This window comes from Protopterus annectens, chromosome 17.part0 (genome assembly GCF_019279795.1).
Source record: "Protopterus annectens isolate FY-2018-M chromosome 17.part0, PAN1.0, whole genome shotgun sequence".
Classification (NCBI taxonomy): Eukaryota; Metazoa; Chordata; order Ceratodontiformes; family Protopteridae; genus Protopterus; species Protopterus annectens.
The window spans coordinates 372,070,297-372,142,385 of record NC_056751.1 but is presented as its reverse complement, the minus strand read 5'-3'; positions in this window follow the sequence as shown (position 1 = coordinate 372,142,385).

The window sequence follows — 72,089 nt, the reverse complement described above, 5'->3', positions numbered from 1 at the left end:
TAGTAACTTTTTAAAGTGAATTAGAATAACAGGTATACATTGTCCCTGATTGTTTTCTTCCATTATTTTTTACTATGTCCAGAATTTGTGATGAGGGAAGCTGAGAGGTTTGCAGGGTCCCCATCATTTTGATTGTACCTCTATGCACTACAAGCTGTCCCCTCCCTGAAGAATACTGACATCTGTGCCATTGCTGAGACACAGTTTTAATCCACAGAAAGTACTTCAGCAGTGCAAGCCTTCAGTGCCTTCCACATATTAAAACCATCAGCTACACAGACAGGGACAAAAGGTGGATGGGTCTTGATCTACATTTGCAACAGGTGTACCTCTAGGCTGGTTAAACAGGACGATGCCCTGGATTTTATCCATGTGTAAATCACCATAGACAAAGACCCACACCATATCCTAGCAAGCTCTAGGTCACACTCTGTGTCCCAAGAATCCCATAGAACATACCTAGACCTACTGAAGGCACTTATCATTAAACCAAATACTCTATTCATGGGAGACTTTAACTTCTCCTCTGTAAATTGGGATACAAACACTGCCTCAGACTTGTAGGCACAACGATTCCTGGTCTTCATTAGCAGTAATACCCTTGACCAGATAGTGTGCACACCCACTAGAGGTTCAAACATACTGGACCGGGTATTCACCAATGGGTCTTGTCATTTGATTGAATGTCCTTTTTTCTGAAACCCAAATAGTTAAACCCATTTGATTGAAATTGAAAACTCATATGATTTAAACCTCATTTCACTGAAAACTCATTTGATAGAAAACCTTCACAACAAATATTCCATAAAAAATATTTTTGCAAGGGGGTGAGCCTCCTGCACCCTCCCCCCCCATTGTGGGGGCTTTGACTCCCACAATCCTCATACTTATATTTATTTTTATTTTATTTATTTATTTTACATTTGTTTACCGGGATAGTCCAACTGGATATATGTCCATTTTCAGTGGAGGCCTGGGGAGAAAAGCTCCAATTAGGCAAATTACAAAGATAACATTTAAAAAATATAAAATATAAAAAGTATAAAAACAACATTTACAACAAAGAATAAAAAACAAAGTGAGTATGTACAATGGTTCATAGTGTTCCCTAATAGGGATACACAATTCACATGGTCAGACACAATTAAAGGCAAGAGACATTAGATGGCATACAAAGCTTGGTGAAATAGTTACCTGTTTGATATTTAGAGATTCTCTTTTCAGTATTTAACTTTATCAGGATTGGTACACAGGTAGAGACAGTTCATTTTGAGATACTGTTTGAGGTTATTTTTGAATAGACCTATGGAGGATTGTAGGGTTATATGGTTTGGCAACGAATTCCAGGTTTTGCAAACAAAGTTGGCAAATAGGGATTCACCAGCAGCATTGTTAGTTTTGTGGGTTTGGACGAGTAGTTTGTTGGCTGATCGCAGGGTTCTCAAGTTGCTATAGGGCTTAATGATATTTATGAGTGAGGGGGTATCCTCAGGGTGGTACAAAATTTTGAGTGCTATTTGGAGTTGATTGAATTGAATTAGACTGGGCAGTTCTAGCCACTCTAGTTGTTTCAGGTTCTGGCAGTGGTGGGTTCTGTAAGTGGAGCCAGTGGTGAATCTGGCAATATGGTTGTAGCTATGGGAGAACTTACCTAATTCTGATTTGATGAGGTTTGAGAGTACCAGCGAGGCATATAGTAGAATAGAGAGTAGGTGTGACTGGGCGATTGCAGTCCTAGCCAGTGAGGTTAAAAATGTTTTGTTTCTATACAGTGACCCAAACTTCTTATTGATGGTCTGTATGGTTTTGTTGACCTGTAGGTCAAATTTAAGATTATTGTCTATGATAACCCCTAGAAGTTTAGTGTGTTGATCTGGGGAGATAGTGGGACCATTATTTGACATGACAGAGATTGAAAGTGTGTCAGATTTGCAGGTGGGGTTGAAGAGTAGAAGTATAGTTTTATTGGGGTTCAGCAGTAGGTGTTGATTGGTGAGCCAGTTCTCAATAGTGTTGAATGTATTTTGGGTTAGGGCTTGCAGTTCGAATGGGGAGGTAGCTGAGCAGATCAGAGTGGAATCATCTGCATATTGAATGCAGGTAGCTTTAGGGATAGCAGTATGGAGGTTGTTGATAAAAATAGGGAAGAGTAGTGGACCCAGTATGGAGCCTTGAGGGACACCAAGTGTGAGAGGTAGCTGGCTGGAGAGTTTGCCCTGCCATAATGCTGCCTGTTGTCTACCAGTCAGGTAGGACTGGAACCACTGGATTGTGTGCTTATTGAGGAAAATAGAAATGAGGGAGATAATGGGACGCTCATGGTTGACCATGTCGAAGGCTTTTGATAGGTCAAGAAAGAGGGCGTAGGATAGCCTATTGTTATTCCTATTTTGGTTTATGGTGTTAGTAAAGGAAAAGAGGGCTGAGGTTGTGCAATGGTTTGGCCTGAAGCCATGCTGGGAGTTAGATAGTAGGTTATTCTGTGTAAGGTATTGCATTAGTTGCCTGTGTACACATTTCTCCATTATTTTGGCTAGGGGGGAAAGAATGGCAATGGGTCTATAGTTGGATACGTCTGTAGAGCTTCCACCTTTGTGGAGTGGGAGGGGATAGCACTTTAGGATAAGGTTTTGTTGACTAGGTTAGATATGGGATATGCAGTGGCATCTGCTGCTATTTGTAGGTATTCTGCAGGGAGGAGGTCAGCAGCAAGGGTGGTAGGTTTTAGTTTTTTTATAAGTGTTTTGATAAAACTAGTGGATACCGGTTGGAAGCTAAATTGGGGGTGATTGATGGGTTGGTAAGGGGAGTGGTTTAGTTTTGTGAGGGTTAGTTGATTTGCTAGGGATTGTATTATTTCAGTGAAAAAGTTATTATAAGCGGTGACTATGGTCTCAGGGGAGCTATGGGTGTGGTTAGCTGGGGTTGGGGTGGCAGAATGATCTGGATGTAGAAGTTGATTTAGGCCTGCCCAGAACTTTTGAGGGTGGTTTTGGTGTTTTTGTAAGAGATTTTGGTAAAAGCTTTTTTTGTCTAGTAAAACAGATTTTTTAGTATCGTTCCTGAGTTGACAATATTTTAAATGGTCAAGTGGGTCTTTAGTTGATCTCCAGCTGGCCCAGGCTTTGTTCCTAGTTTTGATTTTAGATTTTGTATCCTTTGTGAGCCATGGGGCTGTATTTGATCTAGATTTTATTGTACGTGCTGGAGCATGGGAATCAAGTATGCTTAGGAATTTAGTGTTGAAGTAAGCTATAGCCTCTTCTAGTGGTAGATTTTTTAGTTTTGACCAGTCAAATGGTTTTAGTTCATTTAGGAAAATAGGAGCATCAAAGTTTTTCCTATTTCTAAGTGTTTTATATTTGGTCTGGTGGGGGGTTCCTGCCTTATGTTTTATGATATAGGTTAGTAAATGGTCACTAAGGTTGCCAGGGAGAGTATCAACTGTGTATTGCTGGGGTTGGTTATTAACTAGGATCCAGTCTATGATGCTTTCCCTGTTGGTTGGTTTGTTTATCCTGGTGGGAGAGGTTACGGTCTGTTTAAACCCAGATAAGTTTATTGGGGTGTGGGGGGTTCGGAGGAGCAGGGGTACCAGTCGGTGTTGAATTCACTAAGAACTATTGTTTCTTGGGGATAAGTAGTAGATAACCAGTGAAGGATATCCTCCAGAGTATTTAAGTTGTTGCCTGGTGGAATACATGCACAGACGATGTTCAAGCATTTGTTATGATTGATCTGTAGTTTGGTTATGAGGAGTTCTGTATTTTTGAATTGGGGTGGTTGAATAGTTTCTCTATTAACAGTTAGAGTATTTTTGTATAGGACTGCTATCCCACCTCCTTCATTTGTAGTGTGGTCTAACCGGTGAATATTGCATCCAGGAGGTAATATCTCATTGTTGGTAGTTTTAGGTTTTAGCCAGGCTTCCGTAAGGCACATAATGTCTGGGGAGTGGGTTGCTAGGAGGGCGTGTAGGTTGTGAATCTTATTGTTAATACTTCTAATATTCAGGTGAAATGCTAGGAGGGAACTAGTGGAAGTAGAAAGTGGTAGCATTACTGTGGGGGTTGTGGTAGGGGAGTGAGGGTTATTGGGTGTGTGTGGGCCAGAATGGGCCAGGGTGGATGGGCTGGGGTTGGGATGAATGTCTCCATGTATTATAAGATTACAGTGACAGGATACTTTTAGCTTTAGGAGTTTATTAATAAGTTTTATATAGTCTTTGTCTTTAGGTTTAAGTTTTGTGGCTCTACAGGGGTGATATTTTGTTGATGGTGGTAGATTTGGTGTGTTGGGGATGGTAAATTGATTGTTTTTTATGTGTGAAGTTGTGGGTGGCTGTTTGACCATTTGAATACTATGGTCAAGTTCTTGTTCGTAAGCAGTAAGATGGTAAAATAGAAATAATATAGGCAGTAGGGTAATTAGTATTTTTTTACTTGTCTGCATTATGCTAGGGGAATGGGCCAGTTGTGATAGTTGATTGCCCTTACAGGGTGTGGAAGTATGGGATAGAGGGGGAACGGCTGTTCAGAGATGTAAGAGGCTCTGATTGGTTCTTAGCTAGAGGGGAGTGGTCAGTTTAATTTAAATTTAGCAGTAGTGGGAGAGGTGGGAATTGGGGCAGGGAGTGGAGCGGAGTGAGCCCGAGCATAGCGAGGGCGAGTGGAACAGGGCTAACACTGACTCCAGCTATTTCCCAGGCATTGGTATGTATGGATACAGGGAAATATCTTCACACAGGCTAGAGTCCAGCATGTAGTAGACATAAGTTTGTTGAAACTAACAGGCAGTCTATTCTAACTCTATCATTGCACAGCAGTGGAGAAAAGAAAAAAAAAAGTACTGCATACTGTGAATCAGTGCTGGAGCAAAAACACAATCATCTACAGACATGGTGGTACAATATGATGCTGAACATAGCAGTCAACACATGCTCTACTAAACTCACTTCCCTAAAATCTCCCATGATACGACACAAACCATCTGATACTTTGTTTAGACTTCTACATTTTTCTGTTGAATGAGTTTTAGTCAAATGAAATTTCAGTCAGATGAGTTTTCAATCAAATGTGTTTAACCATTTGAGTTTTGATCTAATGACATAGATCCCCTCAACAATATGGGAAACCACTGCACACCCACTAGTGTCATGTCCTAATTGATGAGGTCAGACCACAAAGCTGTCTCCTTCAAAATAAAAATGAACTCAGTAACCCCAGCAAACCCTGTAATAGTTAGTAACTATTCCAAAGTAAACTCCATCCTATTAAGTGATAATTTATCAAAATTCATTGCCTCTCCTAACCCCAAGTTCACTGTAACCTATGCAAAATAGTTCATAGAGACCCTGTACAACAATGTAAATGGCTGTAATGAGGGTAGTAGAACTAAGCCCAAAACAAACTTAAAAACAAACTGCACTTGTGGAATCCTAAACTTAACATGGTATGCAACAAAAGGAAAAAAAAGTCATGGCTAAAATCAGGAAGATCAGCTCACATAATGATAAGAGTTTCCTAATTAAACTAAACAGGAATCTAAGAGAGGGCTAATAGATCCAACAAGGCCAGTTATAAAGTCAAGATCACCTCACGGCCAGATGCAATCACAAGGCCTTCTAAAGCTGCAGCCATAACCTCAGAGGCCGCACACAGCAGGGTGTCGAATTGCTGGTCAGTGGTGCCACCTGCACTGAGCAAGGCAACATAATGAATCTACTGGCTGATGAATTCAGATCAAAACTTGAACAGGTTCCATATCAGGTAAATACATGGTATAATCGCGTTGTCTTATATGGATCGCCTTAAAGGTCCATCTCTGTACTCAGTCTCCTACACTTTACTGCAATATGATCTATGCCTGGCATACAAGGCATCTTTGGATCCAGCTCTGATGGACCTTTTGCACATTCACAAAGCAAACAGCATCAGAACCACTAGATCCAAGGATTTAAATTTTGCTTGTAACATAAACAGGACATACCTGTGAGACAGATCTGTGTCTCAGGGAATAAGCTCCCTACTCATGTGAAGCAAAGTCCATCCCTAACCTTGAACAGTGGATGGGAAATTAGAAATTCACCCTGGATCTGGCCCCTATCTCTGTGATAGACAGAGGTAGACAGTACCTATGCCCAAACTAACATAACCCCCCCATATCCTTTACAAAATTCATAGCTAACATATCCCCTCCTAATGAACTGCCATTATACATAAGGACAGAATTGGGATGGGGTGCGCAGCTAGGCTTATAAAACTTCTTGTGGTCATTAGCCTAGTATATACCAATGAAGATGTAAATCTTTGTGATAGGAGGATAAAGGGAAGTTTGAATGATATGGGAAGAGATGGGGATACAGATGGTATAGTGTAGTGACTAGAGGGAGGAGGAGGAGTAAGATGGAGAGGTGGAGAAGCATTGTGGAAGGTATTGGTAGGAAGGGTGTTCTGAAGTCAGTGGCAGGAGTCTATGATGTTGGGAAAGTACTAGAGAGTTTATATGGGATGGGGGGAGGATTTGTGAGTGATGTGTTTGTTAGTGGTTTATTTAAAGGTGGGTGATGGTTAAATTGGATGTAAGTTTAGGGTGGGAGTATCTCATATATTAAGATGGGTGAGGAAGTGGGTTACAAGTATTTATATCAGTGAAGTTCAGAGTACCTTTAATGTGTGGTCAAAAGTGGGTGACAGGAAGGTGAAGATGGGGGTGTATAAACCAGAGAGCTGGGGGGGGGGCAAAATGGGCCACACCTCCTCTCGGCTGGAATCATTATGTGAAGGTGTGCAGGGTGGCTACAGGTGATGTAGAGGTCAAAGTGCCTAAGCACAGTAGTGGTCAGACAAAAAAAAAAAAAACTAAAACTAAGTCTCCCTTAATTGTTAAAGCTATGGGTGCTCGTCTTCAAGATCAGAAATCAGTTGTGATTAAACCTGCTAACAAGCTTGATTCCCATTGCAGGCTTGAGTAAATGTACTCTGATTCCCTTGCGTAAGGAAGATGAACCATTAAAGAGTTATCTGCTGGGATGAGGAGTAAGGAAGCTTTGAGTCTTTGCTGACTTATTTTAAAACATGCATGACATACTCATTAGTGTATTAATAATGCTTATATGTACATTAGAAACATATTTACAGTATTACTATTACCTGTGATGAATATATATTTGATAGGTGGAAGCATTTTTTTTTTCATTGCAGATGTATTTATGCACTACTTGCTGGATAAGCTGTAAAAGAAATAGCCTTGGCATTGTTTTGTGTTGCAGATTGGTAAATATACTCATTCTGACATGAATGACTATTTTTCAGGCCTTTGGGACAGTTTGGGCACACGTATTTCACCAGAGGATCACGCAGAAGAAATGTCACTTGATGGCAAGATGTCAAAATGTGTGTCAAAAACATATGCCATTTCTCTGCTCTCCCCAGTGGGTACCCTCTCTAATTTGATACTCAATAATTTGAGTCATGAAGGTAATTATAAATAACAGGAAGTAACACTGCTCTTCAAAAGCCATTGTGCCATCTTAAACGCATTGTATTGCAGAGGCAAGCCAGTCTGCATCCCCTAACATGAAGGCTGAAGTCCAGCACCCTGCTACTTGTAAATACTAATTTAAGGTACCATTTGTTCTGTGAAAGAATAGGAGACCAAAGAGGATTGGATCTTTCATGGCTCAAAAGGCTAGACAGTGATCTCCATGGAATAATCTGTAAGTAACTCAGTACAGAGACAGGGCAGCTAGTCTGTCCTAATAACTAAGATTTTTGAGGTCGCTGATCTCTTTAGTTATGTATCTCCTGGGCCACTAAAGATGAGTGATATATTTAGACAACCACATGCCAAAAGGTGTATTATATTCAAGTGATGAGATATACATAAAGAGGAGTTAATCCTTCTTTGGAGCAAGTGGAGATGGCTCTGGAAATTAGATGAGCCAGACAGAAAGCTTTTCAAACTATTGCATAGGCATGATAGTCAAACAATAAGAAAGTATCAACAAGAATGTCTATATTCCTTACAATTGTGCCTGATTATAGGGGTGTGGCACCTTTGGTGTATGCAAAAATGCTTTGTTTACCAGTATGAACTATGCTACATTTTTTCACATTTAATCTGAGACCATTGTACTTGTACCAGTGGTTTTCATAGTCTAACCCAAGTTGAATTCATTTGAGTCAATGAAAGATCAAATTACAACATCCTATTTACATTCATCTACAAACTTAAATAACCATAGACAAGGAGTGTTGGCCTGAAGGTCTAAGAAATAGATGTTAAGTTGTGCTATCAATATCCATTAATGTTAATATTCTAGGTATTGCATATTCAGCAGTCATATTCACATAACCACCAGCCATTTTTTCTCTTTCTTTCTCCATCCATTCCCTTTCTGTTGCATTCATATAACGCTTTGAGGAAATAATAAGCAATATTGTATTCTCATTTCCTATATGACACTCAGAGCTAGTATGAATAAAGCATCAACAACCATCACTCAGTTCTAACGATCAACTTTATGGTCTGGATGGAAAAGAAATGAACAAGAGAAGAAGAGAAGGATTGCTGGAACTGACTTCATCATCAAGCCTTGATGAGCACCTCCATATGAGGCACCATGTTGCTTTCAGAATAGCATTAAGATAACACAGATGCATACATTAAGTGTATTACATATCAGAAAAAGATATTTTGGAAAATAAAAAGGGAGATCAGAAGCAAAGATTCAATGATAAAAAGTGCCAGTTCCTGGCAGATGAATATGGTGCCAGGGCTTGAAATAAAAGTGCAAAATTCCCTAAAGATGTGTAAACTCATACCACAGGGGATGAACATGTTATTATTGGCTCTTTTGTGGTAGCAGAATCCATCAGTCCATGGAAAAAAGAAGAGTTGTTAAGCAAGAGGCATAGATTCAGTAAAGTGGACTACTGAGCATAAAATGAGATTGTGTACAGCTCCTTTTATGCAACAAACTCAAACTTTCTATACAGATAATAAGACAGGATAAGAAGGAAATTGCTCGAGAGAAAAAATGATGTTAGGTTGTCCCATCTCGCCTTCATTCTTGATGGTTGTGTTTGGAACTGAGCATCAGTTCTGACCTGGCCGTATACTAAAGCTTGACAGCTTTCACTGGCTCGAGGCTAAATACTATCCCAAGATGTCTAGCGACTGTTACCTAGATCTTGTTTGCTGCTTGAAGCTCCAGGAGTGTTATTTTGCTGGCTCTGGCTAAGTGGATTTTTTCTTAATCTAATTGGTATAATTGTTAGCTTATATTTGGTTGCCGGAATAATCTCCTTGTTTACTATATCTTAAGGGTTTTTGTATTCTTCTTTGAGGCCTTTCCGATCTGTTTTTTGGTTTTGTGTGGGCCTTCGTTTTTTTCTCTTAGGCCTCTACCTAGCTCAGCCCCCCTTTGAAGAATCCATTTAACTCAGAGGATTCCCTTTTTCTTTCTCTTTAGCCCGTTTTTAGTTAGAGGGCTCCCTCTGCTATTCTTTTCACTGTTTAAATTAGAGGCACCTCCTCAGGTTAGAGGAGTGTGTCGTCTAAGTTAGAGACTCTCCTCTAACTTCTTCTTCTTTACTTTCCTTAAAAAAAAACAAAAACTTGTTTCTCCTTTTAGAGTTGGGTTTGTAGTTTACACTTGTGTGAAATCCTTTTTCCTAATTTGGTGTCTTGCACTACTGTTTCTGAATTTTGACTAATAGTGACAGGATGTCTAAAGAAACTAAACAGTCTGACTTTAAAAAGTGTGATTCTTGCACACAAAAAATGTCAGTTACTGATCCCCACCTTAGTTCTGTGTATTGCTTAGGTGCCATCCACTTGCAGGATTTCTGTTCCATTTGCCATGCATTCAGTATAAAAGGTCCTGCAGAAATGGAAAAATAAGTTAATTCTTCGGGGTTTTTTTAAAGAGGTCTTTTGACTCAGCAATTGAAGGGACTCAGACCTCCAAACCTTCAGACAAATCATCAAAAACTTCGTCTCCAGCTTCTGAGCCATCAAAGAGACCTGAAAAATTGAGTTTTTCAGATCCAAAACCTGTTGGTTCTGAGAAGGAAAAGTCTACTTCAGTTCCACCTGCAGTTTCCGACTCGTCCAGTAGTTGAAAAAGGAGCTGGTCACAATCCTTCGACCTGATTTGTTTGGTGCCGCAGTCTCCTCTATTGCAATCAGTGGTGGGTAGCCACAAGTCCTCCCATTCCTCTCAGTCATCCAGGAGCCTTTCATATGATGATGTGGAGCGGGTGGTTAGAAGGTTGCTTCATACACCGGCCCTGGCAAAAATTCTTACCAGCCCAGCCCAGAAGCTCCTGGAGCCACCCCCAGTACTTTCTTTACCTTTGGTTCCTCCTCTGACTCAATTGAGTTTGGAGCCAGAGTGCTTGGAAGTCCTAGTGGTAGAACCGTCGAACCTGAAAACCATTCCTGGAGAATCAGTGCCTGTCTCTGATCTGACCACTTTGATGTTGTTTTCCATCAAGGGGTCTGGGGGCTGAGACACCTTTATTGGTTCCAGGAAAGAGAGTCGAACTGGACCCTTGTCGGATCCAACTCTCCCACTTGGAGCTTTGGTGCAGGTGAGTTCAGTGCCCACATCAGCCTTGGGGCCATCCTCCTTGGTGCGGGGGAGATCTCCCAGTTCTGTGGAGCGGAGGCTGTCCCGGCCCAGGATCGTGGTGCCTTCAAGGTGATGAGAAGTGTGCTTTCCTCCAAAACTGCTCCACCCTTGGCTCTAGCTGCTCTTCCCCCCAAAGGGCCAGTGTCAATCTCTACTCCATCCCTCCAGCCCCAGCGTAGAGAACCAATGCCCAGGGATGCCCCAATGGGTGAAACCCTCTCTTCTGAGACCTCCCTGGAACATGCCCATGAGGAGGTCCCTAGGAAGAGGATGTGTAAGAGAAAACACATAGACTCCCCTGAGTCTGTCACATCCAATACTGACTTAGAGAATTCAGAAGGGTCCCCACAGTCACCCTCTGAGGATGTCTCCTTTTCAGACATCTTAGAGATCCTGAAACAGAGAGGTGGCTGGAAAACTCTCTCCCCTTCTGAAGATGAATTGGTGTACCTGGAGGCATTTGGTACTTGACTTTCCACCTCTTGGGTTTCTCCATCTTTCAACCAGCTCCTGGGTGTAGTCAGTCGAAAGGCATGGAGCTCTATAGAGTTGGTGGAGCCAGTTCCAAGGAGGTCCAACAAATTCATTACAGCCCCAGAAGACAGACAGTTTTTGGCCAAAGGTGTCCCAATAGATGCTATGGTGGTGGCGGTGGCCACCAAGAAGGAATTAGCTGAAATGTCTGCATCTGTCCATCCACTGAATAAGGAGTCTCAAACGATGGACAGATACGGGAAGCGTATGTTCTCTTCAGTAGCCTTTACCCTTAGGTCACTGAATTATTTATCCCATTTCACTCATCTTCAGAGGGATCTCCTCAAGGAACTAGGAGATTCCCTCCAAGGCACTACAGTTGCGGGGGTATCTGACAAGATAAGCTCTCAGGTTGCGACCTTAACCTCTATAACTAACTCCTCCATGCGCCTCATTTCTTGTGTGGCTAATGGAGCGAGCAGGGCAGCAGGCACAGGAATAGTTCTGAGGAGACATTCCTGGATGTGTCTGTGTGACTTTGCTGAACCCTTCAAGTCTTCCTTTATTGACAGCCCGTTTGATGGCTTTTCCTTGTTCATGCCAAAAGTGAAGGTGACTCTTACCAGGAGCAATCAAGATGGCAAGACTCTGTCTGTCATGAGAATATGTTTTTCCATCCCTACCAGACCTTATCCCAAAGGTCAGAAAAGCAGAAAAATGTGGTTCTAGAAAGTCAAAGGACCCTCGCCAGATGCTTGTGGTGAATTTTACCTCAGGGGCAGAGGGGGAAATAACAACAGAAGATGCCACCCTCATGGCAGAGGGGGTGTGCAGAATCAGGGTGACAAATATACATTCTCAGGTAGACTCTTCCAGGGCTCCTGAAAGGAGGCTCACCTGTCCACCCCTGGAGGCAGTTGGGGGAAGATTATTACTATACACAAAAGGCTGGCTAAACATGACTAAAGATAAATGGGTGCAGTCCGTCATATCCAGGGGATACAGCATTCCTTTCTCACTTCCACCCCTTCCATCAAAGACCATCCCAGACATACCACCTGGTCAAAGGGATCAAGCAACCTTAGAAATTCAAAAGTTGCTAGAAAAAAGAGTCATCCAAGTAGTCCCTGCAAACCAAATCGGATCTGGAATTTACTGAAGGTTCCTTTACTTCCAAAAAAGACAGGAGACTGTTGACCAAGTTTGGATCTCAGCAGACTGAACAAGTCAGTAAAGAAAGCGAAGTTCCGGATAGTAACACTGCAGTCTGTACTCCCTTTTCTGGGAAAATACAACTGGATGTGCTCCATAGATCTTCAGAATGCGTACTACCATATAAAGATGGACAGGCGATCCAGAAGATATCTACGCTTCCGGCTGAGCTCTGCCCTTTGGCCTCACTACAGCCCCAGAGTGTTTACAAAATGCATGGCAGTAGTCACAGCTCACCTGAGGCATCAAGGATTCTGGGTGTTTCCATACTTAGATGACTGGCTCCTAACCGCCACCACCAGGCATCTACTAACCAGGACAAGAGACACCACTATTCATCTCTGCTTAGAACTGGGCATTACTATAAATTTAGAAAAATTTGCATTGTTGCCATCACAGCATATTACCTTTATAGGGGCAGACTTAAACACAAAATACATGGTGGCAAAATTGCCTCACGAAAGAGTTCAAACGTTGTGCCATCAGGTGTCAGTATTGCTCAGGAGGAAAAAAGTGCAAGCAAAATTTGTCCTCAAGGTTCTGGGTTCGATGGCAGTTGCAATAACACTAGTCCCACTGGCGCGTCTACACATGAGAATATTACAGTGGCTACGTTTTGCTCAGTGGTCTATGCAGGAGTTTCCCATGTCACACAAAATCCTCATTATGAACACCTACAAGAGGGACCTACAATGGTGGCTTCATTCCACACAGGTCACGATAGGCAGACCATTTGTTCTTCCCCAACCAATAGCTACAGTATCCACGGACGCTTTACAGATAGGGTAGGGGGGCATTATCTGGGAAAGACTGTCCAAGGGACTTGGCAAGAACATGAATACCACTTGCACATCAATGTCCTAGAGATGAGGGTGGTGCTCCTAGCATTGCAAGCATTCCAGAGCTCTCTTCCAACAGGTACGATTGCAATACAAACAGACAATATGTCCGTGGTGTGGTACATCAACAAACAAGGCGGAACCAGATCCTATCCCCTCTGTTGAGAGGCTCAGAGAGTTTGGCAATGGACAATCTCTTCTCAGCATTTTCTAATGGCAATGCACATCCTGGGGAAATCCAACTTAATAGTGGATAAGCTATGCTGGGCAATTCTTATGCCTCATGAGTGGTCCCTCAAACAGGAAATTGCGAACCGAATGTTTTGCAAATAGGGCCAGCCTCGCTGTGACCTCTTTGCCACATAAGCAGCTACTTTGCCCTAATCCCCCCTCTGGGGGAGTCACCTAGGGATGCACTTGTTCACAATTGGCCCCCAGGACTTCTTTACACATTTCCCCAGTTCCCATTAACATCCAAAGTTCTCCAGAAAGCCAGATCATTGAGTTGCAAGATGATTCTCATCGCTCCTTACTGGCCTCATCAGATATGGTTTCCCTTTCTATGGCCCCATCTTCTGGAGGAGCCTTGCATCTTGGACACAGTGCCAGATCTTCTGAATCATCACTCAGGATCGCACCACCCATCTCTTCAAAGCATCCAGCTGATGGTTTGGTTACTCCACTTCCCATTTTAGCCGGGCTTCCAGATCTATCCCCAGCAGTGCGACACAATCTGGTTTCATCACACAAGAATACAACTAGGAAAATTTATGCAAGCAAATGGAAGAGATTTTCTTGCTGGGCTGACAAGAACCATACAGACCCTTTTACAGCCCCTATATCAGCAATTTTGGAATTTTTGACAGAAACCTTTAATCAGTGTGTAGTGGCAGCCACGGTACGAGTAGAATTAGCCGCTATATCAAACTACCACATAGGAGACATGGGATCTAACATAATGTCCCACAGATTATGCAAAGCCCTTCTGAGGGGTACATTCCTTTTAAGACCTCCCATAAGAGAACCACCACCTCCCTGGGATTTAAATTTGGTGCTGTCCTCCTTAATTCTTCCTCCATTCGAAACAGCCTCCTCTTGCCCACTAAAGTTTTTATCTTGGAAGACAATCTTTTTGATAGCCATTGCTTCTGCTAGGAGGGTTTCAGAACTGCAAGCTCTGTCTGTTCATCCCCCCTATCTAATTTTCCACAACATCAGAGTGTCTCTTAGGACAAATCCTTCCTTTCTGCCAAAAGTTTGTTCTGAGGCTAATTTAAATCACTTTATTGAGCTACCCATGTTTTTCCCCAATTATGGCAACAAGGCAGAATATGAGCTTCACCAATTGGATGTACATAGGCAGCTACGTTTCTACTTGCATAGGACAAAGGACTTCAGAAAATCTGACCAATTGTTTGTTTCATTCTCAGAAAACAGAAAAGGAACTTCAATTTCAAAAGTGACTCTATCAAAATGGCTTACAGACACCATTACTTATGTCTATAGCTCTCAGAATAAAGAGCTGCCAGGAAAAATTAGAGGGCATTCAGCTAGAGCAATGTTGACTTCCACTGACTTTCAAGCCAGGTTCCCTTTGGATTCAATTTGTGCTGCAGCCACATGGGTTAACCCTCATACCTTTATCACTCATTACAAATTAGATGTGGCCACCCAGAACACGGCATCCTTTGATTCCACTGTTCTGCAGAGTTATTCCCTTGAGCCATCCGAGTAAGAAGGTGCTAGGGATGCTGTCCCAACCATCAAGAATGAAGGCAAGATAGGACAACATAACATAAATAAGTTATGTACTCACCATAACATTCCATAATCTCACCTTTATTCTTGCATCCCACCCACCTTCCTCCTTCCTGGAGGATCAAGAGGACCTTTTCTAAAATCGGCTAAAAAATCCTGATTCCCTTCATGTCTTAGGAATTACGGGCAGAGGATCTGTTGTAGTACTTGTATTGGGTTGCATAGTCTAGTGATTAGTTATCTCAAACGAGATCTGGGTAACAGTCACTAGGCATCTTGCAATAGTATTTAGCCTCGAGCCAGTGAAAGCTCTCGAGTTTTAGTATATGGCCGAGTCAGAACCAATGCTCAGTTCCAAATCCAGTCGTCAGGAATGAAGGCGAGATTATGGGAAACAAACACATCGAATGTTATGGTGAGTACATAAATTCCTTTTTTCACTAAAAAAATATCAAAACTTGCAGATACAATTTTAAGATCAGTGATACAGAAGATCAGAGCAAAACAACAGCTAGGTAAGGAAACAATGGACCATCTGGGGAAAAAAAAGATTCAAAACTCTCTGACCTTAATTTTTCCACTTCAACTATTTCCTGGTTCTCCATTTGCCTCAATGAATGACATCAGTCAGTAAAATGGCTCTCTACACTCTCCCCTGGACTTGCAATTAAGATGGGAGATCCCCAAGGATCTCTTATTGGCCCATTACTCTTTAACATCTTTACTATCTACTCTATACTTCATGTCCACAATCATCACTTGTACAATATGCAGATGACTCTACAGTCATCACCATTGCGGATATCATCTCTGAACTAAATTCCATTACCCAAAAATCCTTCATATCCATCAAAAACTGTCTTACAAAGAATCAGTTAATCCTAAATCCAAAAAGACTAAACTCTTGCTTTTTCTACCAAAAACCCATAGCCACCTCAAATCTACTTTCTCTATATCTTCTGTCAACAACACTCCATTCATAGTTGAATCAAACACTTAGCTTCTTGGGGTCATAATAGATGATCAACTGAAATTTAACCTTCATGTACATAACTGCATCACAACAGCACATCAAAAACTTGGTCTTCTCTATAGAAATAAAAAAATTCCTGTTAAATGAAGCCAAAATCACCCTATCCCATGACTACCTTCTCCCAAACGTATTTTATGGCTCACAAATTTTCACCAACCTTCAGAACTCCGTCTTAACAACATTAGAAACTACTTTTAATAAGGTTGCCAGATTCATGGCTAATCAATCCTATAAATCTCACCACTGTCTTTGTCTTTAAAGCTTGTTCTGGTTAGAATTCCCTCATCAACCACTTCTCTCTCACCTTCAAATCATTCATTCCATCCTGCATCTGCCCTTTTTCTATCCCAACAACTCCTCACTTGTCTCCTTCTACACCCCTCCCAGGACTCTTTGAAGCACTGACCAAAATTTACTTCAAATTTACAAACCAAAAAACAAAATAGGACAAAACTTCTTTAGTTTATCCCCTGCCCTTTCTTGGAACAAACTCCCCCTGGATATTTGAAGTATTATGCAACCCAAACAATTCAAAGCTGCAACTAAAAACTTTCTAAGAAGTACCTGGACCTGTCACTTCACTCACCCTCCTTAGCTGTCTATCATTACCTCCTCAGCTATCTCCTTCCCTCCTCTCCCCTTTTTCTCTCATCCCCATTCAACAACCTTAACTGTTGAAACGGACTTGTAAATAGGTTTGATTACATGCTAAAACTTTCTATTGAAATATGATTATGTCTAAACTATTTGTCTGACAAAATATCTAGAGGTTAATATTGCTTTCTGACACTTCTTTTTTTGATGTTGCTATGTAGCTATAACCTTTGTAACTGTGTTCTTGATAAGGACTGTATATTTTTGTAAAATCCCTGATGCGTCAACATTAGAAATTGTTAACTATAAACTAACTTTTAAATATTGTACTATACTTTGCATATGTGTTAAATGTGGAGCTTTTCTCCCCAGACCTCTGCTGAAAAAGGGCGACAGCTTAGTCAGACTAACACAGTCAACAAATGTCAAATAAATAAATAATAAATAGTACTAAATTAATGAAGAAGTGCTACCCAAGAGAGCAAGAGAACATAAGCTATTAAAACCCATAAAAGGCAACTAAGTTTGAAAGAAAAATAGTTGATATAGAGCAGCGTTTATGCTGAAAAGTTGGGTGCATTAATAAATAAAACTATTGGAGCTTCAAATAAATTTGAAGTTTTGTATAGACGAAGAGATTCAGAATAAAAACACATAAATGGAATGTGTTGCAAGCAGCTCAATAACGCAAAACAAAGCAATGGACCGAAACTGAGGAGGTAGACTAACTGAGAGGTAAGGGATTCTGTGTGGGGACTCTTGATACAAACAACTTTCCATCACAGTTTGTCAGAAATTACTCATGAAATGATACAAGAGACAGAGTGGTACAATGTTACTAAAGCTATACCACAAAGTAAATGTTCAGTCTTCATCAGGAGGACTGTTTGAAAGTCCAGTTAGGATTAGGCATCAGGGCAAAAAACAGGAAATGGAGAGCAAAGATGTTCTTAGTCAAGAAGAGAAGAATCTAAGGGAAGACTTGTTTAATCTAATGGAAAAATGTAGCTGTATTAAGACAGTCAGATGACACTACAAAAAGTGTATAAGACACAGAATTAAAACTGATAAAACAAATGAACATAGTAATTAGAAACTTTAAGAAAGTTTTTTATAATATAACAAAAATAAACCAAATATAATATTGCTCAACCAAACTAATAAATAAAATATTACAAAGAAAAGGCAGAATGATAAATAAAAAAATGAGAATAAATAGAATGTTACCATGGAAACACTGATCAAGGAGAACTCATACTCAACTCATACTCAACTAAGACAAAACATATTATTACTAGAAGAATATAGAAAAGGGAATGATAATTAAGTATTTTTAAAGATAGATTAATTGGTCACCCCTGCTTCAAAACAATCATAGTTTATGGTATGGCCAGAATATTTTGACTGCTTTATATATTTTTACTGAAGACATTCTGGAAACATGGACAAGAGCCTTTTTTAACAGATTCAGTTTTTATCAACCCGACAAAAGCCTTTTACCTTGTGGATCCTGATCTACTCCTAGAAGACATCCTTTAAGATGGGATCAGCCATGACACCCTTTCTTGGTTCCAGAACTTCCTCAGAAACAGTCGGTTTAAAGTGAGAATCAAGTCCACCACCATCTGCTTTGAAACACTAACCAAAGGCATTCCTTAAGGTTCTGTTCAATCTCCCCTATTATGATCTTTGTTTATCAATGAACTCTCTAAAGGCTCTGACTCAGATCCAAAATCATTCTGTACACCAATAATATAGTTTTCTCTAGAGCCCATGCTTCTCCAAACAGCATCAAAAATAAACTGAAGGAAGACTTATCTAACATAGCCACCTGGCTCAGTAATAATAAAGAAATATTCTTAACTGTAAACAAGAACAAATCAAAGATGTTTGGCACAAAGCAGAAACTCACTACTAGTATAAACATTGGTCTATATAGTACAAAAAATCTGTAATTGTCACATGCTTCAAATAGATAGAAATCTGTGTTGAGAAAAATAATGTTCAACGCCACTTAAAAACAACTAAGTCAAAGATCAACTCTACTTTTCTGTTCCCAAAATAATTTGCACTTCATCTATCCCAACCAGTATGATTCCATCATAGTCTATGTGGGTGTAAATGACCTGAGATGTACTTCTCTGGAAAATGTGAAGGGAGACATAATGGAGCTCTCAGACCACATGTCTCAAGTTGGAATGAGCCTGATACTGACCAGCATATGACCATCACTGAGAACGATGCCACAATACAAACAAAAAAATGATTGATTTCAACAACTGGCTATCTTTTCAGTGCTGTTCTAAGGGAATCCAATACTTGTCTTGGGAATACATGGTCAACAGACCCTATTTCTTTGCCAAGGATGGCCTGCACCTTTCTCTGTCTAGGATTTTGAATACAGGAAAAGGATTTGTATGACCCCCATAGTGCTTTTTCAGGCAATGCCAAATTGACAAACCTACCGACATAGCAAAATCAGTTCAAAGAAACCTCAAGGTGTCACTGCAGCCTGCAGCCAAAATAAAAAAATACTCCCCCTGCAATCATTCTCATATTGAAGACTCTAGATAGCTGTGCAGTTACCAAGACATCTTTTAAAGAGACAGAGAGTACCCTAACAGTACAAGGTTTCAGTGCCTTCCACACTTTTAGACCAGTAGCTGCCCAGACAAGTGCTAAAGGTGGAGGTGTCTCAATATACATCAGTAACAAGCATACCTCTAGGGGGATCAAACAAGATGACATGCTGGAGTTCTGTCATGTGCAGATAACCATAAACAAAATACTGTACCATATACTCTTGAAAGGTGGTTACACCGAGGCGCTGGAGAATAAAGAATTTGCTTTTGGATTTGACTTTGGTTCCTGTTTTTCGATTCCTGACTTCTGAAGATTTTGCTGTTTTGGTATTCTTTTGGATCAGAGTTGTTTCCATCTGAAGGTGTGTGGAGTGGAGTTTGTGCAATTACCAAATCCCGTGGACTTAGTTGGAAAGGTCTGTAGGGCAGTGGATGAGATTAAAATTGTTCATACTTCTTACCTGGATTTGGTTAAACATTTTATACAATACTGCACTCAGGCATTGCCAACAAACTTATATAACTAGGTATAAACCTGTTTATAACATGCTGGATATCTGACTGGCTCAATGATAGGACCCAGGAGGTTAGACTCAGTGAGGCCACCTCTGCAAAGAGGCCGGTCACCAGTGGAGTCCCCACAGCTCTGTGTTACGCCCACTCCTCTTTGGAACTTACTTCTCTGATGTCAAAGACAATGTCAAAGGCCTCTGGCTAGCCAACTTTGCAGATGATTGCAAACTGGGAGCAGTCTTTGAATTCCCCAAAGATGAGAACATCCTTCAGGAAGGTTTAATACAGACAAATCCTCGGTACCAAAGCCATGTCTTAAAACACAATACCAAGAAATGCATTATACTTCCTTTTGGGAAGTCTGTCACCCCAGGTAACTACATCATCAATAAAACACCCTTAACAGTTGATTCACTAATTAGGGGGTCTGGGAACTCAAGTAGATAGTAAACCTAGCATTCAACCAACATGTGTCCAAGGTAATAAGAAAATCTTTCTGTGTTGCTCAACTTATAAGCCAGGGCATGGCATCTAGGTCCAGACAGGTAATCATACTACTTACGGCTCTCATCAGGCCCATCAAAGAGTATAATGCCCTCTTTGGCATGTACCAGACCACACACATGCAGCAACTGAAACATCCACCAAGGCTCCTCACAAAAAGAATACAGAGAATAAACATAATGCCCTATGTTGCTTGCCTCAAAGCCCTGTCTCTTTACTCAACATCATACAGACTTTTGAGAGATGATCTTTGTCTGGCATATGAGACACCCCTGGACCCTGTTTTGATAAACCTTTTGCACATCCACAAAACAAACAGCATCAAAATTACTAGATTAAAAGATCTAAATTTAGCTTGCAACATAAATAGGAGATGTTGGCGACAGATATGTTTCTCAGAGAATTCCCGTTCTCTAGAATAGGCTCCCCATCCATGTGAAGTATTGTTCCTCCCTATCCTTATTTAAGCACAACTTGGAACAATGGATAGGCAATCAGAAATTCACCCTGGTCTATCTCCTATGTCTCTGATGGACAGAGGCGGTCAGTAAATCATCCCCTATAGATCAAATATAAATCAGATTTGTAGGTCACATTTGGGTTAGACAGCTAGGCTTTAAAGGGCTGTAGTGGTCATTCACCTAATACATACCTATGAACTGGATTCCAAGATGGTCGCTGTTAACTAGACATGCACTAACTGTTGCTCTAATAATTTACAAAAAAAATTGGCACCCCAGCCACATCATCAAACGCTCTAAACACTAAATCTGGACATCTCTGAATCTGCCTCATTGAATAAATACAAACTAAGTCTATAATTTCATTCCAAAGTTGAATAAAAAAGTATTTTCAATTTACGTTCTGCATCAGCACCAAGACCGAAGACAGCAACCACGTGGCTGGGCCCCTCTTGAATTAACCGCCGCCTTAAAAGAAATAACCAAAGAACTACAATAAAGAACTACAGTAAACTAAAATTTCCAATACACAAGATCTTAGTAAAGAACTAATGGAGGCACAAACTATTAAAACAAAACTATTACAATTGCATCTCCAGAAAAGGACATTGTAAGCAAGAGACAAAAAACTGCCGAGGTCCAGCAATAACCTATTAAATGATCTTTAAGATCCAAAAATGAAACTACATACTCAGTAGATGAGATTAAAACTGCCCTGCAATCACTACAAAATGACATCTGAGCGTTTTCAGAAAAACTAAACACTGTCGGATCTAACATTGAACAAATTGCAGCAAGACTAAGCATTAATGAAGCCAAAATGGAAAAAAACTCAACAGACTTTAAAGCTTTAAAATCCAAAACAAAAGAGAAGGAATGGACATTAAACGATCTACAGCAAAAATTAATTGATCTCAAAGCATGAAGCCGCAGAAACAACATAATCATTAGAGGGGTACCTGAAACCTTTGACCAAACTCAACTTAATGTAATAATAAAATATATCATGGAAACAACAGTAGACAACAAAAGCATAGCCAAATAAATGATTATTGAACATGCACACAGATCACTCAAAAGAACCCAAGATGAAACTGTACCCAGACAAATATACGTTAAAATACTGAATGCTGCACACACCTCCGCGATCCTAATGGCTGCTAAACAGAAAAGAAACATAACTTGGAGGGGATATAAACTACATATCTCACAAGTTCTTCCTCTTCCCATAAAGCAAGAACGTCAAGCTCTATCACCTTTTTGCTCATACCTGATAAAGAAGAAAATACGCTTCCAAATGAGATACCCTGCAAAACTTCTCTTCAGCTACAAAGAGCAGAAATACCAGATACAGAACATTGCTGAAGCAAACACTGTCTTTAAAAAAGTGTTCAACGAACTGCCTGAAGCAAGATAATCAAGACAGAATGAGAACTCCAATGCTGTAAAAACATTCTCCAACTTAAAAACAATCTTTAATAAATAAAGGTCCTGTCAATGAACAATTACCCTCACAAAAAGCTCCAATGATTCATGCACAGTACCTCTAATAAGTCTAAGGAAGTGACTATGGATGACAAACTTTTCAGTACGAAATCATAAAATCATCAAAATGACCCTTCTAAGAACTGTATATCCTCTAATGGCTAAAACAACCAAGCCCTTTATAAAGAAACCTCTTTTCTAAAACAAGATCTCCTAAAATGACTCTGCTGCAGGGTACCCATTTATAATCAAGTTCCAAAGCAATAGAAATTACATTTGCAGATTATAAGGATCAGAAAAAGAAAATAAAGCTAAATATTAAAATAAAATGTCTCTGCAACAATCTTCCATCAGTTCTTACCTTAAAGAGAGGTTGGTTCGATAGATATATCTATAACTCGTATTCGCATGGGCCAACTGCCATCTCGACGTTCGGAATCCAGGAAGCATCATCTCATTTAGCCTCATTGAATGGTGAAGGTTAAAGGTAACTCTTCCACAGCTTTCGACCCACAAAGCACTACTGGGATGTCGCAAAAGCGATTCCATCAATAAAGTCAGCTTTACGAGTTCAAATCAAGGAAACCTGCATTAGTAACATAATCAGGAAAAGAAGGAAATCAATTGAATAATCACACACAAACAAGTAGGATACAACAATAAAAGGTGAAATGGCAAAAAAAGGTACTGCTGAATTCTGAAATCAACCTAACTATGTAAAATTATGGCAGAAATAACTTAATCAGACTGTACTTATGGCTTGTTCTTATTCAATTAAAAGAAACCTCTACCTATTCGTCATCTATGTTACCTGCCTAGGGAAAATAACTATCCTAAGAAACAAATACTGACTGTTGCTCTATATGGGCTCTATTTTCCACTTGCCACAGAAAAGAAGAATGATCATCAGGATGATCATAAGTTAAAACATAAGTTACAGATCTGGGTTATATACCACAAGTACAAAGCTATCAAGAAATTCATTTAACTTGTCTTGCTTGAAAAAGATAATGTTAAACCACTTTAAGACAAGCAGACACCTTTTAATGGGTATGATCTGCTGTTATTCCTGACTAAAGGCCGGAAATTATCAAGCAGCTACAGCAATGTACACTAAACCCCCTTAATGGCATATAAACATACTACATTAAAGGGACAAAAATTTGAGAAACCCTATTTTAGTTCATCACATAATATAACTCTAAAGAATGCTCACACCTATTGTTAAACAGCCACACATACCTAACTACACACTCCTAAGGGAAAAACTTAACATAGGAGCGTTGTTTGTATGTCAAGAATTTCTAGCGTTACTTGGAATAGTAGGACTGATTTATTAACTATCTCCCTACACCTGAATTATCTCTTCTCATATAGATATTATACACACAATAAACTTAATACTCAAGTTACGAACACACCAAAAAGGGAGATAAGTGGATAGGCACTGTGGTAAGTGATGAAGAGTTGGCTGCCACCTTAAACAAATTGACCTTACCAACAAACTGTCACTTTAACTTTTACCACTCCATAAATACACATAACTTTAATGGTACTTTAAGAATGGATATACTCAGACTATACCCAACACAAGGAAAATATGTTTAGAATAGATTTGTGGAATGTGAATGGTCTGCAGTAAAAATGAAAGCTTAAATGGCAAAAAAATAACATTCTCTTTTTGAATGTCTACGGTCCCTACTCTAACCAGCAACTTTTTATATATGAAATTTATAATTTACTTATAAATTATCCCAGTCACTCTATTATTATTGGGGGTGATTGGAATTGTCTAACTGACCCACTAAGAGATAGTTCAAACAAAAACAAAAGACAACTGGGTCAAATCACCTTGGCCTTAAATGACCTTTCACAAACCTTTAATCTTATTGACCCTTACTTAACTGTTGACCATGACAGATCACTTAACAAATACACTTTTTTCTCAACATCACACAAAGTCTTGTCTAGAATAGACTATTTCCTAGTCTCCTCCACTTTTTTCAAACAAATCCAAAACTATGAACTTAACACAAGAGTAATTTCATATTCTAGAATCCCACTAACAATTAACCCAAATTACCAAACCTCTCCGTATTGTGGTTCTAATAATTGGTACCTGAATAATAATCTTCTAAACCAAAAGGAAGTGGTAGAAGAGATTGGGAACGTACTTACTCAACTGGAGCAAGACATATCTCAGACTCAAATCCCATTAGATATACAATGGGCTGCCACTAATACTGTAATAAGATGTATCCTTATCCAGAAAGCATCCCTATACAAAAACAAGCTCGCTCACTTGAAATGCAATACAACATCAAACAACAACTCCAGTCCCAATACTCACAAGAACTAGAGGTGAAACTATATGAAATTAAAAAAAAACTTTATTCATTACAACTACAAAAACAATCACTAAGTTAATTAAAACTCCTTTATAAGTGTGACGCCCGTGCCCTGGCCCAGCAATCAAGGAGCCTCAATCCTCACCACTAACACCAGTGAAGGGCGTTTCATATAAGAGGAAGGGATAACAAATATACACAGTAAAGTGTAATTTCCCTTAAGAGCACACAGAGATCACAGTCAGTCTGGGGCTGGTCGCTCCCTTGCTCTCCAGGTCCCCAATAAGACCCCCCACTGGCACAGCTATAGGGTCAAGATCTCAGCCTAGTGGGCAATCTAAAATGTCCAGCACCCTCTCTGTCCAACCAGTGCTTCATGTCCCTGCCCAAGTAGCTGAAACACACACACACACACACACACACACACACACACACACACACACACACACACACACACACACACACACACACACTTTGAGAAGAGTTTATACAACCACACAGACACTCCTGGGGAAGGCTGGCACAGGTTCTCCAGCTGTGCCCCCTTTTCCCAGACTATATAGTAGTACCAGCTGCCACCACCCACTAATATTTATCAGCTACTCAAAGGCCCTTAAAAGGGTGTCCAATTATTACTGTGCAATATTATTATCCAATTGGTAGTACAACTAAACAATCAAGGCTTATTAGAGTGACTTGGTACAGGATCACTATATACATGCAATGTACTCTTAGAGCTTAACTTATCTCTACACAAAACAGCCACAGTTGAAAGTTTTTAAAATGTTTAATAACAAATAATAAAAAACACAAGACAATACTTCTTACTACACAGTGCTAGTCAAGAGTTCAGAGATCAACAGAGAAATACTTAAAATAATTCAGTAGTACAGTTCTGACATCACAGAAAAACACTTAGCCTAATCTTTCTAGTTTCTAGCTATTTCTAAGAGAAAACATAAGTCTAAGATAAACTTACATATAGAACACAGGCAGTGCTGAGTTGGATGGTATAGACAAAAATGATTAATGCTCTCTGATTCTCTCTGTTTTTAAAAGCACATTCCTAGTTCACATTACATCATTCTTCACACTTTCCTTGGGTTTCCAGGCTAACAGGCTACATTCTTTAGTAAGCTCACACCAGGTCAGGAAGCAAAGCCATTAAAAAAATGTATGCATGCAAGTTCTGGCCATTACTCTGGCCTTAAAACAATAGCAAGGATTCCTTCATCTAGACAGGCTGGAGTTGTGTTTACATCAAAAGGGTCATAACAGGCTTTCCTTGGCAGTAGAGTGCACTGTTGTTACATTTTTTCCAGTTCCACATGTAACACTATTTTTACCATTTAAGACACAAGCCTGTGGTTTACATTAATATTTACAGATGATAGAATTATCTATAAAATTATATCTAGCTAGGCTGGCAGCCTTCACAATAAGTACTCAGAATGGGCCCAAACCCATCCAAAGCTCTAGCCAACATGATAAATATAAAGTGAAACCTTCAAAATATACCAGAAATATTCTATAAGGAAAAAAGTATGTACAGCAACTCAGACATAATCAACTCCTTCTGGGATATCTACAATAACATATACAACCCTGCAAAACAACACCATATATCTAACATACAAAATCATTTCCTAAATAACTTACAATTTCCCCATCTAGATGACGAGCATTATAACTTATTGGCAAGTCCCCTATTAGCTAACGAAATTAAAATAGCAATCAAAAAATTAAAGATAAACAAATCTCCAGACCCAGACGGATTCACTGCAATGTCCTACAAAAAGTTCAGTCACACACTAACACCAATCTTATTACAAATGTATAACTACATCATAAAACACGGCATCTCTGACAAATACCTAAACAACTCTAAGACAGTCTTGATTCTAAAACCAAATTCTGACAAACTCAACCCCCTCAACTACAGACCTATAGCCTTCATTAACCTTGACATAAAAATCTTGACTTTCATTTTAGCAAATAGATTACAAAGTACCCTTGACAAAATCATCTCCCCAGAACAAGCTGGATTTATGAAATGGAGGCAACTATGTGATAATATTCTTACTTTAGATACCATAATAACTCTCTTAATAAAAGACAAGCACCCAAGATACGCCTTTACAATTGATGCCTCTAAGGCTTTCGAGAATGTAGACCAAGACTTTCTATTCCTAACTATGTCACGTTTTAATTTTCCTCAATCTTTCATAATGACCATTAAAATTTTCTATAGCAATGCCACTACCACAATATTCATAAATAGAATTTACTCCCAGCCCATAAAGATAACAAATGGAACCCGACAAGGGGTCCCCTGTTACCATTCTTGTTTAACCTATATCTAGAGCCACTATTGCTCCACATTACCCAAAAAACTTATCACCACACCCCCATTATCTATAACACAAATGTGAAATATTCGGCTTTTGTCGATGATTTAAATATCTATTTTGAGCTCCCCAACACGGATCTACACAAAATACTTACCTCAATTGAACACTTCTCCAAAACAGTAAACTTCAAAATGAACCCCCAAAAATCTTCTATCTTTCCTCTAAATCCATATAACTATAAAGCAACCTATTTCCCCTCAGCTGGCATACCTTTCAACTATAATTTAAAATACCTTGGCATTAATTTTTCTCATACCTACAAAGAACTGCTTAAAACTAATCTTCATAAAACATTGGGAAAAAAATCAAACAAGATCTTTCAAGATGGGAAAACATAAATCTATCACTCCTGCCCAAAGCAGCCATCATCAAAATGAACATCCTTCCAAAAATTATATTCCAGTTAAACTCTTATCAGTTTAAAAATCCCCCAAAAATTCTTAACATCAATGGAAAAGGCACTCTCTAAATTCCTATGGTACCCAAAAACAACAAGAATCTGTTACCAAAAACTCACACTTCCAAAATACAAAGGAGGTTTGGGTCTTCCAAATTTTAATATGTATTATTAATAAAAGCAAACCAATTAATTCAGATATCAGAATATGATATTACCAAAAACACATGGTCCCCCACCTGGGTTAAAATATGGCACAACCAAATATACTCTTTGAACATAAACCCCAAAGTTATTCCCTTCCTCAATTGCAACCACAAACTGTTCAACAAAATACACCCAGTAATTAAAAACAGAATAATAGCCTTCCAATCTTTATTTGCATCAGTCGATCTACAAAATACACTAGCTATGCTTCAACCCATCCATATGAACCCGAACATAAAACTGAATAATAAAATGATTGACCTTAAATCATTCCCACTAATCAAAGATATATCTGTATGGCATATCCTACAATACAATGAATTTCCGTTTGAAAACTTAAGATCCCAACTAAAAGTGCCATGTAGTTACGACCATATACTTAGACAGATTATATCATTAATTATAATGCAATATCCAAATTATAAAACTGATATACAAAAAATAGAAACAACCCAAAGTCTAATCAAGTCATTATCTGCAATCTGCAGGAAATAAAATGATATCACAATCTTACAAATTAATAAGTGGAATCAAACACCAATCTTCGCTACTACACTCAAAATTTTGGGTTGATAAAAACAAAAATATCATATCAGAACAAAAACAGGAAGCCATAATTAATACTCTAAAACTAACCCCCTTTAAAAACTTAATATACACACACAGATGATGATTAACAACAACGCTTATTACACTCCAGCTGTCCTTAAAAAAATTGGCTACAAAAAAGATTCACTCTGTCCTTTCTGCTCCCAAGCAAATGTTGACATTCTCCATCAATTTTTGGAGTTGCAAAAATATTTTGCACTATTGCGCTCTTTAAGAGCGCAGCTTGAAAAAAGGATATGAAAAAAACACCTTTTCCTGGGAAACTACTATTTTACACATAATCTCATGTTCAGTTAAAGGAATCCGTAAACATATTTTAATTACACTGTGTGATCTACTCAAATTCTAAAAACTGGGTAAACAACACCACAATTTCATGGGAAAACTTTAAAAGTATGGCAATCAAATATATTACCCCACACAAACTTGCTACTAAAAGCACAAAGAAAAGAGCTTACTTTCAACTATATTGGAACTCTCTACTAGACACAATTCTAACAAATAAATTCTCTAGATTAATTCAAATATCAGTAGACCATACTTACCTTCACAATCCAATCACATATACATGTCAGTTGTTAAGTCACTATGTGTAGTTGCAGATTGCACCCACTTCTTGGCATCCAATACTGTATATAGTGTAAATTGTACATAGTTCACAAGCCTCACCAACCCTCATCAACACTCAACAATTTTGTTTTACATACCAAGTCATATACACAATGATGCTATACCATAATCTATTTGTGGAATTACATATCGTTTTCAATTAGGGGTAGTACCACAAACCAACATAATAAGAGTGTGAATTTCTATTTACAAGTTTTATTCATGGCGAGCTTCTGTTTTTTGTTTGTAGTAATCTTCTTTTGTATTGTTGTATTGTAAACACAGAATATTAAGAACAATAAAAATCAATTTTGAAAAGAAAAGAACCTATGAACCAACAGTCAAGAAGCTATAGGCAGAAGTTTTCGTGGCTCAAATGAAATACAGCCTAGCCAGCCTAGCCAGTGATTCTAAGAAAAATCAGTAATCACTCCAAATAACAGCTAGAAGCATCTGCTGGCTCATCATTCTAGCTTCCAAAAGAGACTATCACTGTAGTGTCCTAAATAAAACATAGTGGCTCCCAATCCCATAAAGAAGTACTCTCCTAACAGCCTCACTTTCATACAAAACTACCAAATCTGGAATCTTTCACTTTTTTCTTCTAGATTAACAAAAATAATTTCAAGATACAATAAAATCTATCTAAAATGACAGCACTTCAGCAATAAATCCCACAAACAGACTATGTAGAACCAGTCACAGCTTTTTGCCCCCAGCTGTACAGAGTTCCATCCCTCCAAATTTCTGGTCTCTTACCACCAACCACAAATTTTGGAAACAATTTAAAGCTTTTCTCTGTAAGGAAACTACCCATGTATTCTTTAAGAAAGGAGCAATAACTGAAATTACCGCCCCATAAGCTTGACGAGCCTGGTCTGCAAAGCTATGGAGAGGATCATTATGGAACTCATAAACAAAGACATTGGGGACCTACAGACACTGGATCCTACCCAATTCGGCTTTGTTAAGGGCAGATCCTGCCTTTTGAACCTGGTTGACTTTTTTGAAACAGTCACTAAGGCCATTGATGATGGTAAGGCAGTTCACACAGCCTACCTTGATCTTGCAAAAGCCTTCGACACAATACCCCACTCGGGCATCATAGACAAGCTCACCAGCTTAAACGTAAACCCATATGTCATAAGATGGGTTGCAAACTGGCTCAAGGGCAGAACCCACAAGGTCAGAATTGCTGGAGCCATGTCAGACTCTAAGCCAGTCACAAGCGGTGTCCCACAGGGCTTGGTCCTGGGATCCCTCTTGTTCAGCATTTATTTTTCCGAGGTGCAAGCAAACATAGGAGGATTGTGGCTAACAAAGTTCACAGATGACTGCAAACTGGGCACCATAATTGATACTCCAGCGGACACAAGCATCCTTCAGAAAGGCCTCATAGAAATGGATAACTGGTGCCAGAGCCATGGCCTTAAACTGAACGCCAAAAAATGTATAGTCATACCCTTTGGGAAAAACAAAGTACCCACAAATTACCACATAGGTGGTAATCCATTAAGTATGGAAGACGTAATCAGGGACCTAGGGACCCAAGTTGACAGTAACCTCTCATTTGACACTCACGTTGCCAAGGTGGTTAGGAAGACCTTCTATATTACCCACCTTATCATGAAAGGATTCACATCTAGATCAAGAGAGGTCATTGTGCCCCTGTACTCTTCCCTTATCAGGCCCATAATTGAGTAAAATGCCCCATTTGGGATGTACCTTACCCGACACCTGCAGCAGTTAGAAAGACCCCAAAAGTACCTCACCAAGAGGACCAAGGGTCTCAAACATATGTCATATGCTGCCCGGCTGAAGAAACGCCAGCTCTATTCAGTCGCATACCGCCTACTTAGAGGCAATCTATGTCTGACGTACAAGGCCATGTCCAATCCGGGATTGATGGACATGCTCCACCTCAGAAAATCCAAATCCACCAGAGCCACGAGAGCGAGAGATTTGAACCTCAACACAGAAATAAATAGGATGTGCTGGAGGGACAGATTCATAACCCAGAGGCTCCCTACACTCTGGAACAGAATCCCAGTCCATGTTAGGCAGAGCCCCTCACTGACTCTCTTCAAGAGAAATCTTGACGAGTGGATGGGAGATCGTAGGTTTACCCCGGGGGTCACTTCTGTGTCACTACTAGACAGAGGCACAGTAAACTAAACCCTAAATGGGCATAGTATTCTCATTCCAAGGGGTGGCAAAAGCCACACACACTCGGGCTAGTCTTATAAATGCCCTAGGGCAGATAGCCTAGTATGAACCTATGAACCTATGAACTGTTCCCTCTCTCTCTCTCTCTCTCTTTTTTTATAAACACAGTGTTTTATTATCATATCAGCATCCCACAATATGTATCTCCTGGTGGTTGACATGATATTGTTCAATCTTACTTTATTTCTATTTTTCTTTAATTTCCTCATTATTTATAAGCCTGGTTCACTCAGTCCCAGTATCCATTTCCTTATTGAATTCAGTACATTTCCTTTCTTACCATATCGTATTACATTATTATCCCTTTTGTATTCCACTGCCTCACATTGTTCTCTTTTTGATCTCCATTATAACCACTTATTGCCCTGATAATTTCCTGTATCCTGTCCAAATAACATTTATTCTTTTTAAACATATATTTTTGTACTGCATCCCATAGTTCCCATTTTGTCTTATGTCTTTTATTTGCCCTGTTTTGTTGACTCCCTTTGCACTACTTACATCAAACTCATTATAATCATCTCTCCTACACTAGGCTCCTTGTTCCTTTTCCATAGTCTTGTTATACCTTTTTTTGCAACTGTTAATGAAAGTGTTATTAAGCCTTTACACAAGAACTTACTTGGATTTCATCTATCCAATTTAAGTTGAAATGTATTTCCTTCAATTCCCATCATATCACAAAATCTTCCCTATCAATTAGTTTAAAACCTTTCCAAAGTTTCTAACCTTACCATGACAAAAAAAAAAAACATGCCTCCAGTCTCCACCTGATTTTGGTTGCACCTTTAACAGTTCCTATCTATTTCTGCAAACATATTATGCAACCCACCTGATGTAGAAAAAATGTTGTGTACACATTTCCAAGCAAATATTTAGTTTCATTGATTTCATCAATAGTATAGGGGCTCTACAAACGTCCATCCAGTTTCCTCTCATTATCTCTTTTTCTGTTATTTGCCATTTTTGTATCTGTTTGTCTTTAACTTTTCTGGTATCCTTGCTAGTTTCTTGTACATTATATTGACTGGGCATCAATCTATATTTTAACTACCTCAGGCAGTTCCAACTTCCTCCTTTTTATTTCAGCTTTGCCGGTATTCCCAACAATACTCTGTTCCATTTTCTTTCTTGCCACTAGATTGTGTTATTCTGTCACCTCTGCCCATTCCAATCTGTTCAGTCCACTCCTTAGTTGCTCCCAGTAATGAACCTTTCTTTCTCTCTTCTACCACCCTTTTATCAGTGAAGTGTGTATACCAAATTTCTGTCTTGCTAACCCAGTTAGCCATAACTTGAATTTCTGGTCCCATTCTTTTTCCTTTAGGCTGTTTAGTAAATCCCTGTATATTTCTTTCAAGTGTCCTCTTTAACTTTCTGTTTCAAGAGCCTGTGACCAATTGTGTAACTTTTGTACTCTTACAACATAGCCCCCTCCCTCATCATTCACTTCTGCTTAGACTCATAGTCACCAGCATAAGTCGTACTGCACTATAATACTGTAGTAGATGGGGGACTGATAATCCCCCCTCTTCCTCGGGTAAAAAAATCTTCTGCAAGTCTACTCTAGGTCTTTTATCCTCTTATGCATACATCATTATCTATTTCTGTATTTGTTCCCAAAACACCTAGAAAAGTAAAATATGAAAGTCTGTGCAATGTATGATAAGAGGAATACAGTGAACACCTTTATTGCTTGTATTGTCTTGCCAGTGCCCATTTTGATAACCTTCCATCTTCACAACATTCCTGGAGTCCTGTTTTTTTGTTTTACCTCTTCTGATGTCTCTTTTGGTGTACTAAAGTTTTTTTGTTAGCCATTCTCATAAATATGTTAACTTGTTATGGCAAAGTAAGTATGGATAATCTGGAACCAAGTAGGATGTAGGTATGTAGTTATCACGTATTACATTTGTTTTCCCCAGTTACCTTGTAGCCTGAACTTTGAGGGAACTGTGTACAAATTCTAAGCAGTATCAGGATATCCTCTTCTGGGTTTGTTAAGTACACAATGATATCATTTGCAAACATTTCCAATTTTCAGGATATCTTCATCTGGGTTTGTTAAATACACAACAACATTATTGGCAAACATTTCCAATTTTCAGGATATCTTCGTCTGGGTTTGTTAAATACACAACATTATTGGCAAACATTTCCAATTTTCAGGATATCTTCATCTGGGTTTGTTAAATACACAACATTATTGGCAAACATTTCCAATTTTCCTCTTCTCCCATTCCAGTCCTATCCCTTAATTTCTGATTGCCTCAATTTCTGTGTCAGCACTTCTAGATAAATTGCAAATACTAGGCAAGATAATGTGCATTCCTGTCTCATGCCTCTACCGATATTGAATACTTTTATCACCACCTTTGAGCCACTGCATGCTCCCAGGAACATTCTTATAAGTTCCATGGTAAACCTCATTTTATATATTATTTCCTACAAATAGCTCCAGTGCACTTTATCAAATGCTTTCTCAGCATTACAATTTTATTCCCTGCTTCAGCCCTTTATGGTTTATGCGGGTCTTTAGGATATTATCAGCTGTTTGCCTCTCTCTCATACAAACCCACATTAATCCATTTGAGTTACCTTTTGTAAGATCCTTGCCAGTATATTAGCCAGTATTGCCACAAATACTCATGATTAAGCATTGAGACTGGGCAGTAAAAATGTGGGCTGGATGGATCCTTTCTCTCTTTAATATTACAGTTATTACCATATCCTTCCATGATTCTGGTATGTCATTTTGTTGAAGTATACTGTTAAACATCTTTTGCACAGGGGTACCATGCTTTGCTTAAACTATTTCCAAATTTTTAGAGAAAACCCATCCTAGCCTGGTAATTAACTGCTGTTCATTCTCCTACTCTGCTATGGGCTTCAGCAACTTGTCTCCCTTCTGTGTTGTCACTCTAGGAATATATAATCTAATCATCTTATTCTCTCTGTGGGATATATATATATATATATATATATATATATATATATATATATATATATATATATATCGTGTTCTAGAATATTGACTAGTTTTGTTTTCAAGTCTCTTCTTGCTCCTTACATGTTTTAGCTGATTTAGGGTCTCTCATCTCATCTTTACTGTACTCCATTCCAACTTCTGCTGTCTCAACCTCCTTGCTAACATTGTTTATGTCTTTGGCATATTTTTCAAATTTAAACATGTAAGGGTTACTTGTTTTCTCTATCAATTCCATCAAATAAACACTCTGTTTTCCAACTCCATCAGCCCCTCCCCCAACTTAGTTTCTCATGTAATTCCCTGATTCACCCCATTTCTCCCACGCAAACCTACTCCTATCCAATCCTTTCATTTCTTTTTCCCTCTCTTGGAAACCCTTGTCATGTTTTCTTTTTTATCTCCCAAGAGATCTTATTACTTCTTTTTGCTTATTTTAAAACCACTCTGTAGAAACTCTCCAGTGTCTTTTACCCCTTTCTACTCATGGTATTTTAAGGCTATATTTATTGGAGTATGATCTAATATTATTCTTGGATCAATATTATTATTCAATATTATTCTGGGTGACAGCGGTGGTGCAGCAGTTACCGTTGTCACCTCACAGCAAGAGGTTCTCCGGTTCAATTCTCAGCTGGGGTGCCTTCTATGCGGAGTCTGCATGTCCTCCCTGCAGTCACGTGGGTTTTCTCCAGGTGGTCCAGTTCCTGCCCACATTCAAATACATGAAGTAGGTGGATTGGACACTCTAAATTGGCCATAGGTGAGAGTGTGCATACTAGTGAGTGGTGCAAATGAACTACCACGGCAGAGCTGACCACCTGGTAGTGTAAACCTTGGCTTGAGATGATTGTCACTATGGAAGTGACACCCCGACCCCATGTGCAAAATGAGGAAAAGGGGTTGAGGGTGGATTCAATATTATTCTAGTGTGAATCTCCACATTTTCATAAGATACTCATGTTCTTTATTTATAAAAAGCCTATCTAGTCTCAACCACTATCCATGCTTACCTGAATAAACGGTAAACCCCTTTCTTGGTTATCATACTATCTTGAATAAGTACAAACAAAAATAAAAAAGTGGTGGACCAAAGCACGACTGCAATAAAAGCACCTCTTTTAAGTAAAGTAGGTAAGTGCTTTCTCAGTAGTACTGGTCACTTCATCAGACCATCACATAAAAACAAATAAAACAATGTAATTTATATACACACAATTAATATTACAGCAATTAAATTAAAATAATATCAATTAAAAGACTTTAAAAAACTTACATTAAATCTACCCATTAACTCAGCACATCTCCACACTATACATAGAGCAAAATGCACCATCCCATGTCATCACATCATGGCAAAGCTAAAGCCTTAAAGGTATATGCCCTACTCCATAAGGGGTGTGCATACACATACAGCAGTTATATAAAAATATATATATTTATTTACATTAACTAACAAAATCAAAGTGTATATCTAATATCATCTGGGAAGCCCTCTTGATTTCAAAACTGGTTTAATGGAAACTATCCCATTCAGGCCAGAACTTTTATCCGCTCTAAACTTCAATAAATAGTTTGTTTGTACCAGCTAGTTCAGCAACTGTTATGGCATTTTATAGGATGTGTGAAAATGATATGTATGATTTATTTTTCAGAGATAAATCTGATAAATATTTTAATTCGGAAGAGGATGAAATGAAAGCATTGATTAAACTATGTGCCAGAACTGATGTGATCAAACCAGCTGACAAAGGAAGGAACATTGTTATAATGGATAGTGAAGTGTACTACACTTTAATGCAGAATTTTTTAATGGATGAAAATAAGTTTACAGTTACAAATAGTGTAGACTTAAATAATATGATATATAGAATTAAGACAGCTTTATATGATCATTTAATGCAGTTAACAATTACTCCAGAACAGTATAGCTATGTATACATTGAACATCCAGTTTGTCCACTTATATATGATCTGCCAAAAATCCATAAAAATTTACAGAATCCCCCTATGAGACCTATTGTCTCTGGGGGGCAATGGGCCACTACAGCTGTTTCTAAATATCTGGACCAACAACTTAAACCTTTGTTAAATTTTAGTAAGGGATATATTAGAGACACGTGTGATTTTTTTAGATTCTCTGGGGGTGTTTTTGGAAACTAATAATATTAATGAAGCTCTTTTAGTGACATTGGATATATAATCACTTTTTACTGTGATTCTCAATGATATTGGGATACAATATGTAAGAGAGTTCTTGGTGAAACACAGTAATTATACACAGCATAACATGTTTTTGATATGTTGCCTTCTAGAACTGGTTTTAGAAAACAATGTTTTTCTGTTTAATGATACTGTATATCATCAGATTCTAGGTGTGGCAATGGGGACTCCAGTGGCAAATAGCTATGCTAATCTTGTACTAGCCAGGTGGGAAGAACTTTATATTTTTTACCCTATGTTGATTTGGTTTAAGTATAACCAGTTAATATTTTATAAACAGTTTGTGGACAAAGTCATAATATTATGGACGGGCACTAATATTCTTGAGTTGTTTGTTCAAGAACTGCATGAAACTACTGATTTTATTCATTTTGATATGAATTATTTGGATAAAGAAATTAGCTTTTTTGGACATCATTTTACATAAAGCTGATGGTATGTTACATACCTCTATACATAAGAAAATGTTCAGATAACTAGGCATGTTCATAGCAATAGTATGCACCCTAGACATATATATATATATATATATATATATATATATATATATATATATATATATATATATATAAAGATGTTGTAAAAAGCCAACTTTTACATACCAGTTGGCTAAATACTACTGATGAAGGTTTTAGATCTGAAGTCGGGAGCATAGTTAATGACTTTGTTTCGACAGGTTATGATAGGAATTTACTGACAAATAGTGCTCAGTCTGTTGCATCTGAACACCACAACCTAGCTAACCCTTATTTATTGGGCTATGTAATGAAATATAATAGATATTCACAGCAGATACAGAGTATTATTGAAAGAAATTGGACTATCTTATAATCTGATAGTGAAATAAAAAAGATAATTGGAGTTAAACCATTCTTTGTATTTAAGAATGAGAAGAACTTGAAGCAGTTGTTATGCTATAAGGATGTCAAATATGGTACACAAGTAAACCAAGTACAAACTAAGAATACAATTCCTTGTTATAACTGTATTTTTTGTAAATATATTAATACAGATTTAGATTTTGAGCATCCTATACTTAAAACTAAGTTCTCTTTTAAGACGTTTGCTACATGTACTACTGAGAATGTTGTCTATTTAGTGAATTGTGTAAAACATACCAGTTTCTATATAGGCAAGACTAATTGCAAACTTAAGGAAAGGATATCTTCACATATATCAGAAATTCGTAGGGGGGTTGAGACCAATGCCCTATATAAGCATATCATGCACAATTGGAGTGACCATACATTTAAGTTTAGGGTATTACAAAAGATTTATTCAGATAAAAGGGGGGGGGGTGATATTATAAACAAAACTGAAAGGGCTGAGTACAAGTGGATAAATTATTTTAGAGCTGATATGCCACTGGACCTTAATAAAGTTAATAGTATTAAACCTATACTGAAATTAAAACATTCCTATGTTTAGTTGTGTTTAATTGTTCTAGCCCATTTAGACATGATGAGTGTTGTAATATGTTTTTAATTATTTAATTGAATCTGTAACATGATTGGCTGGCAATGATTATTTAAAGAATGGTTTGAACTAAGTTTTTTTATGTATTGATAAAGAGTGTTTAACTTGAAAGCTTTACACTTTTAATAAACTTATACTGTGTGGATGTTCGTGCCTTGCTTCATTCATTTTGCTAAACTTCAATATCCAACGCAACTTACTCCTCTCCATCCTGTTCTCAGTATCACCCATTCTAACACTTTCACCCACAACTTCTACTACCATAAAACTAAATTCATGCATAGCACCTCTCTCCAAAACATGCCTAGCAAGGGTGCTAGTAATGTTTCCCACACGCATTGAATAAACATGCTCCCTAATCTCTTCTCTTAAGGTTCTAATGTTTTTTCCCACATAGAATGTGTCACAATATTGCATTGTGCTAAGTACATTAAATTTGTAGTGTCACAGTCTGCTCTAGCCTTAAATGTAAAGCTCTGATGTGTGTCTGGATGAATGAACACACCATCACTACATATGTAACAACAATAGTGGCAACTATGGCAAGAGTATGTTCCCATAGTCCCACTACAAGAATGTTTCTTACTTTCAGGATAGCAAAGCATCCCTTTCAGAGATTTCCAGTTCTTAAACTGAAAATGTGGTATATCCCCAACTATTTTCTTAATTTTCTCCTCTGTTAATAAAAGTGGCCAATGCTTCCTAAAAATCATAGTAACCTCAGCAATGTTGCTAATATAGAACAAAGGGACATTAACCAAACCCATAAGCACAGATTCATTACAACGGGTCACCTCTGGCTCACTTCTAGATGCAAAATAAGGTCCTGCTCTACTTTCTCTCAAACAATCTACTTGTGATAACACTAAAGTAACCTCATCAGATTTATACTCTCCTTCTAGGAAATTTCCCTGCAGCATGCTCAAATCATTCCTATAACTTTTCTCTGCTACATTAAGCCTGGAAACACGCATACCTTGACCTCTAACCACATTGGTGAACACACATTTAGGGTGCATACTCCTTCTATAGAGTAAATAATTCCTATAGCACTTCTTTCTATACAGCCCTGTGGTAAAAGATAGGTCAGAATGTCTTCTCACATGGCTATCAAGAAAGTCAATAGCAGTACCAGAATATTTAAGTGTAAATTCAGGAAAGTCATATTTCCATGTAAAAATTCAACAAACTTGTTCAATCGCTCCACAGTACCGTCCCGAATAATAAAAATATCATCAATGAAATGTTGATAAAACTTAACATACTCCTGAAACATAAGTGACTCAAACAAAGAACTAACCTCCCATTGAGCTAACACAATATTGGCATACCTATTGGCACAACAGGTGCCCATAGCTATGCCATTCTGCTGCAAATAATTAATACCATCAAAAACAAAAACAGTGTTCTCTAGTACAAGTTCCTAGTCACTGTTATTTATCAAATACATCCTCATATACTATACCACTTCTATATTGTGGATAACAGTAAATAAGGACACAACATCTAGCATGACCAAAAGACAGTCATTTCCAATACGACCCCTATTTACACATGAATATAAATCCTGCAAAAATTGCTTGAAGTCTCTCAACACCACATCAGACGTATCAAGAATCAGTCTCATATGCTTCTCCACAAAAATGGAGAAAGGTTCAGCAGACTACCTTTTTCTAGGAAGAATCGGCCTAAAAGGAGGTCAACGAGGATCCTTATGTACTTTAGACAGGCCTTGAAACAGTGGAATCACAGGACTCTCAGCTATCAAGAACTGCATCAAATCCAGCAAAATACAAAAGCTCAGTAAACAGTCCTGCATAATCATATGTAACCTTCTAACTATTCTATCACTTTTGTTTGTAGTTATTCTTGATTGCTGTGGTATACCATTAATCCTTTGGGCGATTTTTCTTAATAGTATACTATATCCTTCATCCACTCACCTATATACTCTCCATATATGTTCTAACAACTTTCCACCATTGAGATCTTTCTAGCCCCCCCCCCCCAATCACATCTGTCTTGTTACCATATTCACATCTCTTGACAGTAACAAAATTCCATGGTGAGATTGTATTACTTTTTTCATAATCTATCTCAGTTCTGTCTTTTTTTATTTGGGGTGTTAAGTACACATTTCCCAATGTCAGCATGTTTCCCCTCCATTTCCCATTAACCAACACATATCTCTTCTGCTTATCTACATTTTGATATTCTATCCATACAGGTGCTCTTCTCTTTACCAAAGTTACCACTCCTTTTCTACTCCCCTCTAGGGCTTTGGCATGGTAGCATTCTATAAATCCATTATTCACTAATTCCTTGTGCTCACACTTATTTAGGTGCATTTCATGAAGCGGGATTATCCCCACATATCTATCTGTCTAACATTCTATCATTTTTTGTGCTTTCATTTTTGTCTTCAAGGCCATTAACACTTCATGTTAATACTTTCAAAGCCATATACCTTTTCATTTCTTTTTATTACCCTGGTTTTGTAATCCCATTTTATATAAAATTGTGTCTCTTTTATTCTCCACTTTCCATCTTCCTTTCCATTGGACTACAACGTCAGCTCCATGTTTGGCAATTGAGCATAACTGTTATGTAATGACAAACACTTATCTAATGTTAAAATAATGCACATGATCCTCCTTAGCATTTCTCCTCTCATCTACCTTTTCTCTGTGAGCCATTGCCCTGTTATACTGCTTTCACTCATCTTTCTCCCTTTTCATCTTCTTTCATGTCTCTCTCCCTGAGATTTCTTTTATTTCTTCCATTGCCCTATTCTTGTCAGTCATTTTCCTTTACTCTAACTTCCTATTAAATTCACCTTATTTTCTTCTTTTCTGTTACCCTCACCTTTCTTTATCCTAGCTTCCAGTTCTGGCAGTATAACTGCCTATATCCTCTCCCCCTTGTAACTAATATTGTATTCTTTTAAGTGCAGTTTTGTTAAAATCCCATTCCTAAATCATTATGTTTGTTCTTGCATTTATACTGTGGGTGTTAGTTAAATACTTGTGCTGCTGTATCGGTACTTGCAAGAGTATGCCTCCTGTTGCTTTTCTAGCTTTTATTTCTGTCTTCATTTCTTGTCCTTTAACTCTTCCCCTATTCTCATTTCTGTCTTGTTATTTTGTTATCACCTTTGTGAAAATAAGTTCCAGCTATTTACATTTCATGACATTCTTTCCATTTCTATTCCTGAAAGACTGAAAAGTATCTGTGATCATTTGATTGTTAGCCTGCCCCTCACTCTTAACTGTTAAGCTGGCCACTCCCCTTAACCTAGTAAATAACTTCCTTTGCCATTCATCAATCCCAATTAATCATTCTCCCTCTCTTCCTTTTAAGGGCAAGGATGCAACATGATAGCCTCTTATGGCTGAAATGTTTAACTTCTCTTTTTTGTACAATCCCTCTTTACCTACCCCACCATCGTTATGCTTTTTAACTCAATACCACTCTTTCACCCACCTTTCCAACATACCCTTCATCCTTAACCCTACATTAACAGACTCTATTTCAATATCGTGTGCATCCTTCTCACTTACCTTTTGCATTAGCTATGTTTATTGGCATAACTGTTTAACATATATTGTATATTGCTAATGCATTTCTTCTTATTTCTAAACTTAAGTCCTCAGAAAAGCCTTGTTTATAGCAGAGTGTATTTCAGGAATATATATATCCTTTTCCCCTACCATTGTCATTCATTGTGTTTTATTAAAATAACTGTTCTACATAAAATATGCACATTGTTTAATGTACTCTTTTAGTATTTCCACTCTTGTTAAGTCCATGGCAAAGCCTTATTTTACCAATCACAGTCCTCTGTCTGTGGCAATTATTCTGGAATGACTGAGGATAGTTCTACATTCAGCATGTCTCTCACTGTGCATCACTCCATAGTCCACTGCATGCTTTTCATCTTCCTTCTAAACACTGGGAAAGGATTGACTGGCCATCTTTCTTTCAGAGCTTCTACTCTCTCTGCCCTTTGCTGTCCCTCTGTTTTGGCCACCTTGCTGGATAAACTGACCATACCTTTCTAGTTCCTTTACTTGTTGCTCAAAGAATGTTTTTACTCCTGATGGAAAAAAAATAACTCATTGCTTCCTACAAGAGTATACTTGTCAGGAATCAAAGATTTCCTGTGCATCCTGAAAGAGTATAGTCATCTTTGCAGGAGACTTCCCTATACTCCTGAAATGACTATGCTCATTAATAGTTTCCAAGATTAGTTCCTGAAGTCCCTGTACTGATGCATACTTAAAACTAAGGTATCAAGTAGGAACCTATAAGCAGACATGGAATGCTCTGCATCCATATTAAAATTGTTAGCATGGAATCTACAGAGTTATAGTCATTAAGGAGTGTTTGCAAAAAGTTATGAAAAAACATGAGATATTTTCATGGTTATATTAATAATGCAAAATGGTATGTGATACTATCATTCTGGGGGTGATATATGCACATAGTGGGTAGTAAACTCTTAGGATTATTACCTGTATTTTCATAACTGCATTAATGTCATAAATGCTGTACAACCTACAGGTTAACAAATGACGGCCTGTTATAGAAAACCTTAAAGGATACAATGTTGCTACTGACACCTACCATCTAAGCTGCATGATTTTAAAGATTAACATTGTTTTGAAATACTGTGAAAATAATACATGCATAAATTACATATATTCTGCAATATTATAAAAATGGTAAATGACCTCCTTTTGTCATACATCATTACAAACCTTTCAGCCAAATTAATAATTGTCCTACACATACATTGGATCTATCTTTCACACTTAGATAAATATAACCCTTTGTTTGATAAAAAAAATAGATTTTGGGGGAAAATAAAATACCATTTTTTCATAAATCTGTAATATAAAATAGAGCTTTGATATCAACACCAGTATGTAACCTATTGTCTACTGGAAAGCTTTTATATTTTACATTGTTGTAATTCACATCATTTATCAGATATTACACATCTTATGAAGTGTGTTGTCAGTAAAATAATTTTGAGAATTGTTTTCAGGAACCAAGTAGTTTTCTGGTTAGTAGGAGGCAGGAAGGAATGGGATGAATTAGCCTTTTGCTGCTTAGGATTTAATGAGTTCAGTATTGCTGGGTAAAATAATTGTAATCTCAGTTTTAGATTTTTACAGACTGGAAAGTGGAGAGGACTTATTTCTTTGTTCTAGATTCTAGTGAATGACTAGTCCTGTCCAATGAAAACTCTTTTCTCCCATCCTTAGAATGTTTCCCTTTCTGCAATAACTGACTTAAGAGCTGCTGTTTCAGATGATAATTTTTTATACTTTTACCACCATGGGTCTAGGGAAACATGATTCTAATCTCAGGGACACAAAGATCCAATACAGTTTGTCTAGCAGGATTCTTCCTTAGGTGTATCAACAATTTACTGAAGAGCACCACCATGAAACTTGTACAGTGTCTACCTTCCATATGTTCTGGAACATTCATAATTTTCAAATTCTTTCTCCTTTCTCTAGGCTGTATTTCAAGCAATTTCTTGAGCATCTTCTTGCTGTGCCTCTAACTCTGCTAAACTAAGGGAATGATCTTGTTTTTTATTTGCAGGTCACCACTTTCATTGGCATAGCTAGACAACACAAAATCCATCCCCTCAAGCCTTTTGTTAGTCTTTTTAATATAACAGAACAAATCAAACTGTTTACATTCAGCCCTTGTGGAAAAAATAGAAAATTAAGACACCAGTGGAAAGGCATGCTCTGTATTCGTTAAAACAATTGCTGTGTTAGTTTTTTTTTTATAGTCTTTTTCATATACTCCATCAGCAATTGACTGATTTTAATCCCTTCTTTGTAGACTTGGCCTACTTTTTTCTGCAGTTTTGACATTTTCTCTTGTACTCCTTGCTGCAGGTGCTGTGGCTTAATTCCTGATTCTTTGACTTTGCATGGCATTCCTGGTTGCAAACATTTCCCTGATTACCCTCTTTTCTGATCACTCTTTACTTTTTTCTTTTTTCCCTTTGTCATTCAGGCTTGATGTTCTCTCCGCCTATAAATGAACTAGATTCATATTTACAATATTGGCTTTATAATAATAATTATGCATTTTTCTTGGAGAGGAGAGCACAGAACTTCAGCTGTCTAGCTCCACACCATACTGGAAATCCATTCTCTCTCCCTCTTGATCATTCACAACCTATCATGGCCCTCCTCTTAACAACCTTTTATTAGAGCCATCCTAATCAGAATTCAATAATTATTCCTCTGTCCATTTTTTTAACCACTTTCCCTCTTTCCTCACCCTTCCCAAAGTAACCCTCTACTCTTTTCACCTTCTCTCCTATTTTACCTCTTCCTCTTTGTTGTTTAAATAATGTATTTCACTCCAAACACAGAACTTATTGTTTACATTCCACTTTGTTGTTTTCAAGAGGTCTGTATGATCATGCTAATTTTAAGCAAGCTCTCACCAAAGTATCTGTAACTACTTAAAATGTTTGAGTCCTTTCAGCATGCAAGTTTGTATATCTTGTAGGTTTTAGTATCTACTTCTTGTATTTATAGCAGAAACATACCTCTTGTCATGTTGTCATGACTAATGTGATTTGCAATGTTTCCATGATTTATTATCTTTATTTCTCTCATTGATTGCTTAGTGTGCTACCCCTGGGCTAAATCTGAAAATGGTCCTAATAGATCGGTGTTCTATCGTGAATAACAAATGGAGATAACTAAATAAATAGACAATAAAAACAGCACAGAACATTAAAAAGATCATACATACATATGTGTGTGTATTTTTATTTTGTGTCTGATCCCATCGGTTTACATTGGTTTTATCTTTTATCACTCACTTTGCTTTTGTTTAATCGATTACTTTTAACATCCTTCAGTTATCTTTTTTTGAATTTCTTGTTTGTTAAAGGTTCTGGTAAAGTCTGACAGATTTTATAGGATTCTGTCTGGCTCACTCAATGAGTCTTCTGTCTTTGCCTTCTACTGCTGAAGAGACAACACACCAAGCTCAGCTAAAAGTGGTTTAATCAAAAACACACTTTAACAAAACATAAAATCATTTACTTACAAAAGTCATTCGCTTAATCATCCTGCAAACTACACCAGGGACCCTCTTTCAACTATGTGCAGCTGTAGCTGCTTAGCCAAGACCGTCTCTGTATCAGTCAATCAATCAGTTAATTCAAATCAAATTAAATTAAGTCAGGTACAAGCTGCACCTTAAATCCTGATGCATCAGTCAGCCAATTAAATTCAAGCACTGGTTATCAAACTTGGGTACGGCTAGCAAATAAGCAGTTCATAAAGTAAATCAGGAGGGTCAGTTAACTAAGCATGAGTCATGCTTTTTTATATAGGCAAGTCATATCTGCTGACACATAATGAGCATTTGAGGCAGTACTTTTTGGAAACTTTCTTACAACTGTTGAACTGCTACTTTTGGAAATTTTATGACATCAGTCAAAAATAGAACATAATTTCCTGAGTTGTCTGAAACATTTCCAAAGGATATCATGTTTGTTTTCAATTTATTTGTATACACTTGATTTCCCAGTCTGTTAGAGACTGTCTAAAACATATCCTTGCAAAGCATGTCTACTTCCCCTTTTTAAGCATACAGGCAGCAGGTTGAAAAGGTCACAAGCTTCAGCTTCATAAGAAATATGTTTCTCTCATGTATTTTATAGCTTAAATGCAAAATTCTGATTAAATAATGCAGGATTATTAAAAATATGTTCAATAATCATATCCTAATAGGCTAACAAACATAGTATTTATCTAATTAATGCAAATTTATGCTGTTATGTCTTTGATACTCACTTTTCTGTTTAATGTCCAACCATAAGGGAACCGAACCAGTAAAATGGGACAGAATGTATGGGCCCTACACACTTTATAAGAGATTTCATAAGCTTCAGACTCTAAGTATGCATATGACATCTAACCAGTACAATATCGGTGTGGTTTGATCTGACTATGGCAGTATGGCATGCATTTAATATCTTGCCTTATGGAATGTGAAATGTTTTATAAAAGAATTTCCTCAGTCATACAGATAGTCCCATTAAAAATGTATTACTCTGAGTAGTAGAAGCTGAAATACCCGTACTACTCAGTAATCTCTTAGCCTGATCTAGGCAGTACTTCAGTTCTACCATTATTTGTATGGAATAAAATGTATATTGGTGGCTTATCATCACACACTGACATCAGTTTGCAATCCCCAAAAAAAGAACTTTGAAAATTCTGCAACCGAACCGATCCTTGGTTTTGAGGGCACAGTTATGTAAAACTGAGCATAAAGGAATTAAGCAACACTGCAAAGTTGATGTGTTGTCCAGACCATATAAAAAGCCAGAGAAGAATTGTATTGATAATCCATTAGATATACCTCACTTCCTTTGTAATATTACACCTCATCATCTACATGAAAACTCAGCAATATTTGGGGTTATTCTGTATTAATCATAGCATTATCAACAGGTAGTAAGAAGATGGACAAGAAGTGGTAAATAAGCTGTATCCAGTTTTTGCTCTATGAAAAGAGCAGTTGGCAGTATGTTAAACAGATGTAACATGGCTATTCCTGAGGAGCTACAGTCCAGATTACTGAAGACAATCCATGAGTCCTTAGCATCAGGAAAATCACACCTTCAGCCAAGTATTTCATGCAGTAGCTTGGCAAAGACAAAATACATATATGTCAGATGGTCAGAAATGCATCACTAATAATAATGTTGCACTCGGGACTGAAAAGCATAGTTATGGTAGTCCATACATTCTGACTTTCCAGGCCTTCTTTATGGATAGTGTCTTTCGTGTAGTTGTTGATGCTCATGTGAAGTGGCCAGATATGGTCTGCATGGAATCAGTTATATCAGAGAAAACCTTTGCAGTCTTAAAGGTTCATAGGTTCATAGGCAATACTAGGCTAGCTGCCATTGTGGGCCATTTTAATCATAGTCAGTTTCCCTTTTTGTGAATTAAGCTATCCCATTTGGTTTGAGATTGGCCTTACCTGTCCCATGGCCAATGATTACATATTACCCTTGATGAGAATAACTGGGATTATACCATAGATAATTTGAAGGGACCCATGTATGGGATAAAGCATTTAAGAGGTGCAGTCCTGGGGCAAATTTTCTGCTTCCCATCCATAGATCCAAGCTGTTTTTGAATATGGACAGGGATGAGCTTTGTTTTATGTGGATGGGGAGTCTGTTCTAGAGCAGCGGTATCCTCTGTGAGATATACCTGTCCTTCCAAACTGTTCTGTTGATGTTGCAGAAGAGGTTTAGATCCCTAGGCTGAGTATTTATGATGCTGTTTGATTTGCTGATGTGCAGTAATTCCATCAGTATTGGGTCAGAAGATGCTTTGTATGTGAGACACAAGTACCTCTTAGCATTCTGTAGGATACCGAGTATAGTGACAGGACTTTGAGTCGGTCCATGTAGGACTTGTTGTTTTAGCCTTGTATCCTTTTAGTAAGATATCTTTGTAGGCATTCCAGTTGTTGCAAGTGTCTAGACAGGTACATGCCAAAGGGGATTTATATTTAATGACTGGCCTAATGAGGGCTATGTAAAGGGGAGCAATAACATCCCTAGATGGAGACAAAAACTTTGTTTTTAAGCTGTACAGTATAAAAGGTCTTACTTACAACAATGGACTCATGTTGGTCAAAAGTTAGGTCACTGTCAACATAAGTTCCCAAATCCAGAAAAACCGGGTCAACTCCTAGGGGTGTATTGTTAATGTGGTAGTTCCCTGGGATAGATGACTTCCCAAAGGATACAATAGTATGTTTTTTTGACATTTAGTTTCAGTCCATGATTTTAGTAGCAGTTATATATATTTGGGACAAACCTTCATGCAGGATGGCTAAGTTATTTGTGGATTCAATTACTGTTCCTAGCTTGCAGTCATCTGCAAAATAAGTCCATCAACGCCCTTAAGGTGAATACTTGGGAAAATGTTTTACCAGCGCAAACCTGAAGTTAGAATACACCATATTTCATATGAGCTGAATTCGGATTCACTTCAGAAGCTTGAAATACTGAAATCTCGAATTTCAGTATTTCGAGCCCAAGAAGCTGAATCCACATAATAGTGAAAGTTTAGAAACGCGAAATTTAAAATCTTGAATACCGGGGGTTTTGAATTTTGCACTTCTAAAGTTCCGCTATCGTCATGTGTTCAGGTAAGTGTGTGTGTTAGGGGGTTTGGGTAGGGGTTGTGGTGTGTGTCAGTGTGTTTTGTTGCTGTGATGTGTGTGTGCGAAGAGAAAGTAGCTTCTGTGGTGGTGTTTTGTGTGTGTTTGTATGTAGTGCGACCTTGGAGTGAGAATATTTAAATAGGGGGTGTGTGGGGGGCTTGCCCCCCCACTTTCATTTAGTAGAGTGATTGTGTGTGTTTGTGTGGTGGATGGTGAGTGTGTGTGTGTGTGTGTGTGTTTGTGTGTGTGTGTGTGTGTGTGTGTGTGTGTGTGTGTGTGTGTGTGTGTGTGTGTGTGTAGTAAAAATGCCAAATTCAAAACTTCCGGTATTCACAGTTTTGAATTTCGCAGTTTTTAGTTTTCATTGTTTTGTGGATTCCAATTCTTGGGCTTGAGATACTGAAATTCGAGATTTCAGTATTTCAAGCTTATGAAGTGAATCCGCTGAATTCATAATCTTCAAAAAAATAGAATGGTGTAAGGCATTTCAGTTCACCACCACATCATCCAATCACCCATATGCTGGCAGTGAAATTCATACTGAATTTTATAGAGGCAATGGAAGCTTTTATCCTAAATAAAAAGCCAGTGTAACAAAACCTAAACAAGTTTTGTTTGTGTACTGGAATGGGATCATAGGAAGTAAATTACAACTTGGTTTTGTGGCCATTTTACCTTGTCAATTTTCACCCTACCCTGCATGTCTCCTCTCAAAGATTGATAGGCCAACAAGCCTGGGATGAACTTATGAATACTCATTCAATTATCCAGGTCTGCTTTTTTAGGAAAATAGTGCATCACACTGCTTGATCTGCAGAGAGAGAGAGAGAGAGAGGGAGAAAGAGAGAGAGAGACAGAGATGCTGAGTAGTAAGTCTGTCTCTCCACCTTTTTTATTAATCTGCTAAAGGAGATTTAAATTTCTGGTTCTGATAATTGTGGAATTGTCTTACTTGAAAAGGTACAGGAGATCCTGGACAACTGGGTTTCTGTTTGCACTGGAGGTTGGGCATAAAGAATCTACATAGTATGGAAAAAATGGGTATGCCATACAAGCAACCATGGATGAGACATCTGCCATTCTATTTGTGGAATGAAACTTGAAATCACAATTTGATTACTAAACTTAGGAGAAGCAATTTTGAAGCATGCACAACAGATGCTAGCAAAGTTTTGACTCAGGATAGCATGTTTTGGCAAGACACTATTGAACTGTTAAGTGACATCCAGGCAGAGCTGGATCATGGTCAAATGGCATCCTAGACAGGGTAACACCAAATGGACACAGAAACTATGTAACCAAGAACTGGAGGCACTGCTGCAGTTGAATCCAATTTTATTCCACAGAACAATGAAAACTTCAGGTTAAAAACTTCATGTTAAGCACTTTCTTCCCACTTAATATGGGACTTCACCAGAACAAAATTAACTTCCCTACCCAGCCATTTTATATACATCCTTCTCCACCCATTCAGCACATTCCATTAACAGCCAATCAATTATTTTAAGTAAGAGCTACATAAACTGTCCATATAAATGTTAAAATCATTGTTTAAAAATGTATTCATGTAAAATTCATATGTAAAATTCATATATAAAATTCCATGATTGAAACATCAATAATTTTGCATAAATAAATAAATATATGGTACATTCTTAACATTTGGCCATATACACCACATTTGTGCTATTACAATTAAAATGACCTCTAATATATATTTTTCTACCATTCAAAATATACATTTCTCCTGTTTCCAAAATGTAGGGGTAATAAGGGCACATACCACACTTATAGTTACCTAGCTTTCTATTGACTAGTCTGCTTCTGTGAGAGCTTTCTAAAATATTTTAAAAGATGGGTGGAGTAGGATGTATATAAAATGGCTGGGTAGGAAAGTTAATTTTGTTCTGATGAAGTCCCATATTAAGTGGGAAGAAAGCGCTTAACCTGAAGTTTTTAACCTGAAGTGTTTGTTGTTTTGTGGAATAAAATTGGATTTAACTGCAGCAGTGTCTTCAGTTCTTGGTTACATAGTTTCTGTGTCCATTTGGCATTATTTGGTCTATCTTGGTGTTGGCACAGCAGTATGGAGAATCCTAGTTCCAGCTCCAACAGTGAAATAGTAAGTTTGTTGGAGTGGATTAACCAACAGTTAGCCGAACACACATTGCAAATAAAATCTATTATCGACAAACAGCAAGTTACTGCTAATATTTTTGGTAGCTTAGGCTACCCTTTAACTCAGCCATCACAGCCTACCCAAGGTATACAATTGGAGCATTCGGCTCCAAACACAGAAGGAGTATACCTAAGGAATAATTCCAGCAGGCTACAAGAGGTTAATATTAATGCTACTGAAAGCCTGAAAAAACAACAACTTTGACTTTGGCACTGACAAAGGTCAAAATATACAAGGTATGCAGCAGTCTCAGACTTTAGCAGATAGACTCAAAGATTTTAAGAAAGATCTTTTGTCTTTTAAGAAGTTGCAATTAGAAAATACATATTTGGAAAGGAATATCAAATTAAAACAAGTTCCTCGTGGTTTCCGATTATGGAAATACCCTAATGGTGATGAAAATAATATTGAATTTGTCAATGACTTGCATGTTTTGTTTGACCATATGGGGTTGGAAGTTATGAAACTTATGGTCAAACATAATAAACAGGTTATGGACCTTCTAGTGAGAGAGCTTGATGAGAAAAACAATTTAATTCAAAGTGATTTAATGTTTGATAATTATCAAACTAATTATGACAACATTTTTAAGACAGTGGACAATGTTTGCACAAATATATTTTATCGTAAAATCAACAAGATTAGGAGGGATACGGTTAAATATTCAAAGGGTAGAGTTTACCCACTTTCTCCAGGTAACCAGAGTAACCATGATGATGAAACCAATGAGCAACTAGTTGATGAAAAGGAAGTGACGTCAAACCAGATGAATTATCAGGGCCAATGTATTCCAGCACAAGCACACCCTTTAGAGAAAGGTGTACATTGGTCAGAGAGACTATGAGGGAAAGAACAGCAGACAGCAGATGGGAAACCACCAGAGAGATTATATCGCACAGGGGGCTAGGCCAAAGAATTTAAAATACCACATTCAACAGCGGAGGAGTTAATGGACATGGCATTGGACATATTCAATCAAGTAAGTTCTACAACTGATAAAGACAGTGAACTATTGAGTGATAATGTTGAATTGCTGGGTGAGGATGTACAAGATGCAGTCGAAAAATTTAAAATACCGCAATTGATGGCGGAAAAGTTAATGGACATTGCAATGGACATATTTAATGAAGTAAGTCCTGTAGCTGATAAAAGTAACAAATTATTGAATGACAATGCTGAAATTGGTGGTGAGGATGTACAAGATGTGGTCGCTAGTGAAAATGAAAAGTTATGTAATGTTATTGAACAGCCAAATGTGAATGAAATGGTATGGGGGTGTGACTGGTGAAAGAATTAATAATAATTTGCAAAATGTAAGTCTCATTATGAATTGTGACCCATTTAATTAAATAGTATATGGCACTGAACATGATGAAGGTGTAGAACTGAGTATTTTGATAGATTAATGTAGTGATTTTGATGCAGTTTTGTGTGAGCTTGACAAAGGGATGTCCCCTAAAAAGTTTGGTGAACCACAAGTAATATTTAATACAGCAGCGGATTTTAAAGTGTACACTTATTCCAGTAAATGCATTGACTATAAGCATGCAAATTTATTGGCAAAAGGGCTTATATTTGTTCCGGGTTGGAGGGCCAATTTGGCTGATACCCTAATAGATTTGAAAATGTACATTCGTAAATTACATTTGAATGTCTGGTTTGACAATATGAATTGGGACATTAATGTCAGTAATGAAATGAAGTTAAAGAAGCCAAGTATATTTAATCAGCCCATTAATAATGTGATTGGAATGTATGAAAGAATGTGTGAGAGGTATATAAGAAGAGTACATAAGAGGGCACATTGTCCAAATAATACGAATTTGAGTAAAGATGAATGAGTAGTTTTATTTGATTTAGCAAATAATAGGGACATTTGAATAATGAAACCCGATAAGGGTAATGGTATTGTAATTATGGACAGGGGTGATTATTCCAATGGGATGAACATATTGTTAATGGATGGTACATATGCAGAAAGCTCCATCAATGAGATATATATTACTAATAAAAGAGTGGACCTATTACTCGATGACATGTTGTTTCAGGGGTAAATAGATGAGGATGAATATCAGTATATGAGAAATGAACATCCTATGATATCTAATATTTCTGGAATACCCAAGATGCATAAGGGTCTAAAAGATTTAAAATTTAGGCCTATAGTAGATGGCAAGTGCTCCAAAACATGTTTCATAAGTAAATATTTAGGGTTCCTATCAGTTCGTCGAAACTTCAGCAGTTTGAACACCATATGTTCGAACTGTGAAGTTCGAAAACTGATTATCGTGAAGCCGCGGAACACTGAATTCTTTCCCAAGGAAAGAATTCAGTTGGCCGTTTCTGCTGCTTCGTAATTTTCAGCCCTGTGGTGGAAAGTTACGAGTCAGGTTCAGGTAAGTGTGCGATTGTTAGGGTTAGGGCGCGGGTTAGATGAGTTAGGGTTAGGGCGTGGGTGAGGTGGGTGTGCGATAGTGACAGACTTTAGGGTTAGGGCGGGATAGGTGAGTTAGGATTAGGGCATGGGTGAGGTGGGTGTGCGATAGTGACAGACTTTAGGTTTAGGGTGGGGTAGGTGAGTTAGGGTTAGGGCGCGGGTCAGATGAGTGTGCAATAGTGACAGACCTTAGGGTTAGGGTTTGGGTTAAGGTAAGTGGATAGATAGTAGTGTATGTACAGTTTAATGTAGGGTTAGACGTAGGATTTTAAGTGTATGTGTGTGGATTGCTGTTTTTTTTGGTGTGCTTGTGTTGTGTGTGTGTTCCTTGGAACAGCGATTTTTTTCCCTGGGAAAAAAATTGCTGTTCTAAGTCTTCGATGGTTTTGCACTTCGTGGTTTGAAGTTCGAACATATGGTGTTCGAACTTCTGCCATATTGTCGAAGTGATATAGACCCAATATTTAGATGTCCAACTCCAGAAGGTGTTAAAGTTGTTCCTCTATATATGTAAGGATCCATGGCAATTTTTAGAAAATTTAAATAAAATTAAAATAGGGGAGGAGATGATATTAGTTACCACTAATGTATATAATTTGTTTTCCATGATACCCCATGAGCAAGGTTTAAACTGGCTGGAAGTCCAGTTACTTAAAACCAGAATTTATGATCAAGATCAAGTGAATAAATTCATTACCCTGATGGAGGTGGTTTTAAGAAATAATTTTGTGTATTTCGAAGGGCAATACTATAGGCAGATTACAGGTGTGGCGATGGGGGCGGCATGCTCCCCCATTTTTGCTAACTATGTCATGTCATATTGGGAGCAGGAGTTTGTAATCTTAAGTGAATATTGGCAATACATTATGTACTACACTAGATTTTTGGATGATGTTTTTTAGTGTGGAGAGGAGCAGATACCCAATTGAACAAATTCTTGGCTTACATAAATACGACAGTGGAATTTTTAAAGTTTACCCATGCTTATAGTAAAACCAATATTTCATATTTAGATATGGATCTAAGAGTAAGTACTGAAACAAATCACATGGTTTCCATGATTTATAGGAAACCTACGTTTTCAAATTCCTGTTTGGAATTTGGAAGTTGGCACCCATACCATTAAAAAAAGTCCATTGTTAAAGGACAAATGGTACAGGCGGCTAGGATGGTCACTAGAGAATGTGATTTTGTGGAGGAGGTGAAATTTATAATGGGAATGTTTGCCAAGAGGGGTTACCCTGAAACACTTTTGAATACTGTCAGAGAAGAAGTTGTGAAAAAACAACAGGAAGGTATGTACCGACCACTATTGGGAGGGAAAGGACATTGATTAATGACAATGTATAAAAGGGATAAAGTAACAACAGAAGGGGCACATTTTATGACAAAATATAATATGGATTCTGATCATGTGGTGGAGGCCATTGGGAATAACTGGGAAATTTTACAGTTTGATCAAATGGTGGGCCAAAAATTTGGAAAAACACCAAAAATAGTATTTAAAAAGGATAGATATTTTAAAAATATTTTAGAAAGCTCTCACAGAAGCAGACTAGTCAATAGAAAGCTAGGTAACTGTAAGTGTGGTATGTGCCCTTATTGCCCCTACATTTTGGAAACAGGATGGTAGAATGGTAGAAAAATATATATTAGAGGTAATTTTAATTGTAGTAGCACAAATGTGGTGTATATGGTCAAATATCAAAAATGTACCACATTCTATATAGGGAAAACTAGCAGATGGCTAAATGATAGGATATATGAACATCTCATGGACATTAGGAAATGTAAACTGACTAATGCACTTAGTAGACATAAGAAAGAGTTTGCTCGTCATAGTTTTACATTTCTTCTTGTATAACAATTGGTTAAAGATGTACAAGGGAAAATGTTGGATATACACCTGCAGATTTGTGAACTGAAATGGCAGTTGCAGCTTGATGCAACTCAAAATCCAGGTATCAATGAAAATGTTAGCATTTCTAGTGTTTTAAAATTGAGGAATATTTTGGGTTGGGATATATATTTATTTATTTATGCAAAATTATTGATGTTTCAATAATTGAATTTTATATATGAATTTTACATGAATACATTTTTAAACAATGATTTTAACATTTATATAGACAGTTTATGAAGCTCTTACTTTAAATAATTGATTGGTTGTTAATGGAATGTGTTGAACAGGTGGCGTAAGATGTATATAAAATGACTGAGTAGGGAAGTTAATTTTGTTCTGATGAAGTCCCATATTAAGTGGGATAAAAGCACTTAACCTGAAGTTTTTAACCTGAAGTTTTTGTTGTTCTGTGGAATAAAATTGGAGTCAATTGCAGGGGTGTCTCCAGTTCTTGGTGTCCTAGAGAGGGTAATGAGCCAGCCCCCCCCCCCCCAACAATTCCAGCTTCCCATTATTTGTCTTCATCTCTGTCTGTCTCTTTCCATTTACCATAAACACCATTCATATCTGTCAGTGTACATATTATTTTCTTCTTTGCTTTTACAATAATTACAGAAATTTGGATTTAATTTAAAGTTTATGTTTCAAATTTCACAGCACAAACACCGATGGTCATTTGCTGAACAAAAGAAAACAGTCTCATACTGAAAACAGACTTAGCATGAGCAACAATAAACTTCTCTTCCGTTGTAACTCATGTTTATTAAAAATGCATTAAAACTCATATTCACTGAAAATGCATCTGGCCATTGGTGGATTAATTATATATTGGTCCCTGGGCTGTTTTCAAACCATTGGCTGCACCCACATTTGTAAGACTATATGTATAAATGTGTGTATTCTTTGAGTTACCTGACTGTATTAAATTAGAATTCTGGTTTAATATAGTAACATTATTAGAGTGTGTTTTAAACTTCTAGTTTTGAACATTTCTTTCAGCAATCAGTGAAACAAAGTACATGAACCAGTAATGACAAAAGTACCCATTTCAGAACATTTCAATCATACAAGGCCACTCAAACTGCAGTCATTATAGTCCACTAATATCAATACTCAACAATTATGGCCACTTTATCGACTATGTATATACAGCACATGTTCAATTGATGAAGACAAACATATTAGAGTATTCCAATTTACTTTACACAAATGCACAATAGTGTTGCAATGACAGACTAATGACCTTTTAATGGTAACTATCTGAAATGTCAGGACCCTCTTAAGGAAGTCCCAAAATATGAAGACTGAACTGCAGAAAGAACGGCTTTCTATATACTATGTCCAAGATGCCATTTTTCAGAATATTTCCTGTTTTCCAAGGTACGGTGATCTTGGAGTTGGTATACATAAGTTTGATAGGTGTGGGGGCTTGCTCCTCTGCAAAAAGAAGTTTGAAGAATAAAGGCAATTTTCAAGATTTGTTCTTCTCCAAGTTTTTGGTCATGTTTTTTGCTTGTCGGCACACAGCATTTAAGTGCTGACATTTCAATAGGGAACCTTTTTAACTTTATCAGCAAAGCAGAGTCAGTCATTTTTATCGATAGACAACATCCCTCAAACCCAGCAATTATACTTACATTGTTGACTGCATACTTCTCAGATGTCTTTGTCAAAAAAATAATAAACACAGTAACCATAATATTTCAACTTGATTCACACACACACACACACACACACACACACACACACACACACACACACACACACACACACACACACACACACACATATCTTGCAAAGTCAGGTTAAAACTGTTTACAAATGACCAGATGATAACAGCATAAGATACTTTCATCCACAGAGAGGCCCACTCCCCACCAGCAGTTATAGCTACTTTGACGATTGTGTACACCCCTTAATGTTATGAAGAAATGCATGACGCATACTTTATTGGTAACTTTGGATGAACTACATAAAATTGCATAAAGATCATTAGCATCAGTCTGCAAGATCCAGCTATGTGTAGCACAATTTACACAGAAAAGCATTTATGAGAGCATAAGAAATATTAACCACCTGATAACATATGCTAAGTCAGTATGCACTTCTGTAGAAATAAACATTATCTCAATAATTTCACATTAAAGAAAACTATTACCAGTACAGAGATTGCTGCTGATAAACATTATTGCATTTCAATGATTCATTTATAAATGCAATGCATACTGCCCTTGAAGAATAAATCACCTAGGTTACATTAAAAATGTGTGTGCTGATGATATTGCCATAACATTTCCTTAACTAGTTCAGATATGTAATAGGGAGTGTCTGGCAAGCAGTGATAACAGGCTCGCAGTGTTAAGGCATGCAGTTAGAGTAATATTTTTGACTAAATTCTGAACTACTTTACAGTCTAATCCTGTAGAGCAGATTGTATCAGAATAATATACAACAAGGACTACATAATGGATGATGAAGAGACAGTTCTGGTCATCACTCCAAATAATGCAGATTATATGACCCAACACATGTCAACTCCTTTGCAGTTGCAGGGGGCTGTAAAGAAGGTACTGCAAAAATATATTATTAAAATGCAACATGTTTAGACACAGCAAATTTCAAGTCAAGAATGAAGGTGCTTGCATTTGCTAAGGCATTCATTACTAGTATAACTAAAGAATTATTGTGCTGAATTAATTGTAAATGAAATCACCTAGAAGGAACCAGAAGGTAAAGCAAACCTATTTGCTGATAAATTTATCTTCAATTTTACCCCTCCTTCCCTCATAACCTCTCAGGAGATACCCTTGACCATAGCTCCCCTGGCTATCACTAGTAAATAGGTGTTCAATACGCTGACAAAGGCAAAGAATACTGCATTGATACACCCTAATAATATCCTGAGATGTCTCCTGAATAGAATGAAACATGACCGATCAAGCTCATTAAAATCACTGTTATACTTCTCTAGACAAGGTTGGGCCATCTACTGACCCAGGTAACTACAGCCCCTTAAGTTTGACTAGCCTGTAATGTAATATTATGGAAAGAATTATTGTGAATATTATAAATAAAGATATATAAGAAACCTTCAGATTTTTGATCCAGCACAATTTGGTTCCATCAAAGGCAAATCATATCTATTCAACCTGGTGGACTTTTTTGAGAAAGTCACCAAAGCTGTGGTCAAGGGAAAAATGGTACACAATGCCTATCTTCACCTGGGCAAAGCATTCAAGACTACTCCCCATTCAGGCATTGTAGACAAAATCATGAAACTAGGAGTAAGCCCATATTGATAGATATTTATCACAGAGAATAACACTCCCACCAAACTGTCTTTCACTCCACGTAAAGCAGAGTACTTCCTTTACTCTATTCAAATATAACTTGGATAAATAGACGGGCAACTGCAAATTTACCCTCAATTTAGCACCACTGACCATCATAGACAGGGGAATATGTAATTACCCCAACATATACTTGTTTAGTAAACTTTTGGATATTTAGATTCAATAATTACAATGGGTATGTAAGGCTAGGCATTTTAAGATCCTCATAGATCAGTAACTTAGTGGGTACTTATGAACCTTTGTTCATCATGTTGCTACAACGGCCAAGAAATCCCTTCTATCTGGAATAGCTGACTACAAAATGTATTTCCTGTACATACAAGGAAGTCCTTAACACTCAATATTTTGCACTAATCAGACCCCAAAGTTTCCTGACAAAAAAGATCATTGGCCTAAAAGATCTTATCTAGCAAGAGAGATGAGACAGCTGGTTATCTTAAATTATGCCTTAAAATGCAAAAGCAGGGCTGTATTTTAAATATTAATCTTACACACACACACACACACACACACACACACACACACACACACACACACACAGTTGCTGGAATAACAGGCTTTGTAATAGTATACATTTTATGAAGTATATGATATCTGAAACTCAAATATACTTTATTTAGTGACAGTAGTCTACAACAAATTAGCCAGAAAACCACAAACTTTAAGAAAGACATACCAGAAATATAATGCAAAGTGCTACTATGCAAATTCAGGGTCTGTGGGAGCTACAGGACAAAGGAAAAAAATGGCAGGACAAATGTGCAGTATCGAGAACAGATATTAAATAGGAATCTTGTGTACTACACTTGATAGGACAACAGGTTTTGGGTTAAGCATATGTTTTTTGAAGGGTGTGAACTCTGATCCTCTATTGTCCATCATTATTTGCTCAATAGTTCAATCCTGAGCACAGTAAGAAATCCACACATGTTTACAAACAGACCAAACATGAGGCAAAAATCTTGGACAGTTAAAATCTATAGGAGAAGACTCAAAAAGTAATGTAGGGCAAAGTTTCAGAATCAAGAGACATTTCACACAGTGCTGTTATTTTATGTAACAAAGTTCCATGCTGAATAATATGTGTTGCATTACAATACATTTTCTGAAGGTTATGAACTCTAAAACTCAAATATCTGTGAGAGTATTACTATTCCCAATGGTTTGGCAGAAAGCCTTACATTTGTACATGGAACGGTCCAAAGCATGATGCAAAATCAAGCATATTGTTACACTGATTCACTTGCTGCATTGCCAAATCATATTAAAAATGCCAACTTATAAAAAAAAAAAAATAAATGAATAGCAGTTTGACAGAAAGCAACACATTTGGAAAATGTAGCATTTTGCCATACTATTTTACTTGCACTGAAACAGTGTAAAAAAGACAGTTTATAGTATATCACTTATTCTAACCTAACCCCTTATCTGAATAAAAGTTTATCCTGATTTGGCAAAACATATCCCTATATTTCTTTATTTAAATAATTGCCATTGCCAAGTTGCGAAAAAAGAACATAGTTCTTATGCTTCTTTATTTTACCGATTTGTAAATAGAAGAAAGTGAAACATTACAGTTTTATAGGTAATCGCTCTTCATCCAGAAAACAAAAAAAAACAAAACAAAACTAAGGCAGTCCAATGAAACCGCTGTTGCTCACCATTGTTAAGTGACCCAATGAATTTCTTTTGACAAACAAGGGGAAAATGTTTTTTTAAAGAAAAAATAAAAAGAGCCACAAGCCACACTGCAAGCAAGATCACTTGCAGGTGCCAGCAGAAGAACTAGCTAAATCAGTTATAATATTAATAGATACAAGCTATCCTAAATTAAAAAAAAATGTCTTGTGACCAGTTCAGTACTACCAGCCAGTACAGACTCTACAGAATATTTTATTCTGTAGAAGGCTGCTGGTGCTGAACCATATTTAAAGTCTAATAAAAACAAAGCAGGTCATCAACACCTCTCCCTATTTACAGAAACATGTGCAGCTACTGATGTCATAGACATACACTTTCCACTCATTCATGAAAGAACCAGGGAATCAATCAAATTTCATAGATCTTTCCCTTACCTTCCCAACTGTGTTAATTGGCAATTATCAACCATTAACTGACTGGGGTGAAAAAATACCAAGCCTGCAATTGCCTAATGAGTTGCAGTGTTCTTTGCAGTCTCAATCAAGGCAATTAAGTTTTTTTTTAATATATACACAAAAGGGAAGGAATTCAACTTCACATACTGTATTGTTATATGATGATAGGAATACATTGAATCATCGAGGTATACATTGAATCATCAAGGTAACGTTATACAACTTTATGCAATTGACGCATCAAGAATTTTGGTATTTCAATAACAACACTTCAAGGTTATCCTAACATCTAAAGGGTTTACTATGATTTACAAATCATATTCTTATTCTGATCACTTCTTTTTCAGTTTTACATAGTATTTTTGTTAAATTTAAAAATTCTTTGAATGTAGGAGCTAAGTTTAATTTTCATTTTTTGTTAATAACTTTTCTGGCAACTTCTTTGGCTTTTGCAGATACAGGAAGTGGAACATTCATTAGTATTACTGATCTAGTTAAAGAACAATTATCAGATGATAACCCCTTATGAAATGTACTTAACTCTTCCAAATATGCATTTAATGTTTCACAATCCATAAGCATGTGTGCCCAATCAGCTTTTAGATCTTTACTACATCTCCAACAAACTGAAGAAGTAATTTTACTAAACTTAGAGATTTTATATGGAGTAACAAACATTCTATGTATATATTTTCACATAAATACTTTCCAGTATAAACTTGAAGTCTAACTAACTGATGTAAGTATCAAAGTTTTATTCTTACCATCTATTTAGTCACTCATTCCACCACTATCCAGAATTTTGCATCAAAATTATTATTATTGTTTATAATTAACTTATATAGCTTGGACAAGCTTCCTTTGTATGTCAGTTGACCATCAATAACAACATTCATGTGTTCATGTGGAATAATGTTCTGTTCCTCTTCACTCATATTATTCACAAATTCATTTAATTTCTTACTGATGGGTAATATTAACTGGTTAGCAGAGTCATCCAACTTATATTCTTTCATTAAATATTGTGGGGACTTAACTTTTCCTTTTTCAAATCAATCAGAACAAACTAATAAACCAATAATTTCTAGTACATTTATTTTAACATTGTTCTGAGTTTCCTTAAATCTAGAGGTATGTGCAATAGGAAAACACACAATTTTCCATTTTCATATTAATAGAGTTTTAAAAACATATTTCTTAACTGTTTTAGGAATTCATTTCATATATGCAGAGTCTAAAGGTTGAAACCAGTTTCCGTCTAAGGTATATTTTGTTAAACAGATGAAAGGATTATTACATATTTCTACTTAATCATCTTTAATAAACTTATAAGAATTCAGTATAATCTGCTCCTGGGTGTTTTTCCATTGACTAATGTAGGCTGAGTCTATCCAGAGTACAATAGAGTTAAAACTTTCAGCAAACTGAATAAGATTTTACATCTGGAAAGCTCATACCATCATACTCCCATAATCTTTCATGATTTCTATAAGCAATTCTTGGCTGTTTATGATACCATACAAATCAAGTTAATGTTTTTTTTTCCATTTTCTTTAAAAATAATTTTGACAGGTATTAAAGCTATTGAATGCAATGTGTATATAATCTTGGATACTATAATCATTTTATTAAGCACTAACCTATCCTCAAAAGTAAACCAAAAAAAATGCATTCCAGTTTTAAATAAGAAGTAACACTTCTTAATTACTTTTTCAGAATTATTATTAATAATCTTACTTACATCTGGAAATATTTTTATTCCAAAATATTTTAATTCTTTCCCTTCCTAATTATATTTATATTTACTGTTAAACTTATTATCTAGTAATTGATTTAATGCTAAAATTTCAGTTGTATTGCTATTAAAGTTAAGCAATGATACTTTGTGAATCTTTTCAGTTGTCTATTTCTTCAGTTGAATAATTTAAATCTCCTACACTTAGTAAAGTATCATCTGCAAAAAGTTGTATTTTAGATTGACAATCTCTATTAATTGAGAATCCATCAATTTTTGCATTGCTTCTTATACTTTTAGCTAAGGGTTAGATGCCTAAACATTGTCAGCACAATAAATAGGACTTGCTGGAGGGATAGATTCCTGTCCCAGAGACTTCCCATACGCTGGAACAAGCTACCCATCTATGTCAAGCAAAGTTCCTCATTAACACTCTTCAAGAAAAATCTTGATGAGTGGATGGGAAATAGGAAATACACCCTGGGGATCACTTCTGTGGCTCTGCTCGACAGGGGCACATAAAATTAACTTTCTTGGGTTGGCATAAGCCAGGGAACATTGTTGGCTAGGCTTACCTAGGCCCTTGGGCCGATAGCCTAGTACCTACCTATGAACCTTTGAACCTAATTTAAATAATGAAGGGGACAAGGAACACCCTTGTTTTGTGCCTTTGTTTAAAGTGAATCTTTCAGAAATGTAAGATCTAATTTTAAATTATGTTTTGAGTCTCTATACAGGTTTTTTAATATTCCAGTAATCTGTTCTGGAAATGCAAATGCTTTTAAAGTTTTAAACAAGTAGTTCCAATTTACAGAATCAAAAGTTCTCTTGATTATATAAGTTAATTTGGGCCAATTTTTTGTTCATATCATTTGCTAAATCTAAGATAGTTACAACCAATTTTTATATTATTGTACATTAATCTATTGACTATAAATCCTGTTTGAGCATTGTTAATTAATCTACTATATCTTGTGGCAAAAATGGAAGTAAATATGTTATAGTCTACATTTAATAATGAAATAAGTCTATATGAGAAGACTAACTTATTATCTTTTCCTTGTTTAAGTATAGGTGAGACTACAGAAAATTTCCACGAGGGAGGAATTATTTTGTCACCCTGAATTATCCTGAAAAGATCACCCAGTAATTCTAAAATATTTAATGGAAACAGACTATATAATTCCATACTTTAATCATCTAACCCTGGTGCTTTACCATTTTTACTTTTTTAAAAACCTCTTTAACTTAATAGGCTTATTCAGCAGAGATATTTGTTGGTCATTTAGTTTACAAGTAACATTTTTCTTTAAATAATTGTCAATTTTGTAAAGGTCAGGATTATTATTGTTTTATCTTTATTAAGATCCTCATGGAATTTTTTTTAAATATTACTAATTTCCTCTATATCTGAAGTAAGGCTATTACTGTGAGGAGTGCTGCAGTGGTAGTGTTGTTGCCTCACAGCAAGAAGTTCTCCCGCTCGATTCTCGTCTGGAGTGCAGTGAGTGCCTTCTGTGTGGAGTCTGCATGTCCTCCCCGCAGTTGGGTGGGCATTCTAAAGACATGCGTAAATGGGCGTGCCTTCGTTGAAGGTTGGACGTCGAGCTGGCACCTCGGCGTTTGTGAAAATTTACTGCCAATCATTAGCTGACCAGAGTTCCACTGTGGCGACCCCTAACCGGGAAAAGCCGAAAGACAAACAACAACAACAACAACATTGATCTGTGACTTTTGTTTAATATCTTACTTCTACTGGCTAATCTATGTAGAATTTTGAAGTCAATGCATAAATATGCAATTTCATTTTTTCTAAAACTATCTTCACTTTCTGCATTAAAACCTGTTTGATATTTTGCCATTATTTTTTTTAATGATTTTAGTATTATCTAATTTATTTGTTTATTATTCAAACTTCACTTTGTTTATTTCATCTTGTATTTCTACCAACTCTTTTTCCCATTCTTTCATTTTATTACTAGCCCATCTTCCCATTCTATCTTTAATATGCATTTTAAGGAGCCCCATAGTATGACATTACTAACATGACCATTATCATTCAAAGATAAAAAAAAAAATCCTCAAGTTGTTTCTTAAGTTAACTGTGAAAATCTTTTAATTTCATCATATACACTGGGATTTTATAAATAATCTGAAATGTCCTTATATCCATTACTATATTAATCTTAGTGCATTATGATCAGAGGGCAAGGAACAGTTTTAAAATAATTCACTTTATTAAATAAATCTGTAAAGGCATAAATCCTATCAATTCTAGTTTGGGTCCCATGGGCACGAGAATAATGAGTGAAGAACAATGACTTATCTTCTGCTTTTACTAGTAAATCAACTAAATTATTATTAATAATCCATCTATTTAGTGCTTTAACTGTCGCCAGTATTTTAGCTTTCTTTTGTTTACTTGTATCTTCTATAGTAGATATGTAGTTAAAACCCCTGCTAAAATTAAACTACCATTCCAATGACTTTGTACTAAGTTTAAGTGATCTTTAGCCACTTCTGCACCTATTCCAGGGATCCAGTAAAATTAGCTAATGTATAGAGTTTGACGTTATATTTAATTATTACAAATGTATACATTCCTTTACTATCATTAAAGGATTCTACAACCTTAAGCATTACAGTGAATTTTCTCCAAAGTATAGCAGTTCCTCACCTCTTAACAGAAACAGATAATAATATTTCATAACTTAAGTTATTTAAATATTGTTTATTTTATCTATTGAGTGAGTCTCTTGCAAGAATATATCTCCTCTATTTAATTTTAGGTATCTCATTAATGATTTCCATTTGTTGCCATTATTTAGTGCATTTATATTAATAGATAATAGATTAAAATCATACTATGCATTTAAAAAGATTTCTTTTAAAAAATACTATGACACATGTATCCTCCATATTAATTTAATTGTATATAAGACTCTAATATATTCCTTTCACACTATCTTGACATTCCAGATTTTTTTGAATTCTTCATTTCTGTAAATTAAACTACTAAAATTCAAAAATAAAAACAAAGACAAGTCTACAACTATAACTGTATATAATACTAATCATACCACTGAACCTCTTACAGCAAGAAATCTGGACAAAGCCATAAATAAAAGTGGAACAAAGGCCCAAAAATAGGGACACTTTTTAAATATTGCTCTTACAAACTTATAAAATTGATAGAATAACAGGTTTTGCATTCACATTAATTTTCTGAAGGTTGTGAAGTCTGAAACTCAAATGCCTGTCATTATTTTCTAACTTTAGTCTTTAGTGATTTGCCATGAATTTACCAGAAAAAAACACAATTTTATGAAAAAAACAAACCAAAATTATGAGGCACAAATCTGGGCATTCTGTGAAAATCTGTACAGTTGTATGATACCAATAAAACACAACCTACCATGTATTCCAAAGTGCCTAGTCTGCCTATTGAATAGTCAAACTACTAAACTATCACTCTTTCTAGCAACCCCTAAAAATTCATCCAAAAAATAGCCAAAAGCTACTGTGATTAACAAATAATTAATATAATGTTATATTTAGGTCAGAATAATAAGAAACTATTAATTTAATTATGTATTTGCCATTTAATACTATCCCCCATTACTACATACAAGTTTAATAATCCTCTTCTATTTATTATAGATATTTATCTAACAAATAGTATACTATATACTTATTTTTATAATAGTAGTAAAAATTGCCCATTTAATATTCCTAAATTAGTTACGCATTCCAAATTATTATAACTAAATATCTAAATAAGTATAATTGAGTGGGACCTGAAGAGATAACGACATCAGTAAACCTTCAGGTCACAGGTAATCTTATAGTAATACAAAAGAGAGATCAATGTACATATGTATTTATGTTAAAAGACACACACATATTTTATAGCTCTAACAAAAATGTCTGAATTAGTTTTTAAAGTATAAGTGCCTTTAATTTAAATTTCTGTAATACTCAACATATCAACTATCAAAATATATAAAAAATAGCTTATTAAACTACTTTATAAAAATACACCCATTATTGAGGTCAAAGAGTATGTTCGGAGTAAAAAAAAAAAGAATTACAGTCTACATTGTATTCACAAGTTACAAAGTGTTCAATTTAAATCCCGTTCTCCTTTCCCAGATTCAAACAAATTGAAAAATCTGCTGTGCATTCTATCAACGTGAATGTACTGCTTCAGCAATAAAACACTCATGATTTAACTCAGACTTATGAAATGGGTTATTTCAAGTAGTCTTAATGAATCTAATAACATTCGGGTTCCAATTGAATTGTCGACAGCTTAGGTTGTCGAATGCTTAACCATCGACATCTAAGCATCAAACGCTTACAATAGTGAGTGGCCACATCATCTAATTCTTTCCTCGGGAAAGAATTTGCTTGGCCATTATCGGAGATTTGCCCTTTCCCCAATGTAGAGCGATCTTGAAGTTGGTATATTTAGTTGGGGGGATGTGGGGGGCACAGTCCCCACATTGGGGGTGTGGGGGACAAAGCCCCCCTATGTTTGGGTGTGTTTGTGTATTTTGTGTATGGACAGCCACCCAAATTCTTTCCCGAGGAAAGAATTCAATGATATGGCCATTCACTATTGTTAGCTTTCAACACTTAAGTGTCGATGTTTTAGGATTCAACAACATAAGATGTCAATGTTATGATATAGATGCCAACATTCGACATGTAAAAAACTTTGTTCACATGACCAAGCTTCAAATTTCAGTTTTCATATTATTTTGAAGTACTTTATATGATTTCTATGTAAAGTATATAAGATCTTGTACATTCACATTTCTGTCATATGCAAGTATATGCAATAGACATCTTTCTTAAAAGGAGTTTATTTAAATATATTTTTGTTATATTTTCACACTAGTATTCTACCTTATTCTACATATCATGTATTTCTAAAAATCTTCCATCAAAGAACTATTTAATCATCAGTTCTCTATTAAATATTATAGCATGTGCACATATTTCTCAATTTACTGATACTGCTCTTTTATTAATCTTACATAGGAGATAGTGCATTCCTTGTGTATGTGCATATTCTTAAGATATTTACTGTTATTAAGACTAATATCATAAGCAATCTTAACTATATATACATTATAAAAGAATTCTTGCTTATTTAATTTGAATACTTGTGTTTAGCCATTGTGAATGCTGTTCTCTTCTGATCTAAGCTTTACATGCTGACATCAGAATCTGCCTACAGCATGTGGACATAACTCATGGGACGCAGCAGCTACTAATTTCCTCTGTAAATTTCTCATTCCTCTTAGCTCTTTCAAGCAATTATAATTAGTAACAGACATCTAAATTTACTTCCTTCAATTAATATGTACAGTTAATATTTATAGTTAAACTTAATTACACTGTAGCATAAGCTGTTAACATGCAAAATGTTAGCAAATTATACATTATGACATTACTATATATTATACAGCTTTTGTCTTACCAATTCTTCACTTCTAAGAGAAGAAAAGAGATGTTATTTTGAGTAGATTTCTCACGTATATGCTTGAGATAAGAAAAAAATAGAAAGTTATTTTTCGTCTTTCACAGACATCAGTGATTAACTTTGACCTAGATTTTCTTCAGTACAGCTCATGGCAGGAAAATTGTAACATTCTGAAGAGATAGAACATTCTTTTGTTCTCAAGCTTTCTCAGTGTGTCTGTTATTTCATAAATGACCTGTGAAAGTAAAGTGCTGAACAGGAACAAGGAAAACAAAATCACCACCACTTTAACACTTTCAATTAGCATATTACTTAGAGGTGACATTTAGTTAACTCAGCAATGCAGACACTAAGTGATATTGGATAACATAAAATAAAATCCTTAACTTATATAGCTTTAAAGTTACCAATTCTATTGTTTATAATATAATGGCATTTTCTTACAGAAAGTGTTTAATATTTAGAAATATATGTATAGGTTTAGTTAAATTAGATATATTAAGTCTTTTGCTGTAAATATAGTAGAACAGTAAAACTAACCCTTTATATTCCTCATCATAAAAATGCTTTAGCTTAAATATAAATACTTACTTACATATGTTTTGTGGCTTGAAGTCCAGTACAAACCTTTTACTTAAATGGCAAATCTATTGTTTTTAGAAAATAATTGTTCAACAATCAGTGAATAAGAGTAATTTATTTTTAGGCTTTTTAGTTTTAGAAGCAGTTTTCCAAGAATTCAGCTTACTCTTTCTCTTCAGTGATATACTGTTACTCTTCATTTCTTCAGCATTAAGGATTTTATTGCTGTTAACAAACGTGAATACCTTCTCCAGTGTGTTAAATATTTTAGTTTCTTAAAAAAGGGATAATTTGATCTTTGCAGGAAACACCAAAGTGGCTTAAATTTTGTTCTTTGTAAGCTCCTAGATCAATGGTAAATGGGATTTTCTTTTAGTTATTTCTTGGAACAGTCATTGTCAACTCTGATTACATGTTCACCTATTTTAATAGATGGGCTGGACCATGTTGCTTTTAATATTTGATCTTTTTCTAAGCTAGACATGAAATTAGAGTATGTTGTGGGTTTTCCTTCTTGAAAGGTGCTCTCAGGGATCTATGTTTTAATTCCAAAAGATAAAGTTTCAGTTAGATTTAATGTTTTATGTAGCCACGTAGTTAAGAAGTTTATTATATTATCTCCATCATACTTTTCAGGTATACCATAAATTCTAATCTCATTTCATCTCATTCTATTTTCTAAATCATTGAGTTTTTCTATGAGTCAGTTATTTTGTTTTAAAAGAAATTCAGTCTAACACTCACCTTGAGTTATTCTGCTTTCATGATCATTCAAAGTCTCTTCCATACTGCTGATTTGTTTCACTTGTTGTTTCATAATAGCTTCAAAATGGTCCATCCTCTTTCTGGTCTTTTCTTTGAAACATTCTAGTTTTGTATCCATTTTCTCTATTTTAAGTAATATATCCTGTATACCAGATAATATCGACTGAATGTCTTTTTTAACTCAAGAATTCTGAAAATTCTATCAAATTCATAAACAGAATTCTAATATTTTGAGAAGTCTCTTAGTGAGATAGAGCATTCTGTATTCTGTTTTGGGCCTGACAACAAGAAGGACCATTTACCACATATCTGCCTTGCTATATTAAGTAAGTAGGAAATACCCTTAGATTCAGTCAGGAATATAGTGAAGCTTAGTTTAGATATGTTTTTTCTTTATTTGTCTGAGCCTGTCCTTCAATGTTATTTTAAGTATTTCCTGTGATTTTGAACCCTGATGTCACTATGAATATACTTTGTATTTTCTGGTTCTTATATTTTTTATTATTAAACATATTTAAACCTTTCATTATAGCTGATCTTTGTAGAGATATTTAAGTTTTGAGAGTATTTGTATATGTATATGGTGATACAGTGTGGGCCACTCCTAAGAGCATTACTCTTGGTCAAACTACCATTTGTATTAATATTAATTTCACTCAATATATCATGTACCCTTATAAGGCATTAAGGTAGCTGGCAGGAGTGTCTGGTGGTGGTGGTCGCTACCTTATAGTCTGGGCAGAAAGGGGCATAGCTAGTAATCCTCTGGCAGGCTTTCCCAGGTGTATGTGCAAATCAAATCTCCAAGAGTGTGTGTGTCAGCTACTGGAGCAAGAACAGAAAGCACTGGTTGAACAGAGAGGGCACTGGAGGTCTTGGCTTGGACACTTAGCTGAGATTGCAATTCTGTAGCTGTGCCAGTGGGGAGTCTTATTCGAGATCTGGAGAAAGAGGTAGAAACCAGCTCTGGATTGACTGTGTTCCCAGTGTGCTCTTAAGGGAAATTGTACTTGATTGTGTGTACCTGTTATCCTCCCAGTGAATGTCCCCCACTGGTGCCAGTGGTGAGAATTGAGGCTTCTTGATTACTGACCCAGAGGTGGGGCATCACATGAAAATTCTATCAGAATCAAAAATATTATTTCTTGACTGACTCATGTCTCTTCTCTCTTAACAAAACAGATGAAATTCTGACAGAAAAAAATATTGCTTTTAAAGAACCTGAAGCTATAAATCTTTTCTCTATTAATAAATAAAATTAGCTAGCAGGTATCTTCAGATTTAAATTTTTTGACTGCATGTTCTGTCAGAGAAAAGTTTTCAGTCACAGAGCTTTCATCATTTGCTGCTCTCGGTTAGCCATCTTGGCCATGCCCTTTTGCATTTGTAAGTTCTACATGACCATTTCATTTTCATTATTTTTCTAACTTTTAGCATTCTCCCCAGGGTCCTAATGCCTGTCTGGTGTTACCCCTCCATAGAAACTGTACTGAAGTGAGTACAGTGAGTATGCCTCCTGACATCCTTGATTGTGAGAGGTATGAAAAAAACACAAGATGCTGAGCAACACTACTTCACAATTTATTCCAATGGAAAATGAGCTGGTACCTTGGCCTTTGCCTTCAGTGGATACTTCACATCAAAATTACAATTCTTTTATACACATAAACCCACTGATTAATCCACCAATTATACCAATTAACTTTTAAAAGTGCCAAGTGAAAAACTTCAAAAAATCAAAAAGCACATAAACATGTTAAGGAACATTGCATTAATAAATAACATCAACTGATCAATAAATGCACAAAAGCCCACTGACCTGTAATTAATTTAATTTAATTTAAATTAGCTTCCAAACTGAGACCCCAGAATTTTCACACCTTACATGTTGGATTGGATAATAGTTTATTATTTAGTGTTTTGGCACAACCAGCATCATATGAGGTGGTGATTTTGGCAAAAAGCTCAATGAGTTGGAGATCAAATTGACTCTGAATTATAGAACTGTTTACCTCAGGGGTCTCAATTTGGAAGTTAATTTAAATTAAATTAAATTAATTACAGGTCAGCAGGCTTCTGTGCATTTAACTCATTTAACATATTCAATATATTTAACATATTTATTTAATAGTTTTATTTTGTATTTATACAGTTATTTAATGATCATTTGATGTTATTTATTAATGTTAAAATGTACTGTTCCTTAATATGTTTATGGTGCTTTTTGATTTTTTGAAGTTTTTCACTGGTACTTTAAAAGGTTGATTGGTATAATTGGTGGATTAATCAGTGGGGGGTTGTATGTATAAAAGAATTGTATTTCAATGTGAAGTATCCACTGAAGGTGAAAGCTCGAGGTACCAGATTGTTTATCATTGGAATAAATCATGAACTAGTATTGTTCAGTGTCGTGTTTCAATCTTTTAACTCTATAATCAAGTATAGAACAAAAAATAAGTAATAACGAAAGTCCCAAATCAAGGAGAATTTACTAATGGTTTTAAAAGTTGCTAGATTAGTAGACAAAAGCAGCAACAGACAAGTTAGTTCCTAGCTCACCATTTGTGAATCAGCAAAAGAAAGATAGCTTTGAGCTCACAATTAGCAAAGCTGCAAAAGACAAGTCAGTTCCTTTTCTCTTCCACAAAGTTCTTCTACCATAGCACACCATTACCAAACCAAAACATTCTTAATGCAGCACAAAAAAAAAAAAAAAAAAAACAAGCAAACAAAAAAAATTCCATGATACTGCACAGACATTTGCATGTCATTTTCTGTAAAATTTTTCATTTGCTGTGCATGCTATCTCTAGTCTCATTGGCTTAAAAACTGAAAGCATCCATTAATGAAAAGCCTGGAACTGTTGCACACCAAGGAAATTTTAAAGAAGCAGTATTGTTTGGTGTTGGGACACTGAACAGACCAGGGAATTAAAAGCAGTACTGTTTATATATTTTTTTTAATATAGTAGGAAAACTTTTTTTAATTGATATTTTATGGTCGGGCCCCTCAGGCAGCTGCATAGGTTGCCTAGTGCTGGAGCCAGGCATATTATTGTAAGAACTGTGCCTTTAATGTATTCAATAGGTAGTGGACAAAGCACTTAGAGAAGGCATAAGGATCAAATGCAGCACGATGCTCAGTGTGACAGCTTTAAACCAACAGCCAGGTAGATCAAGTATGCGATTCATAGCATAAAGAGAGAAGATAGAATGTAGTATGACCTGAGATGGATGGGTGTCTGGAGGATGCAAAACCTGAGCTGAAAAGGTCAGAAGATTAAATCTGTGACCCAGAATGCATGTAGGTCCCAAACCAGACATCAGAGTACCTTGTCCCAACCTAGACTAGTCTAGCCTGAAGGATATAATGGTGAAAACAGGGTGCTAAGAGGATACCAAGCTAATGGTCCAAGCAGGAGATACCAGAGGTCCAGTCTACATGATCAGAAAGTCCAGTAGAAGATAGAGTCCTGTGCAGTGACATTTGAAAGTAATAAACTTTAAGGATATTATCATGCTTGCCAAAAGGACATTACTGGTTTAAAGGTAAATAGTTGTAGGCACACTGGAAAAATACAGACAACAGATTTATAAAGAGGGGACATGTTCTTAATTATCAGTTAAGAAGCAGTGTATAACAATGTTATAATGAAATACTGCATTCATGTAATTAATGCTGATTTGTGTTGTACTAAATGCATGTTTTCTTTCAGAC